Source organism: Platichthys flesus, chromosome 22, assembly GCF_949316205.1.
Source record: "Platichthys flesus chromosome 22, fPlaFle2.1, whole genome shotgun sequence".
NCBI lineage: Eukaryota > Metazoa > Chordata > Actinopteri > Pleuronectiformes > Pleuronectidae > Platichthys > Platichthys flesus.
Window position 1 is genome coordinate 2,723,240 of NC_084966.1, and position 72,089 is coordinate 2,795,328.

General features: G+C 44.6%; 1 pseudogene; it reads left to right on the forward strand.

The window, feature by feature from the left end:
• Nucleotides 1–8,976: 8,976 nt before the first annotated feature.
• Nucleotides 8,977–40,024, forward strand: LOC133933215 (fidgetin-like; annotated as a pseudogene).
• The last annotated feature ends 32,065 nt before the right edge of the window (nt 40,025–72,089 follow it).

Genomic DNA, 72,089 nt, shown 5'->3' on the forward strand with positions numbered 1-72,089 from the left:
CATACTTTTAGTTAAACAGTGCAATTATAATATATTGTTTTAATCCTCACAATATATATCAGTTTTCAGAAATGCACAGAACGAAGGATATTTTCCTGAAATCTTCCGAGGAGGCTTTTTGTGAGAATGCAAGTCAGATGCTACTGACATTTTTCTGAACTTTTCCTACAAGTCCTCCAGTAAAATGTCTGAGTGAGTGAGCCCATGTGAGATCAGCAAGATGTCCAGAAGACAGGTTTGACACAGCAGAATTTAAACGTCATGTCCCGCCTCCTGCTGCTCCCCCCTGGCTCCACCCCTAACCTGCATGTTGCGGACAATCTCCTTCTGAATTCTTCATATGTGAAACTGGAAAACGTCCAAACCCAATTTTCTCTGCATTTTTCCAGTGATTCTGTTTCAAACCGGCTTATGTGCACAAAAAAATTCCTGCAGAATAACATTTGTATTATAAATAATCCATATCTATAAAAAAAAAGGGTGCAGTTCAAATCTATTTATTTTTGTATATATTTTTACTACTGAGAACAAGAATAGTTTTAGTATACGTGATAAAAAATGAAGGAATAAAAGGCATTATACTCCCAGAGAACGTCCCAGTTATTCCATAAAGCCAACAGTGTTTTAATCTTCTTCGCCACTTAATGTCCCATTTAAATGTTCTGCAGCCTTCAAGTATGAATCATGAATATCTGCACCCGGGGGTTGGCCAGCACAGTCTATTAGAATACATCACTACCCTACCAGGGGAGCACTTTGTGCATCCAGCTAAAATGTATCATATCTCCACTGTAGAGAGGGAGACATGACTTCATGTGTCTTGTGATGTAAGTATTATTACAATTCATGAAATTCAAACACTTATGGCAGGGCCATTAATTTGAACCATAAGCTGTTGGGGAGAGATTTACAGTGGAGTTAAGGGCGATCACACCATTAAAGGACTGGGGAGGAAGACAGAGCGAGACTGCGAGAGATAACTGGTTGGAGCTGGAGCAGCAGCTGTTGGAGTTTTCTTCATGTATAAATGCAGCAATTAATATTTCTGTTTCTCTCTCTCAGGTCAAATTTGCAAACATTTCCTTCCGAATGAGAGGGGGACTAGTGGAGCTCTGAAGGTTCACCAGTTAAAACATAACCCCTGCCTTCTGCCTCGGCTCCATCTCAGTCTACAAAGTGCTGAATTTTGCATGAGCGCCTGAGCGTATAGCAACTGGAACCCTATAGCGTTGTTTACTGATACTTCCTTGAGGCATCTCACTCCGCACAGCCCATTCTGATAAGAGTGCGAGCAGCTGAGACCTGTCTCCCGTCGCTGCTGTGTGATGGTCTTGTTATACAGCCGAGCATGAAGAAACAACGGGCAGAGGTCAGGACATGCAGACGCACTTCTCTGCTTCAAAATGACCAATCAGGAAGACTGTTCCCAGCCAATGTTCATTTCTCAGACAGAGCTGGAACAAGCTGACATGTGACGCCGATCAGAAATTGTCTGGGTAGCTCCTTTTGCTGCAAGTGCAAGAAAAAATATTTCCCGGGTCCTAGAAAAATCGATTTTACTGTGATCTGGTATGACAGGAACTTTTAAAGCATATTTAGTTAAATATTAGATCCTTCGACAAAGAAAAACTCACTCCTGACGAATGTCACTTACTCTAACCCCCTCACCCCCTAACTCCTTAACCCTGTGCTGCGTGTACTTACGAAAAGAGATTCACCGATATAAGGAAATATGAAGCTATATCCTGTGGTGAATCCTTGAGTTCAACCATTTGACAGGTCAACTTAAGGGTCGGACACATTTAGGAACAACCCTGATCCCATATTCCATACAGATGTGGGACAGTTCAGGCAATGATGCCGCACTAACCCTTACCCTGCCTTTTTGGCAAACATGCTGTGCTGCAGGCAAAGTGTGCTCTGGGTGTGAACTGAGACTAACCCTAACCCTTTGGCACCTTTGGTTGACATGCGGTATTGCTTTGGCTTACTTTCACTTTAAAACAATTTAGCAATGTGGGGAGGAATGACCCTGCAAATCTCGGTCGTGTCCATTATCACAGGAACTGGACGATAATGTAAAGTCCTGGCTTTACTGGGTTTTGCAGCTATTCAGTGGTTTTGTGAGGATATAACATGTTAAGTTGTGAGATTTGGTGAAAAGCCAGACTTCATCTTTATGTTGAACCTAGACAATCTGACTGTAATCATATTTACCAGACAGTATCTTTCGCCTCTGAATCAGCAAAAAAAAGGAAATAAACATATTTCCCCCAAAAAACATCTTTGTTGATTTTAGTTGACATGAAAAGCTACTTGCAGAAATACAAATAGGTAGTCTTCCTGGAACTGGGTTAAAAGCTTCTGACCAGGAGGAAAGAAGGGAATAAATCACCTTCTCTGAGCTTCAGTTTAAACTCAGCTGACTGTAATCTTCTACCAGTGGCTCAGGCTCTGTGTTTGCTATCATTTGTCACATGGCCACAGTGTTATGGGTTCAAACTGAAATTTGCAATGGCTCATTGCACTCCAACAGCACAGTTTTCCATCCCCACTCTCCCCTGGCCCACTTTCATTATCCTCAAGGTATTCAAGGAGTAATGGCTTCTAGGGCCAGAAACCTATTGGCCATTTCAAGTTCCTTGGCTGGACCTTATTGTTCAGGAACTGTGTGTGAGTGTTAGCAGTGAGAGGAAAGAATCCTGAAAAGGTTCGTGCGACTAACTGCAGCTGGATTTTCAGACAATCCTATTTTTCTTTTAATGCTGTACATGTGTTATGAATCAGATTTTAGTGTAAGATTTAAATACATTTATTTTCAGTGTTAACTGGATTCTCTTCCACATGAACTGACAACCAGACAGCGATGACAATGTGCAAAACATTTCTGTGCCGGTGACAATTAAGCAATTTAGCAGCGTAGCTTCATGTCAATGAGTCGAAACCCCTTTTGTTTACATGCTTCAAATTCAGGTTCTCTGGTTTGTACAAGGTAATAGAAAAAGAATAGTGTCTTTACATGTAAACATCATCTGAGAACCAGGCCGTCTTTTCTCCGAGGAGCTGCTGTAGTGTAACTTCAGCTCCATTGAGCACCACCCTTCACTGGGTTTGAGGTATCTGATTGAGTCCATCCATGTGGAGCGCTATTGAATCAAAAGAGTAAACCTCAAAGACATGGTCCACCGCACACACTTGTACTGTGTGGAAGCTTTGGAAAAAAGAAAAGAAGAAGAAGAAGAAGAATGCCCAGACCTGCAAACTACGGCACACGCACAAACTGTATTTCCAGCAGGTGCAAACACGCACACACACACACAAACACAAACAAAACAACACACGTCTGCAGATGTGGGTTAAGCATGTTTTCTGTTATAACTACGTAAATGAAAATCTAATTTACAGTCGAGTCATTGAGATCAGAATCTGTATAATGTAAAATTAAACAGACATTTTACTGTCACAGTTTATTGCGTTTGACTCGGAGGCTGTAATGGAGTAGAGCAGTGATTTATCATTTAATCTCAGCATGTGTAGTCTGCTCCTCAGCAACCCTGGTGAGATGTTTTCCCTCATAATTATATTGTTCTTGATTGTCTGATTGGCGTTACTGGTGGGAAGGCAGAGTCTAGATCTGTCTGGTTTGAACGAGGCAGCAGGGAGAGACACGGGGCGCTGCAGCGAGATGGACTGGTCAGCAACAATAACCACTGCAGGAGGCGAGGCTGGACCACTGTAGACTGGGCTACACCTCTCAAGTGGTTAATTAAATGAGTCCGCGCACAACGCTTGGTTTACCATAAACAATGTGAATGAAGCGGCCATGGGCCAGCGAGAATGTAGAGATAAAAAAAATATTTCAGATCACCATGGAGATGTGTGAGGAAGAGAGGTCTGAATGCAGAGAGGGATGTCATTATTACTTTTTATTCATTATTTTCATAATAACTGTCATTATGTGCGCGCTCTGATTGAATTCCATTTTGTTAGTCAGGTTTGAGGCGAGCGGAATAATTATCACTTAAGTGATATTAAGATTCATGCTGAACATTTTCATGGTCAGAGCCTCCACATGTTTGGCAAAGAGGAGAGACTCGTCTTTGATTACAAAAGAAAAGAAAATAATGTTTTTGAGTTCTGCAGAAATGAGTTCCGACTGATTACAACAGGGACAAACCACTTTAAATACTGTTGAGCATTATGTTCATGTGCATGGTCAGTCTTTGCTGCTCGGAGCAGGAATATTACACAAATAACACAAACTGAAATCTCACAACGGCAACATGCAAAATTCGAATGCAGTCACCACACTGTGTAAAACGGATGGAAACAGGTGATTGCATCATTAGAGGTGTGATCATCAGTGGAATAATTCGTTTACAGCATGTGAAATATAAGCATTGATTAAATCTGTGCAGCCGTTAAAAAGTCTCTTTCCTTTTTTTTTGCAAGATGAAGGATAATATGGATTTTAGCTGCAAAGAGACTCATCCCCAACGTGCATGAAATGTGGCCCCGATTCCAGTAGCTGTGATCAGACCTGTTTACATCACTGAAGCTGAGGCTCTGGAAAAACGTGCAGGGATTTGGGTCCAGACATTTTCTGGAGTTTAACATGTGAAGAACACAAACTCAGTGTTTGAGGATTTCAGCGTCGCCTTTATCCACAAAAGCTCTCGAATCTCCTCGTCTGTCCAAGTTGACGTCTTCATCTGCGTCCTCGACATATGGCTCCTCTTTTCATCCTGACACGTTTGATTTCATTTAGATTTTTTAAACATTTTCCTGGGCACAATTCGTGAAATAGCCTGCTTCGACAATCCTTCTAAAATAATCAGCAGCTTCTGTGTGTGTCGTTTCCCAGATAATAGCAATAATAATAAACTTTAATTCTAGAGCACGTTTCAAAATAAGTTACAAGGGGCTTTCAGGTTAGAAATGAAATATAGTAGAATCAGTTAAAAAGCAAACAATGACAAACAATTTAAAAACAATTTCAAACCAATTAATAACCCATTCATGTGAGAGAATGGGCAGACAAAGAGAGGCCCCACTGGAACATTTCAGTGGAGTTCAGTGCATGTGTGAAGCAGCTTAACTGGCGGTTTCCCAGTGTGAAAACACAGCATTTCATCCCAGTGCAGATCTGAAGCTGCTGCACTGTCACGTCACAGACACGGCACACACAGACCTTAAAATGTAGGGTGTGCAGATTAAACTGTTAAACTTTAGTGTTGTGTCTTTTTGATTTTCTCCAAAAATCCCCAGATCATTGGAGTTTTATTTCTTAATGTTAATGGGCGACAGGACTAGGGAGATAAAACCTAATTATAGACTGATCCACTTTTATTTATAGATTTTGAACAAGCCTGTCTCTTTGACTTGTGCATGTGGATACGTAGATGTACTCACACGTGGAAGAGTCTGTTTCAGGGTCTTTCCCCTGCTGCCTGTGTGTCTCTGTGCAGCAGCAGCAGCAGCAGCAGCAGCAGCAGACGGGCCTGCAGCCTACCAATGCGTCCAGCGAGGGGATTTGGCCGGCCTCTAATCAATCACTGACAGATTACCTCCAAAGCCACTTCCACAGCCATTAAAGCAGGACAAATGCAGAATTGCAACCGAACAAGTTGGAGTTTTTAAGCCAACACCAGGACTTCCCGGTTATTTGTCAAAGTCACTGCCGCTGAGCCGCATGAGTGGCTGCGTGAGTGTGTGGGGCTGAGAGGCGAGCCGGCCGGGCGTCCGCTGTGTGTGTGTCAGGGAGAATGAAGGAGAGAGCAAGAGACAGTAACAGAGTGACTGAGTTATTGTGACTGTATGTGTGTATGTATTTTATCCTCCCAGGTGTATGTGAGTGTGTCTGTGTGTGTGTGTGTGTGTGTGTGTGTGTGTGCACGCCGTCGGCTATGTCGCTCTCGACCCAGTGGAGCTTACTCTGAATCACATTTCCTTTATTGCCAAATTTAGCAGCTTATGCTCAATAGGCTTGAATCGGCGCCGCGTCCCGTCAGGGAGACGACTCATTCCCCACAACATTATTCTCCTTCCTCTTTATCTGAGCAACTGGAAACACTGTGTAATCTTCTCCCCTTTTCCCTCCCACTGGATTTCCTGCTTTGAGGCCCCCCCCCCCTCTCAATTGTCCCCCCCCCCGTCCACTGGGGCTTTGTTTACATCAGGGTACACTTGATAGACGACACTAAGAAATTGGATATCATCATTTTGCCTGTATTACCAAGGGAGCGCTCTGAATGTATCGCACGGTTTATAAAGAGATGGACATTTTCATCCTATAAGCGTCGCCCGGCGCTCAAATTGCTTCTGACGTCCTCGTGTCTACACAGACGTGGCAGGTTAAGTGCTCATAATTATTTGGAGGAGATGAATAAAAATATGAAATGTGTCTGGAAGAGGTGACATCAAACGACGGGCTCCGTCGCATGTTCCCCCTCTTACACCGCCAACGTGGAGCATTCGCTACCAGAGGGTTTGATTAGTGTGACGTTCAATAGCGCCTTTGATTAGGCTTTGTTTTTAACGTGCCACATATTAGAGAACACGCGTTTTATTTCCATTTAATAAATAACACCTGAGCAACAACGTGGATCCGGCTCCTTTATTTCTCAAAGTGTATTAGAGGAGATAAGACAATGCATAAAAAAGTGCAGAGTTGAATTGATGAGGGCCGACACTCGAGTCCGCAGGCTGTGGAGTTGAAATTTAGCCGGTCATGTGACTGTGACTCCCCCCCTCCCTACGCCCCCTTTCCCCACCCCCCCAATGACCCCGGAGAGGGAGAGAGAGAAAAACTCTCCATACCAACACAGGAGGCGGGATTGTATTTGTAGGTGTGTGTGTGTCTTTGTGTGTACATCCTTTTGTGCACTGAGGGGTAGTGTGGGAGTCCATGCTGTTCAATGTGTGTGTGTGTGTGTGTGTGTTTGTGTGTGCACGTGATTCTCCGCCCCCCTCCTATTCAATTAAGAGCTTAAGCTCATTAGTGGCAGACTTACATCATTACCTCTCCAATGGCTAATGAGTTAAAATCTATTTAGATTTATGTTACCGTTAAATCTCCTCCACCACAAACACACACAGACACACACACAACACACATGCAGTTTGAGGCAATCACAAATCAGATAAAAAAAAGGTGTTGAAAAAATGAAATACGAGAGTATCTTATATACATGAGACTTTCCATATCAATGTGGGAGCCTTTTATAGAAACGCTGCATATTCAACATACTTGAATTATACCTTTGCTTTGCGTATGTAAATGAGCGAGGAGAAAAAAGCAACGCTGGGTAATGTATCTGCACACTCGTATCACACAAAGCCCTGTTTTCCCCACTTACACATTAAAGACTCTCATTTATGGATTTCCTAATCGCTAACTAATAATTAGCGCGGCAGGACAAAAAGAACACGTCTCCATGAAGCTGCAGCGCACAACAATTATTTCAGTTTTCAGTCCGGTTTAATTAACGCAGCCTTGATTGCATTGCATTGCAGGGTCGATAAATTTACCCAGTTGATGGAAATGTGAAAAAATAAATAAAAAAATAAATGCACAAGACAATTAATTAGAAGACACTTGAGAGTGAAGTTGCAGCTCGGGCGTGAGTGTGCGTGTGTGTGTGTGTGTGTATGTGTGTGTGTGTGTGCGTGGATGTGTGTGTGTGCTTGTGTGTGTGTGTGTAATGTGCTGCAGCCACTGCTCCAGCAAACAAAGACATGGGAAGAGGAGCAGGTGGAGGAAGGAAGCGCTCCCTGCATTTGCTGCTCGCTGGTGGTGACTCAAGGACATCATGTTATGTGGAGACATGTGGGATGCACAGCTGACCCTCCAGTGTGTGTGTGTCTGTGTGTGTCTGTGTGTGTCTGTGCGTGTGAGATTTACTTTTCCTCTCTCCAGCTTTCACATGACATCCTCCCTTTTATTTTGCCCACTCACACACAGCTTGGCTTCCATTTGACCATATTTCCCATGCAGCATCAACTTGTGGGGTGTGATCAGGAACAATGAACCCATCTTTGATGTCTTGTTTAAACCTGCTCTCCCCGCTGATGCTTTGATAACGCGCTAACTGGGACATTTTCATTCTAATTAGGGCTTCAATTGCTAATTCCATATCGCTGCTATAATTATCACTGGGAGAGACGCTCTGCAGACACATTTCGGGCAGAAGGGGGAGGCGGGCGGACAGATCCGCCACCACCACCCCCCTCCGTCTCCTTCTATAGTGGGTACCCAAACTGGGAACATGCGGGGTGGAGGTGGGGGGTCTCCCAATGCATTAAAGGGCTGTACGTTAATTGTACTGCTTTATCCTTAGAATAAAACCTATGCTTGTTTGGTTAACACTTAATTTGTATTAACAGATTTCCCCAATCTGACAGATTTGGGGGCCTCCTGGTTTCCTTCTGATGTGATGGGCCCCTCTGTGTAAATAGTGGCCCCTGATTTAGAAAAATCCTTCATCCGCCCCTGCGTCAGATGACAGCTGAAAGGTCAGAGGTTAGTTGAGATACTTTATCTGTGCAGTTGTTTTAAGAAGTAAATTCCACATTTGCTCGATCAGAAATATACTTATTTCACATTGATTTAAAAAAGTATATGTGTCAACTTTAATTCGTTGTTTATTTCAGTGTAATTACATATTTTCAACAACAAAAAGACGTTTAACAAACCAGTGGAATAAACACAAACTTTGCTCCAACACATAAATACACTTCTTCTCCTTCAGGATTGAAATCCAAAATTATTTTTACATTTGATCACCTTTCATTTCTTCATGTTGGATTCCATCTTTAGAGCCTCACTCTTCCTTCCCTCTTTCACTTCTCTGTGCATCTCTCCATCACTTTGCCAACTATCCATATAAACCACACTCATAATAAGCTTATGGGAATAATTTGATTTTATTATTTCTAACACCCAGCCTCTTTCTCTTTTTTACCTCGTGGTGACGCATGCGCAGTGGGGTGCGCACTGGTCAGTCCGAGAAGCAGCTGTTCCAGGGCTGGTGAAATTCCAACATGGCAGTGGCTGTGGTCAGTGCTCGCAGCGATAACTTGGGATGCTTTCGTCTTGTGCGCAGCCCGGCGTAACACCCCTCAATCCGTCCGCATAACACGCTCCAAGCCGGGCGTCGATGCGACCCTGAACACCCCCTCACCCACCCACCCGTCCTCCCAGCAGCACGAGAGAGGTCGACCCGTCGCCAGGAGGAGAAAAGCAGGTAAGGACGGAGAGGAGAGTCCGCTGCTGCAACTAGACACAGAGTCAGCGTGTACATGCGCTTGTGCACGCCGGACTAATGCATGCGTAATGTGCAATGTGCAGTTTGGCAAGTTGCGAGGTCTGAGTGCGGATTCCTCTGTGCGTAATTTGGGCTTTTTTATATGATTTGCAAGGAGCGCACCTGCGCCACGGTTAAACATCGCAGAGGAGCGGACACGTAGGCTTCTCTCCCGGTGCCTGTGCCGTGTGTGCAGCGTCTTATCGCACACGCGCATCATAATAATGTTGATGATAATGATAATGTGCAACTTGCAGCAGGAGGCTCCAGCAGCCGCGGTGCTGCAGCGGGCTCGGCTACAACAAGTTGCCCGGTGCATGCGCTGCGTAGAGCGGATCCACAGCCCTGACTCCCCCCTGCATGTGTGTTCCATGTTTTTAACTTCGACCCCATTGAGCTGCACTAGTTGATTTCAGCCCCCCCTCCTCCTCCTCCTTCTCCTCCTCATCCTCCTCCCTCTCCCTCCCTGCAAGCCTCCCCCATTCACTCACCCACCACCAGCACCTCTGCTGCCTGACATCCCGGGCTCTACTTTCTAATGAGATGCATGTGGGTTAGACGCCTCTCTCTTATTGAGTTGCTCCTGCAGGGCCCACCTTGATACCGAGCGCTGCTGGACCGTCCACAGATATAACAGAAAAAGACGATTCTAACAGAAAAGTATTTAGTCAAGTAAATTTTTTTTTAATTCAGAGGAAATCCTTCATTTTTTTCCCTTTCAAATTAATTCCAATGCTCTCATCTCTTCTTCCTCTCCCTCTTCTTCTTCTTCTTCTTCTTCTCCTTCTCCCTGTTCCAGCACGTCATGATCAGCAGCAGCAGCGTCTATGGTAGGTCCACTTTCATATCTTACTTCTGCACTTTATGCCTTTTTACCTCATGCAGGATGCACAGGGTGTGTTTATTTATATTTCAAATTTTTTTTAAAGTGTTGCTTTTTGTTTTATCAATAGTATTACTGCAGCCGTCAGATTTCCCATCTTTATTTCAGCAGCCATGGTAAACACACATCAGTGACAGCACCTATTTATTAATATTTGGTGACTAATAACATTTGAATTACACGTAACACAACATTACACTCTGCTTCACTTGTAGCTCAATTGGATTTTGCTGTTTTGTTTATGTTAAATTACAAATCGATCAAGGAATATTACGCCTTTTTTAAATCCGAAGGTTAATGAGGTAGATCAGAGTGTTGTTTTATTTGCTTATTCGTGCACACACACACACACACACACACACACACTTATACACGATGCTGTGCAGAGTTTTTATTTTGACTGAAGCATACAAACGGATTCCTGAGGATTTAATTTCTCCACAGTGAACGAGGCCTCAATTACTGCTTCAAAAATAATATTTAATTTTTTGGATTTTTACTCATTAGTTACACTTTATAAATGTTATAATTCAATTTGATTGGAAATTAATTATTTGTATGGTTCTTTGAGGGGAAATGTGTGTTAACAACAAGAATAACAGCAATATTAATGACACAAACAAACACAAACACACACAGAGATCGCAGGTGTTTACACAACAATCCACGTTCGGCATCAAGAGTGTTGTTGTTGTCATTTTACAACAGTCGTCCCAACCTGGTGATGTAGTTTTCTAATGAATGACCACCCTGGAGTGACCACGCCGTGCCGCACACACACACACACACACACACACACACACACACACACACACACACACACAGAGGCTCGAGTGCCACGGTTGCACATTCTTGGTTTCCATAGCAGTTATTAGTGAGGACTCAACCTTTCACCATTGATCTCTCTCTCTCCTCTCTGATCTCTCTCTCACACACACACACACACACACTCACACTCACACTCACACTCACACACAAACGCACACACACAGTTGTTTTCGCTTCACGTCATATACTATTACCTCCTTTCTCCTGCTCGTGCACTTGTGTGTCTGTGTAAATATCTGCACGTTTTGTGTTTACATGTTTTGAGTGTGTCTATACACTCAAACTCCAGCTGTAGTGAAAACACAAAATGCAGGAAAACACTTCCCTGTTGCACCTTATCTGTGGAAAATGATGTCAAATCTCATTGGAACACAGGTTTGCTTTTATTGATCATCCTCATTTTATTTCCACTTTTGATATTTTTAATATCAAAATAACAATTGTGAGTCTTCTCACATGTTTGCAAAATTGGATTTATTAGAGACACACAATTTTGAGAATTGCATTTTAAAAACTATTTATACAAAAAAAAGGAAAAGGGGGAGAATTAAGTTAATAGATGAGTTTTGAAATGCAAGCTTGTGTGTTTGTCAGTGTATGTGTGTGTGTGTGTGTGTGTGTGTGAGGCGGCGGTGCTCAGGCGCAGCCGTCCGTGCGTGTGTCTGTTTCTGTGTGTAATGTAAATAATGTAGATACTCAGCGGTTTGTTTATTCCTCTAAGTCTATTTGTTTGCTACAGTCCTCGGCTTAAGATCCGTCCCTCTGCAGCCGCTGTCTGCGCGTGTTGCGGTGACAGTAGCAATAATCCCCCTCATTATACACATAACGTATCGCCTCACATCTCTGGCAGCCCCCCCGATACGGCTAATAGGGACAGAGAGAGGAGGGATAATAGGACGAGAGGAGAGAAACTGCTTTACAAACAGGCCAACCCTTTACTCTCCCTTTATTTATCTAAATATGGACTTTTCCCTCAAATGAATAGAGAGAGCCGGTGTGTGCCGACCAGGGTGGCGGAGCTACTCCCAGTGGGGCCGTATAAATAAATTATCCTGACACTTTCTATCAGTCTGTAATGTTTACCATTAAAAGCTGTTTTACCGTCCCGGAGCCACTGGCGTGCGATCCGGCCCCGGCCCCCGTGGGACCAGATGTAAGGGGAAGTGGGGAAATATTGTGCTTTTTACACACACACACAGGGAGAGAGAGAGGGAGAGGGAGGGAGTGTGTTAGTCTGTGCCGTGGCCGTATCAGTGGATTTCTCCTGTCGGCGCGTCCTGACAAAGGGCCCCTTCAAACGAGATCCAGGCAGGGTTGTCATCTTTTAGCAAATATGTTAAGTGTTATCTTTTGTGCTCTCGGCTCGCCGGGCGGAGCTGGACCCCATGGGAGCCCGGCGCATGCAAATAGAACAAATCCCTCTCGGACCTGTCTGTCTGTTTCACTCTCTCCATTTCTCTCTCTCTGTCTTCTCATCTCTCCCACCCCCCCCCCCCCCCTCCCCTCCATCACCAGCACTTTCTCCACGTTTGCTCGACAGTGCGTCAGCCTGTCTTGTCTCCTTGCTCTCTCATCTATTTCACTCTTTGTCCACTTATTTCCCCTCCTCTCTCCCTCTCTCTCTCTCCATCTTCCCCTCTTTCTCTCTCCGTCCCTGTAGACAGTGTGTGTGTGTGTCAGCTAACTGTACTGGCTGTGTCGTCTTTGTGTGTTCCCAGCATGCTCGCTGACAGCCCCTCCTCGCCGATCTAAGTTCCTCTCTCCCTCCCAGAGACGGCGGGCAGCCGTCGGTACAGCGCCGCTGCCTGAGACGCGTTCCAAGCGAACATGAGCGGACGCCAATTCCTTAAATCCTTGACACCATGCTCCACTCAAACCTCCCCTCCTCCTCTTCCTCCTTCTCCTCCTCCCTCTTCCATTGGCTAAAAAGGGGATTTGGGGGTTTATTTTTCTACTGACACTTCATCCTCATCACTTCCCTGCTCCCAGTGCTGACTGGTTATTATCCAGTCAAAATTTGATGGGGGTATTTGAGGTGAGGGGCTTCCACACAGGTCTGACTCAGGGGTGAATCCTACTTAGTTCCCTGAACGCTCTGGTGTGATATTCTAGCCAGTGGTCAGTATGTTATTTTCAAGTTTTCCAGTTATTAAAAGAAATGAAATGGGGGTTTTTGGTTGAGTCAGAGGTAAACACCAGCAGCTGCCGGGTCAGCGCAGGTCTGTGAGACTGGAAGGAACCAAAACTGATTCAAGATCAGTGTCCACCTCTTGTTCTTCCATCCTTTCTCTTAAATCCATTTCCATGTTAATTCTAACATTATCTTCCTCCCTCTGAACCTTGAATCCCCAAAATGTTTGAAGTTCCTCCGTTTTATGCAACGCGTCATTTTCATAGGTTTTAATCAAATCAAAGCTCTAGTCTTTTTTTCCTCCTCTCCCTCCTACCTCCTTTTTGCGAGCCGCTGCCCCTTTTCTGAATTTTAAGCAGACCCCGCTCGTCTCCCTTTTACTCTTCAGCGGCAATCTCCGCCACCCATGGCCCGGATTCTCCGCCAGATATTAAAACGTTCAGCGTGTGGAAGCATTAAATATGCTAAGGACTTATAAAAAAAAGAAAATCCAACTTCCACTTTAGAATATTCCACATCATTAGACCTCGGCAGACATGGCGGCACGCAGCTTATCCTTTACATTGTGCCGTCAAATGAGAAAGCGCCGTTTCTAATTAGGTTATTGCCGTGGAAGTGTTAAGTTAAATTGTGTATTGGCGTGTGGAGAAGCCCGCCACTCGTCTGGCCTGGTGACGCCAACGACCAGTTTTGTTTTACGGGGGCCAGAGAAAATGACAGCTATGAGAGAGGAAGGATCTGACTGTAATCTCTCTCTCTCTGGCCGGCTCTGGCTGGATGATCTGATTTTGTTAACAGCAAGCCTTGGCTAGATGGTGGCCGTCTGCCGCCGCCGCCCCTTCCCCCCCTCTGCCCCCTCCACCAGCAGCTGAACGTCTTGATTAGCGAGGCATCTTTGCGCCAGAGCCGCAAGTAAGTCCGGGGGACACTTTTTTATGTGTGTCTGCGAGGCGGCAAAGGTGTGCGTGCGTGTTAATGAACAATGGCTCATTGGGTGTGAGGCAGGATGTGTGTGTGTGTGTGTCTGTGTGCCTGTGTGTGTGTGTGTGTTTAAGCTTGGTGAGCTGCCAGGCCGATGGACACAAAGGGATGTTGAGTGGCTGGGCGTGTGGCACAGCATCACCCAGCTCCCTGTGGCCTCTGGGAGACGGACACAACCCGGGAGCAAGAGCAGAAACACCTGCTAAAGCTACAAAGTATTTGTTATTGAAAAGATGATCGATTAGTCGAGTGATTTTTTTGAGTTATCAATTTAAAATAAAGTGGAAAAAACTGAAAAAACGGCAGCCACAACTTCCGAGAGGCCAAGGAACATGAACATCCACAGTATAAGTTTCTCTTCTATCTGTCCATCAAACTTTCCAAGACGGAGAAACTGCAGATTCTCTTCCTGGAGGAGCTGGAATCAGAGAAGTGATGCAGCCGGGCTTGTTGGGAAAGAAAGGTGTTTGTATTGTTAAGTGTGATTATGTCTGCTTATGCTTGTACCCTGTGTGTGTGTGTGTGTGTGTGTGTGTGTGTGTGTGTGTGTTGCGGGCCAAGTTTTCCCCACTGGAAGCAGGCGAGAGCATTAGGATGTTGCTTGTACGACTCTGTTGGCAGGATGGACACATGTGGTAGATAACTAATGATAGCATGCAGCGTATAATGAGATCCTACTCTCCGTCTGTCTCCCCTACCTGGCATCATGCATTAACCATACAAGAGGAAGAGGAGGCACGCATGGTATTGACTTTTGAGTGGGTGTCTGCTTGTCCGTTGTTGTTTTGTTTAGTACTCAGAGGTCAGCATGGCTGCAAGCGCCGCACATTTATAACAAGTGTTGTTTTTTTTGTGTTTTACTTTCATGGCAGGAGCTCGTTTTTTTTCGTGTTTAGTTTTTTCCGTCGGACGAGCATCTCCCCTCATCAGCGCCCCTTGAGCTCCGCTAAATGGTCGTAAATTGATTTTGGATGTGCTGCAATGTATATGCTTAACAAGCCAAATGGGTTCAGTTTGTGGGTTAGTTTGTGTGTTCAGAAGATTATTCTATTAATGTATTCCACACACTCATGAACCGCAGTGTGCTGTGTGAAGGAGGGAGGCATTGGCAGCGCTCCATCTTCTTGCCCAGTAACATATATTTATCCTCTCCACTACACAATCCTCTAGGCTGCTCGAATCCCCCAGGGGGTCCCGATGACATGCTTACTAATGTGTGCTTTGGAAACCGAGTGCTATTGTATCCCCTAAATCTCACAAAGCACTGTATGATTTGCCCATTGTCGTGAAATCGCTTTGCTTGTGCCAAGTACTTGCATCTCACAGAGGCTTAATGCTTTGAGGGTTTCAGGGACAGCTTCGAGTTCCTCTTTTGTTGATTTCGGGGAAATGTGCCAAGACCGCTGCGCTGAATATTGTTTTGAGCACGGAGGAGGGAGGGGAAGGAGGGCCATTGCCAAGCGACTCCATTGAGCCCCGTGAATGGGCCATTCATATTTAGGAGAATCACCCAGATGCCATATTGTTGGCTCAACAACACTAAATATTCTCCAACAAGGATGGGATTGTAGCAGGTTTTTGAATTGTGCCAGTGCAGAAAAGGACATTGGGAAATTGGGGGGAAAATAAGTGTTCAGCCTTCAGTTTGTCTGAAAGGGATGAATAGTGAAGCAACAACCAATACAAGTGTGACATGATAGTGTGATCTTGCAAGAATTGAAGTATTTTCCAAAAGAAAATCTTCACAACATGTGCAGTTATTTTTTCTACAAAACTTCTGCTTTATTCTGCTCTGGATTTCACTCTTATATTCTATTTTAGATAATATATAAGTGCAACTATCAAATAAGTTAAATAAGAATATATACTTTTTTATATAGTATTTATATTTTTATGCCTATTTTTATTCTTACACAATTTCCCCTTACGGTGCTACTTCCTTGATGCTGCTGCGTCATTTTTGAATTTGCTCTACGGAGGACCAGTAAATGTTTATCTTATCTTATCTTTTATTTTCTTAACACACAAACATTATAAATAGACCTTAACTGATACATAAGATAAGATCAACTTTACGAGGTGAATTCACATCAGAACACATGAAAGTATAAAACTGAATAATGTTGTCAATAAAATAGAGAAATGTATATTCAATTAGAATTAACATGACTAATATGTGGAGTTAGTGTCTTAACTGTACGTTCAGCCTGTTGGGGTCGTAGGCTAAGCTCCCTCCTGCCATTAGTCTTTGTGTCTTTCCTACAAACCAGGGCGTGATGCTCGCCATGGCGCCCTCGGGGACAGCAGGTACTGGTGAGCATCTAACTCACGGGGGCCGGGCCGAACTGCATGTCGTCGCAGAGGGCCCCGGAATCACTCGGAACTCCGTTGCAGCTCCGGCTGCACCGAACAACCTTGAAAGTGCCTCTGTAAGCACCCGGACTCCTGTCCCCCCCGCACCGTCAAAGGGCCTAAGACAGGACTTAGTCAAATGTCATTGTGGTCTTTTATGTCATGCATGCACTGAGTATTAATCACGGCTGGATCTGTGCCTGAGAGGCTGATCAAATTTATTGTTTGGCTGCAAGGGACAGTAATGGGTGTTTAATTACTCAATAAAAGCCCTTTTATAGATTCCCAGGCCTCCTGTGTGTTGAGCAAATGGTATTGATCCGTCTCCGGGCTGCAACATGATAGCCTGTGAAGGAGAATTAGAGCCGTTAGCCTGCTAGCGCTTTCTCATTCATTAGCTGCATTAGCCAGAGGGTGGTTAAGACGCAGCATCGCCGTTAATACCAGAGTCTCAGAGGTTTGTGTGTCCGCCTTGTGCTGTAAAGCTCTGTGCACCTCATTTACACAAATATGGATTAGGTGAGCAATGAATAACATTGACCCCAGTAGGAAAGTGTTTCAATAACAATATCCAGGAGGGTTGTTTTTCTTTTAAACATTTCCCTCAGTGCCGCTTTTTCAGCGGAATGACCGCCGCGTAATCCACGGGACTAAAATTGATGACTCTGAGCTGTGAGCTGCGTTATTCAGGCTACCATGTTTAATCCCACCACTTCCCCACCTTCTAATCTGTAATCTGACGACTCCTCCACCTCCTCCTCCTCCTCCTCCTCCTCCTCCTCCTCCTCCTCCTCCTCCTACTCTTCATCCTCCGAGGCCTAATTCTGGATCTCCATCTGCGAGGGCGATCTCCTCCCAGCGCAGTCTGGAGAGCAGCACTCAGAAGGAGGAAAAGGCTGAATGATAATGACAGTGAGCCTTGCCGTGTCTCCATATGGTTTTCCAGTCATGCATTCATGCAGGGATACATGTTCAGTGTTTAAATTCAGGCCTGCACGTCCTCCTCTGTATTTTAGTCTCTTTTTTTGGACCAACCGCATCTGCCTTGTGTTCATTGTTCTTTTATGTTCAGAGCATATTGCCATGTCTGTGAACCGGCTCCACTCCTCTTGATGCACGGCACAACCACAGCAATCTCTCCCTTGATGTGTCTATATCAAATGAATGTGGCCTATTACAGACGTGGCGGAGTCAGTTGGGCGGCTTTGTGGACGGAGGAGGGCCTGCAAGGGACCATGAAAGAGACATTGTCCAATATGGACCATACAGCTCCTTTGTAGATAAATGGATTTTCATGCTTATCAACGCGCACAGTGACGTGAGTGAAAACTGTGGAAAATGTGGAATTATTCTCACTCCACGGCCGTACACATGGACAACTGTAGTTTGGAGTGTGTGTGGTCTGTCATTGTGCAGCAGAGAGCCTTTATGTATGGGCTTAAGATTCAATTAGGAGCAATGTGCACCGGTAATGTCACAGATGTGCATCACACACAGAGTCATGTGTATCTCACTGGTACAACACTCACTCACTAATATTTTTATTAATGCTGCATTTATTCTTACAGGGTCACATATTTAACTACAATAAATATACATTTTAAAAATGTATATTTATTGATAATAGTTTTTGTTATGGATCAACATGTTTACAATACGTATCATTGTGTTTATATTAGAAGTTACACAATATTATGTGAATATACTTTTTTTACGCAAAACATTTGTGACTGTAAAAGCAAAGCTGGTCGATTGTTTCACGCAGACTCTAGATCGTGAGTTCGCAGCTCGGAAGCAAAGCAAACGTTTAGATAACATCATATCATTATTTTTAATCTCATAACGGAAGCGTCTCCTGGGACCTGCAGCTTTCAGCGCCGTGAATTGGCTCATCCTTTTAGCCTGCTAAGCTAACATAACGTCAGAGCCGCTTAAAGAAATCGTGTTAACGTTAGCTTAGGCAGCTACAGTCGAGAGCTGTCAACTGTATTATTGAGTGTGAATCCGATATTAACACGTGGTCACATGTCGCGCTGACGCACTTTGTCAATGTTGCTGTTATCAATTAAGAAAACACTCAAATGCTAGTTTTAAATCCTCTTTAATTGATTTGACAATTAACATGTGAATGTTGAGGATATTACTAATAACTAAGTAAATGCTTTTTTATAATTTTTGTGCAATCATATCTTGTAACTATAGTATAACTTGCCTGGAATTGTTAAAATATTAAGACAACATGATTTTTAGCTGTAACAAAGCGGATACTTATATATATTTGTTATATTTAGAACATGGCCCAATGAATGATCCACACATAATAAGTAACAATAATAATTAGAGTAATAACAGCAGCAATGATCTGGACAGTGAAATACCCACAGAAGACGACAGGAGGGAAGAGATGAGAGAGCACTGAACTTCAGGAGAGAGGGGGAACATGTGCTAATGGGATATGAACCGACAGATGGACGTTCAGATGGAGGGAGAGGACGGACCTCAGTGCATCATGGGAAGTCCCCCAGCAGTCCAGGCCTATAGCTGCTAAAGAGTCGTTTGAGTCGTGGCTGGGTTGTAGAGAATCCACGACAAACCCCCTTAGGACCCTTCAGAGAGGAGGAAGGAAAGGAAGTAGAGAATAGGGTGGGCGCAGAATCCGAGAACAAAAGAGGAGAGTGAGGATGGCATTTATAGAAATGCTGGAAGAGGGAAGGTTGAGGTGTCATCCTGCCTCTGAAACTCTGCTAGATAGACGACATGAGGGCGCCAGCCATTATTATCCAGCCCTTGGGTCTTCATCCCCAAATAGGAGCATATCACCATTTGGAAATATAATCGGAATAATGTGCAAGTTGAAACATGTGAGTTAGGCCCTTGTTTCCAGTGTGTACATATGCACGCTTGCCCCACACACCCACACTCAGGCATTAAACCCTGTTCACATCCCGCTGCCTGTGGGGCGCGAATGAGAAGCGATGTCTACTCGATGCGGAGCCAGTGATCTAGGTAATCTGCCCGTGCAGTGGGACAGGTCTATTGGTCCACAAATCAATTGGCTTCATGTCCGTGCCATTAGGCTAACATGGCGCTGCTGAGGCGCTGAGATGGTAAACAGACTGTTTAATTCCCCTGGACACCGGCCAGGTGGACATTCCTCCTCCTCCTCCTGCTTCGGCCTGATCCCTCCGTTTTATTTGGTTTCTCCCTTCCTCCCCTCGTTCTATCGTCCTCTTCCACTCCTTCCTCCACTCCACTCCAGTCAATGCGGTTAGTCTCAGTGGACGAGTGCTTACAGGAATATTGCTTGGAGGGATTGTTTGTGTGTATGTGTGTGTAAAGAGGAGAGATTTTGGCCAATGAACCCTTGTTGTGCTCTGTCCTCCAGTACTGTGTCTATACTGAGTAAGTGATCCCTTGGGATGCAGTACACACATCCAGCATCCTTATCTCGCTCGCTCTCCATTCCTCTCTCTGTGTCTCTCTCCCTCTCTCCCCAGCTCTGTGTGTTTGTCTCAGTCTTTGTTTCTCTCTGTGTGAATCTGTTTCCCATTCTGTTCCTGTCTCTATCCGTCTCCCTCTTTATATATGTCCTCCACCCCCCCTCTTCCCTCCCTGTCTCCAGACTCGGGCGGCGAACGAGAACAGTAATTTAATGGGCTGCATCAAAAACAAACACACACTCATGATTAGAAAAAGGCGGATTTATGTCTGAGCAGCAGGAAGTTTACCACTTCCTCTTTTGCACAGATTCGCCAAATAAAACAACACCTCTGCCCCCCCCTCGCTCCGCCGAGCTTTTACTTTCCCTATATGGACGCGACTAATGATTTTGTTCGTACAACGTCAGCAATGCATCTTGTTCTGTGCACATCTTTTGTGCTACAGTATGGTAATTGAGTTTTGACAGATGAGTGTTGTTGGCACTATCGCTGTTGTGTGTCTCATTTCCTGCGTTGCCGATTGACTGATAAGATAAGAGGCCCGTCGCCACGTCTGAGGGCTGCGGCGCAACTAACAACCTGATGAACGCCCGCGCTGAAGCCTGTGATTAAGCCCGGGGAGGCAGCGGTGGCTCGGGGGGGGGGGGGGGGGGGGGGGCTTGCTGGGTAATCTGCGCCCAGCGTGTGCAGCACGAGTAGACTTAAAATGACTGTTGGACAGCGGACGATTAGAAATGACACCGTGTAGAAATCAGTGTTGTGCGGTGTTGTGCAGTGTTGTGCGGTGTTGTGTGATGTTGTGCGTCCTCAGAGTCGCTCACCGCGCCGTAACGTTTTTGCTGTTGCTAGGAGACACTGAGGCCCTCGGACACATCTGGTCAGCTGTTAGTTCAAGTTGTTGACGAGGGCTGGAGCTGCCGCAACAGCATGATATTGTTGACAAAATGAGGCAGTCTATGGACTTACTGAGGCTTGTTTCAGCTGCAGGGCTGAGGAGCAGGTAAATAGGGTTCTGTAAGGAGATGTACAAGGTTGTGTTGGTATTACGTTAGTACTAATATGTGAAAAATTACCACAAGTTTCCAAAATGAGAATATCACAGCGTGGTTTTCAATCCGTTTCGTCAGCCCCTCCGTCCTCAGCCTTTACTCCGCTCCCTCCTGGGACCCCGGCGGTGGAATGATATTCCCCCTCCATCAGGACAGCACCGTCACTCCTTATCACAACACTCATCACTTCAATAAATACTTCACGCCCTTTTTTCTCCGGCTGCATCCTTCTCAGCTCCTCCTCTCCTTCCTGCCTGAACCCATATCCGTCACGGAGCAGAATATGTTTATCACCCAGGGTGTCTCTTATGCCGGGGACCCAATCACAGCCTTTTTCATTCACGAGATTTAGAGAGAGAGAAGCGGCGCCGGGACATCGCCCTCCTGTCAGCGCCTCCTAAAACTGGACCGTCCTTCTTCTTTTGGAAACAAGCTTTTCTTTTTCCAGGTGACAAACAAGTAGAGATGATGTGTTTCCCTGCGGCTCGGAGCTGCGGCCCACACTAATAAATCTGCAATTATTTATTTAGTGGGAGAGTGAAAACAAGACTTCCTCTAACTGCTGCCGCTGTGAGAAATGTTGAAGAGGAGAATATGTGAGAGTGGATGAAGCTGCCAACACACAAATAAACATGAGCAGCAACACTGTTATCAAGGTCACAGTCTTTCTCTCTCCTGATCAGGCTGAACTGGAGGGGGAATGCAGAGCAGAGGAGAGAGAGGTATTAAATATCTGGCGTCTGTTTGCTTCTCACAGCCTCAGTGGCTTTGGGTGGAGATGCTATAGAAGGATGTGATGTTCACTGCCGATAACGTCTATAAGGTTCTAAACCTGTAGATAAAAAATGAATAAAAGTCTAGCAGTCTATGTGCTAAGTTGTCGATATAATCAGTATTTTCCCGACATTTTTTTCATAGTGAGAACGCAAATATCGAGTCATTTGTTCCGGAAACTTCTCCTCCCCCTTCTCCCCCCCCGCCGGAAATTGTCCAGAAAATGTCAGAGTGAGCCCATGTGACAATAATACAGAATAATTGACATGATAGACGTGAGACTGTAAGAATACAAATAACTCAAAAGAGGAATCATACAAAGATCTTCTTTATGTGAAAGACAATCTCTGGAAATGTTCATGTCTGAAATCAGCATAAGAAATGTGACATTGATTCAATTTACTATTGACAGCTGTAGTGCATCGATCATGGGTCCAACTATTGGTCGGTCACATTTGATTTCATGCAGTGGGCGTCAGTTGTATATCCTGGATAATCAGTGCAGATAGTTACTCAGTGAATATGTAGTTAATCCCACTTACCAGCAATCAGAATGCTGTGTGTCATCTTCAGGCCCCGGCTGAGACCCTGAGCCTGAACGCCGGCTACGCCTAAGTGGCCTCGACGGCAGAGTTCAGACTTTACTTGATAAATAAAGTAAATAGCTTGTTTTATTTTATTACCCTGAGAGTACAGCATACAGAATGTGTCAGCCCTGGTTGTCATGTTAGCCGTTAAATCAGCAGATAAACCGCTACACGGCGTTCTGGTTCCCGGCCTCCTACCATGTTCATCGCCTGTGAATGTGATTACAGCTATTGATCGATAGACAATGACACAATGTTGGTAGATGTCACCTGAGGAGGGTGTGTGTGTGTGTGTGTGTGTGTGTGTGAGAGAGAGAAAAACAGGCGCACAGAGAGTAAAGAGAGTGTATGTGCTTGTTGGTCCATATGCTACACGTACATACAGTGTGTGTGTGTGTGTTTGTGTGGGTGTGTGTGTGTGTGGCTGTGTGTGTGCATGTGCGTGTGCGTGTGCATGTGTGTTAAAGCCTGATCCAGGGCGGTAATGTGAGATCAGACGTAGCCTGTTAGCCGGAGCCTTACATCTGCTGTCAGCCACTCGCTCTAACTCTGTTAAGGACGTTATTGATTGCTCATTATTACCCCGTTCTCTGAAAGATGAGCGTCCCCTATGATCACATTAAATCTCTCCTCTGTCCAATTCTCCTGAGATGCCTTCTGCTCATCGGTGCCCATCAAATTTCTCCTCTGAGATCTGATATCAAGCAGCCTGACGTGTTTCATTGCCTCTGGTCCTCGTTGTTTGATTCACTCCAAATAACCGTCTCTTTCCCTTCTTGTTATTCCTTTTTTCTTTCTTTTGAATGGACGCAGTTTAGCTAATTGATGTCTTTAGTCTGTGTAATGGAAATCAGCAAACACGGATGAGCAACATTTGAAATTGTGATTTGTTTTCTTTTTACTGCACGCATCAGGTTTTCATGTTAACTTTGTGATCCGTGTTTATTGACTTGATAGGAAACAAGAGCAGCTGACAGGAGAGTCATAATATGTACTTTATTTGTCAGACTGAGGCTATTTTAGCTCCGTGGCGTTTTATTTAAAAGGCGCCAGCGCTCGCTTGTTTGTCTGCAAACTGTCAAACGTGTTGTCTCATTGAAAACCTACAAATTTGCCTCTGAATTTGCTTACAAGTTCAGTTCCCTGCCCTTTCAAGTTCCCTGCCCTCTCCCCGCCGCCGCACGTTGTCATTTTTGCTGACGATAAACAGTTGTTGAAGGTGTCACGCGTCCGCCATCCCCTGTAAAGTTTGGGACTGTTGAAATCCAGCCCTCAGTGAGAGGCCATCTCATCGGCCCCTCGCGTCCCCATGAATAATGCAGAGCTATCGACTGTGTCAGTTGAGCGCAGGGAGACGCGGCGGCAGCCAGCTTGATATTCAGCTGCCGGAGCTGACTGGATGCCCTCACTTTGAGACAAACTGCTGCCAGACTGCTCTGACTTGCACAGACAGGACCTGTGAGATGAGCGGGGCGGCGTTGGTGTGGAGGTAGTTAGTTTTGCCCCAAGGAACCTGGTGTTGGAGTGGGTAGAGAGGCAGAGAGAAAGAAGACGGCACCAATGTGTTTATAAATGTGTGCACAGAGATATTTGTGGTTTATACCAGATCCTCTCTCTCTCTCTCTTTCTCCCTTTTTATATATATACATGTGCTGTGTATGTGTGTGTCTGTTTCTGTCTGTGTGTGTCTGTGTGTGCTTCCTCCAGCCGAGAGCTCTAGTGAGAATCTCCTGCCCCCTCGACACGACCAGTTCAGTCTCAATGCCACCGATCGATGGGCGTATTGATCCGCTGTTTGACTGTTTAGACAACCTGTGTGAATTCCAGCATAATGCGAGTTGCACAGTGGATTTAGAAGACGCACGTGAGGGCCTCGCCGCCTCGTGTCCGTGCACCTGCAGGGGCGCGCACGCGTACCTGAGCGGCTGGAGCCTGAGATGTACAGAACACAGGCGAGATCAAATGGAGATGAAGCAGCTGTAGGACGAGGCTGACAAGCGGCCGAGGCGCACGGATGATGACTCAGTGAGCGCCGCGGCTATCGGCTGAGATTCAGTCCAACTGCAAGGCCTCTCGTTCCCCTCTCAGCTGTTAACCACACAAATGATTGTGTCTTTAAATCAAATTCATTAAGCTGTGACCTTTAACATTCACTCCTGCATATTATTCTGTATATAAAACAGATTTTGACTCGTCTGTGCTTAACTTAATTAAAAAAATTCTTCAGTTTGCAAAAAAACACTTTTTTTACCTCTTTAACTATACCGCTATAATTAGCGTCATATATGACTAAGTTCTCTAGCGACATTTCCAAACCAAATTTCCATAAATCAGTAAATAACTAGTAAATATCTATTGGTGTGAATGTTTGGAGTTATAGAAATAAACAGTTCTCCAGTTTAGGTGGAGAAGAGAAGAAGAAGGGGAAGTGATGATGTTATTCAAAGAGTCAAACTTCAAAAGTGACGGAGATATAGGATTTATGTTTGTTTCTTATATCACTGTGTGGAAGGTTACAGTCTCATTATTGCTCTGCACATATCGGATGTTTTCATCTTTAATTGGACGCGTATGCTTCATGTGTGTGATGCTTTATTTCTCCCTCGGCCAAGTATTTTTATTATTTTAATTTCCATACGGATGTTTTTAAGCTAAAAAACAAGAAGCACATAAAAGCAGGTGGAGAGAAAGGTTCGAGACTAATTCTATTTCCCGTTTTTCATTTTTCACTGGGACACAGTGTGAGAAGGCGAGAGTTGGCAGATCGCTCCAGAATCTATATGAAGTGTGCAGGGTTTGACACTTCAAACATGCACCGTGAAGGATCCTGCAAGTTCACAGGCTGGGGGTAGAGGTTATCCCAGCCAGGGCCTCCTCAGTAATCCACACATAGCCTACCACACAGGCAGACACACACACACACACACACACACACACACACGTGCATCACTCGCGGCGGGCGTTAATCTCTAATCTCACTCGCTTGCCAAGTGTTTCATACACTGCAAAAATCTCAGCTTTTTTTTTTTTAGGGGCTTTTAAAATCCTCCTTTTAATTGTTTAGTTAATTTTATTAAAAATAGAGATTTTTCTCAGAATGAATTTTCATTGGCAGATTTGTTTTTCTCTATTTTGAAGAAGAAAAGATTAAGTGTAATTATGAACCTGTAAATTTGTTCTAATGGTTTTCGCAGTGTAGTTTGTATTATAGGCATTGGGTTGGTTGCAAACTATCAAGTCGTGGTCCAGTTGACCGAGTTCAGCCCCCCTGCCCCTATCCTTATACAAAACACACACACACACACACACACACAGAGACACACACACACACACACTTACACAGCCCAGCGCAGACAGACACACATGCATGCACAGATGGTGACACTCCGGCAGTCACTCCTGGGCTGTCTATTTGCCAGCGATGATAATACTCACACACACACACACACACACACACACACACACACACACACACACACACACACTCACATATGCACAGCGCCTGGCGGCAAACAAACGCGGCGATGCATCATTGAGCATCGGCTGGTTTGTGTCTAACTGCTGAGGGGGAATCAGTGTGGTGTTAAGTAACCATTCATGTGGAGCCGAGACCACACACAAACAAACATCACACCCACACTTCTAAAAATACCTGGGCTGAATAAAATAATATGATTGAATAATATGACAGTTCTCCTGCTACACGACGTGCATGTAGGAAAATATTGACTGTGGAGCTTTTCAGCGAGTGGGATCATTGATATGTTAATCGACTCCAGCATCTCTATTTATTCCCATGACAAATATCTCTTGTGAGCTTTCAAACTCTTACTTGGATTGTGATATATTCATTTGTTGATGCATTGTTAATGCTTCCACTCTGGGCCGGAGTGTGCTGTGTAGGTAATCGCCCACTCTGGGTCCGCGGCGTCGCTGTTTGTGATGTGGATCTTTCCTGAGGATTGGATTTGAATAATGAGGGGGGCTGGAGCGTTCTCTTGTGCAGAGTGTCTCCGCGCCGCCGCAGTAAATGACCTCTGAATAGTTGTTTTGGATTAGCCATCAAAGTCTTCTCTCCAAGTGGCCAATAGATAGGTACTTCCAGAAATGAGTCACTTGAAAATGATCATCGCCGCCGTTGCCGTATAAGATAATGGATAACCATTACACTCCATTTCCCCCAGCTCCTCACCCACACAACGCCTGCTCTTGAAATATGATGCATCCACTGTGCTTAGTGAGCACTTAATGTCCGAAAGCACCGTGTTTGTTGAGATTTACAACTGCGCCGGCGGGGGGGGGGAGAGAAAGAGTGCGTCGTCGGCGTATAATGTTGTTCACTCAATAATTATCTCATTTTATTTACGAAGACAGACAGCTTTAGACGGGGTTAGAGGCTCCCTTTCTATTATCTCCACCTGCCACCCCTCTACCGCCACCCCCTCCCCTAAATGACGTCCTTCATGTCGACGACTTCACAAAGTTGCCATCGAGGAGGAAGGGGTTGGGCTCTGTGGGGGGGGGGGGGGTTGCCCGCCCTCGGCTTGCGTGGAAAGAGTGTCGAGGAGAAAATAAGGAAAGCAGAATTTTAACCGCAGCTCTCTTCGCAGGATCAATGTCATTTCTAAAAGGATTAGGCCTCCTCTCAGAAATCTATTTTAATTACTGAACACACAGGTAAACAAAGTGGTGGTGGATCGTGGGTATGGATCCGGGACTCAGAGGAGTATCGATAGTGTGCGGCCCCAAGTTAACCCCGGGGGCCACTCGGAGAGATCCTGTTGACTGCCCCTCAGGCCCGAGAGCTGTTTGCTCCTGTTGTCACCAGGCAAATTCTGCAGCTTAATGTTCAGCAGCGGAGCAGAATGTCAGTCCTTCGAGTTGTTTACTTTACTTGACTGCTCTCTATAAGTAGACAAACTTAGGCTGTTGTCACACATGCAGTGCAAACAGTGCTGCAGCTCATAGGGAACACTGGGAAATTGCCCCGGGGGCCCGAGGGTCATTTCTGGAGCTAAATAATAAATAAATTGATCAGCCGGCACGAGTTGAAATCAGGAAGCAGTGATTTTGAGACTTTGTTCACATCTAATTTAGAGTTGAAGTGATTGACTTTTGCCGCTTATTCTGTTTCCTTCCATCTACCCTGAAGTCAACCTGTAATCCTCTCGTCTTTCCAAGTCTCTGTTGGCGTCTTCTACGTTTATTTTCATCCTGAGATATTTGTATTCTTCCAGTTTTACGTTTAGGAAACGTCATCTGTGAACTTCCTGCTGTATTCTCACATCATTTTGCATTTTAAAGACATTATATCAGGGGCTGGCAGGAGAAGGTCCGGACACTATCCAAAGCAACTGACTTGGAGATTTACAGTCTTACAGATTTAGATTAGCCACTCTGTGTCTGGGGTCATTTAAAAACTTGAAATAATAAAAAAAAAAAGATTTACTCTTTATTAGTTCTATAAATGAGCTCCTTATGTATAAATAATGAATGACTTTATTGGGTTATGAATTAATGCATTTTTACATGAGCAATATGGATTCATAATGAGTTTATTTTCTAAACAGAACTATTACTAACAACTTCATAAACCATAATATAGTATAATTCGTTATTAGGTTTATATATTTGTAATACATTAGTACAACTATTTATAAACCTGGTTATTATGTTGTAGATATACTAACTACTTAATATGAACTAATACATAATATCTTAACTTAATCTTGAAGTGTAACTTAAAAACAGTTTTAAGGGATTAGTAACAAGTAACAAAAAACTTTAATTGATATGAATTATTAGGGCTTTTATTCATTTTTTATATTATAAAATATGCTGTATAAATTTGTACAGATGGAATTCATTCTATTATATAAAGGTATTTGTTGATTCATGAAATGCGACACAGATAGATTTACATCAACAAACGTGCTTGATTCTTAATGGTCTTGATCAAAATTAGATACCACAGTGAAAATAAATGAGAAGTCGTTTGATGGCGTCACACAGGACTTCACCCGTCTCCTCTGTGATGGTCTGGATTCCTCTCGGCCTGTGAGAGCTGTTGCTTTTCCCAGTGATGAAAGAGAAGATGTGCAGATGCTGAGAGGGTTGTGACTCTGCTCCAGCACGGTGCTGCTCAGGCTCTTTACAGATGTTTTGTTCGCCAGATAAGAATAATCTGTTTACCTCTGTGAGGCCTGATGTTTCTATGCATGTCGGTGTATCTTGCGTGTGGCCACTTGCGTGTGTGTGCGCGTGTGTTTGTGTGGGTGTGTGTGTGCGTTGGTGTGTGCAGGCAGGGCTGTCTTTGAGGAAGGAACCCGCGTGGAGCCGGGTGATTAGGCACGCTGCGCTAGTCACAGGAAATGGAGTAGCTGACGGACAGGCCGAGTGCATTATAGATGAATGCCGTGCGTTAGCGGCGCCGAGCCCCCGCAGAATATCTCTCAATTTCCTCTCTGAATGACAAAAGAAGCCACGCACAATTTCCTTGATCCGGAGCATTTGTTTAACGGCGCCCTACCCATTTAACCCACCCATTCAATCGTCTGTCTAGTAAAAGGAAATTTAGACAGTGTCAATTTATACAGCTCTAAGGGAGATGTGATACTGGCGGCCAGGGGTGACGACGATATGCCTCTGGAATCTACTGAGAGATTTATCACTGGCTTCTTCTGGGAGCTAAATTTAGAGTCGTCATTAAATACACCCTAATATTTTTTAAAGCCTCGACGGCGAGTTTGTGTTTTTACTCTCGATCTGCAGATTTCAAAGTTTGATGGTCGAAGCTGTGAAAACTTGTCACGAGGTCAAAGATCGAGGATTACAATGAATATTTGATTTATTTTTTTTAAAGACGCTGTCATTTGTCAAATATCCTTATTCCGCTGCTCCGAGCTGTCATCTTTACAGACCCCCCCCCCCCCTCCTCTCTCCTTTACTGTCTTTGAGTTAGTGACAGCTCATCTCTCCCGGTCACTGCTCGCTGTCTAGACTTTGAACTCGGCTTTGTTTACTCCCTTATCTGTTGTTGTTGTTGTTGTTGTTTCTGTCGTTGCTTCGCGACAGACACTGCGTTGTAATGGCGGATGAACTGAAAGACTTCAAAGACACTACCCGGGCTCGTCGGATGGCGTCTGGCGGCTTCTCTGCCTGTGACTTGGGCTGAAAGAGGAACTGAGCGGTTCTGTTGACACACATTTGTCTTGTTTGTACATCTCATTTAGTTTTGACTCAAATCGAAATGAATACAGGTTATTAGTGATTTATTTTTTTGAATTTTTGATCTGCAATCGCTGATATCAACGCACAGTGAGCGTTTTGATTGTGGTGTGTGCGTTCGTGCATGTGTGTGTGTGTGTGTGTGTGTGTGCGTGTGTGTGAGTGCGTGTGACACCAGTTCATGACTAATTTCATAATTAATTGCCTTTTGGAGGACCTAATCACATTATTTGACACTCCACTGTAGGTTGTGTGCCAATACAGCGTAGCCTGTGGCTTAGTCACAGTGTGCTGGACTCATTAACAAGGTGGTCCAGAGGTTGTCAAACACACACACACACACAAGGCCGCCATGTGCATGCATGAGAATTCACACACACACACGCACAATAAGACAAAAGCTACATAGGACGCAGATCCAGGCTTTTCACACGTGCAGTAATTTGGAGTTTAAAAGATGCCCTCTGGTGCATTTGAGAAGGATTTGAATAAGCGGCTGGTTAGATTTCCCCAGTGGTGCGTGGAAACAGGTCTCTCTTGATGAAGTTATTGCTTGTCATGCAACTCCTCCTCCTTCAGAGAGAGGCTGGAACAGATTTTCAAAAAGGCCGTGACATGGTCGTTTGTTTTTGAAGGTCTTCGGTGTCTGTTTATGTTTGGAAGACAGACGTGCACGTTTGTACATCTCATCTCAGATTGTGTGTGTGTGTGTGTGTGTGTGTGTGTGTGCAGGCATGTCGGCATCAACATGTGATCCGGCCTCTCTTTCCCAGCGCTCACACAGCTTAATTATGACGTTACCAAAATGGGCAGTTTGCTCTGACACCCCGCTTGCAGAATCACACAGCGGACAGACTTAAAAGAGCTCATTAGCTCTCTCTAAAGAGCTGTTTACTGCACATACACACTCTGGCAGTAATAGGCAGCTCTGTTGATGCAGATGGACGCCGGGTGTAATGAGAATGATTATGCTTCTCAATGTGGAGGCTGGAGGACAAGACAAAAAAAAAATACAAAAAAGTGCCGCCAGACTCTCTCTCTCACTCTCTCTCTCTCTCTCTCTCTCTCTCTCTCTCTCTCTCTCTCTCTCTCTCTCTCTCTCTCCCTCTCCCACCCAATTTTACATCCACCCTTAGATCTTGTGCGAAAACGGCTGTAAACCACATTTTAACAAACACATTTAATTCAATGTTAAACTTCCGATTAATATCCACAAGTAAAATTTTCCTTTTTCATGTTTCAAATGAGAAAAGGTCCTTGGAAGTTTTTGGAGAATGCATGGCCGGCATTCACAGCACTTGATATATTATATTAAGGTCCATGTTTCACTCCGACAATGAATCCAAGGACTGTTCCGTAACTTCCAAGGTCGTTTCAAAGTGAGTAAAGAAGAGCAGCGTGTACCTTGGCTGATTTTCCCACCCAGCCGACCCCGCCCATTCCGCTCTGCCACGTAAAGCGACTTTGCTTTGCTCATTGTCCTTGGTTTACATCACATTGAATTAGAGGATCCACCCTGGACGATACCAAAGTCAATCCCCCTCCGTCTCTTCCTTATGTTTTGGAGAAGGAGCAGCGAGTTCAAAGCGCTCAGTTCAAAGCATCTGTCCTCATTTGAATAACGTAGAGTAATCGCTATTACCTTATTTAAATAGTGCAAGTTATCATTTGGCCTTCATTTGCATTGCAGGGGTAATCACTGCGTCTCTGCATTAACCTCATTATAGAAGAGATGAAAGCCGTGATGGAGCCTGACACACTCTTTTATATATGTTATCTTTATTAATGATGGAATTAGAAAGATTCATGTTTCTTTAAACGGAGGACACATCAGAGTTTGATGGAGTGTCAAACTCGGTGGAGGGAAGAGTGTGTGTGATTCGGCTTGTTGTATTTTGTCACATGTATTTTTTCTACTCTCTCTCTCCCTCGTTTGGTATTTTACAGCCTCGCTTCCTCTCCTCCTCCTCCTCCTGGTTTTCTCTCTCTCTATTCCTCCCTCAGCAGATTTTTTCTCGTGTAATATCGACAAATAGTTGTAATAACTTGATCGCCAGCGGAGGGTCAATAATGATGTTACTGAATGGAAGATTCCTCAATGCAGCTCTTTAAATAACATGTGACAGTGGATACTTCTGCAGCTACACAGCAGCAAACCTTCAAGCCTCATGTAGCTCCTCATGCACCGGGGGAGTGGATTGTAGATTAGCCAGAGAAGTCCGACACTGATGGCTGAAGACACGGCTGAATCCGGCTTAGAGCCTCGGCCACGTGTCGTCCCCCTTGCTCAAGAACATATAATCTCTTTCTGAATTCAAGTACACATAATCTCATGATGCGTTCAGGTACATATAATCTCATGCTGATCATATGTTAATACAGAAAAAAGACTTGAATCTGCAACAACATGCAAACACTGAATAATATCACTCCCCATAATTATTCTCTGAGAAATAAATAAACATCTTGAAAAAAGATCCCTTAATGTTAAACAAGGTTTCATTGTTCACAAAACTGTAGGTTCCTATAAAAACAATATAATCTGCTTTCGAGGGCTTGTAGTCAAATTAGAATTTGACCTAAATCCTCATTTACACTTCTTTTGTCCAGTTTTTCCTGACTTGTCGTTTTCTCCTTGAAGTGCTGCCCTTTTATTATTTCCATATAATATATTCTCAGCTCTAAAGGAGCCTTCCAGCTAATGCAAAACTTCCCTCTGCTCAGCTCTTTGTCTGAGGCGTTCCCCTGCTCACTGCACTGGGAGGGTGACAGGCTCGCCAGCTCCTGGTAGACTCCCCTCGGCTAAAATGTTGTAAATTAACACAATTAGCAGATCGCCATTCTGCTAATTAGCCACTGGCGTCTGCCGAGAGAAGGCTGTAGAGGAGAATCAGAGAGGAAATAGGAGTCTTGGGATTCCCCCCTCCCTCCTTGTGCTGTTACCAAACAAACACAGGCCCTCGGAGAAAGGAGCATGAGTGTGTGAGAGTGTGAACGTGTGTGTTTGTGCCTTTTTTTGTGCACGTCTGTAGCATAAATGGATGGGAGGAAGGGAAGATTTTCTCCTGGGTGAATGGATTTCATTGTGCAGGCCTGCTTCACTCAGACAAAAACACACATAAACCAATTCTGGAGCAGGTAGGGCTCACTAGACCCCCAACTGTGGATCTCCACATGCATCCACTGCCAGTCAATAAGTCGGAGGAAGCAGCCTAAATGACACCGATATTATCCTTTATTTGTGTGCACTAAGTCAAATCAAACAGGGTTCAATCTGCCATGCGGCTGCTGTGATTACGCCCCGTCCAGCCTTTGATAGCGCCGCGGCTTTGATAGTGAGACAACGATGGAGTCGCCGTGTGACTCTCAGTGTTTGCAGATGGCATTGGCTGGGATTAAAGGAAACAGTGGCTCTCCAGCCTCCTGAGGCAATAAAGGGAAAAGCCAGGTGAGTGTGTCTGAGATGAGATGGAGCAAGGGAGGAGGACGGGGGGGAGGAGGTGAGGCGAGCACACAGGGAGTAAATAAAAAAGAGGGGTGGCCGCAAAGAAAGAGCAGAAAGGGAATGAAAAGAAGAGATGCATATCGAAATAGATGGAGTCAGAGTAAAAGGGGGTGAGGGGGAATACAGAGGGACGTGGCAGGAGGGGAGGTGGAAAATGGACGACGGGAAGAAAGCAAAAGGGGAGAGAGTTAGAGGGAAGACAAGACAGCGGGGGGGGGCGTGAAGAAGAGATGCAGACGGAAAGGTAAAGAGAACCGTGGAGAGAGGAGGTCAAGGTGGAGCTGTGCAGACAGGAACTAAGCCGGAGACACAATGTGTTGTAATTCATAGCTCGCTGCAGCTCCTGTGTGTGTGCCTGTGTTTGTCCGTCTGGGTCAGTGGATGTGAGCGTGTGCGCGCCAGCACGCTTGAGTGCAGGCATAGATAGTTTTTGTGTGTCTAAAAAAGGGGGTTGTGTGTTTTTATGTGTGTTGGATGAAAGCACCATGAGCAGATGGGGGTGGATGTGCAAGGTTGTGTGTGTGTGTGTGTGTGTGTGTGTATATATGTGTGTTGCTTTTTGGCGCACGGCGAGGCACATTTTCAAACCCATCTTCAGCCACCTCAGATGAGCCGGGGATTATAGACTGACCCTCGATGCCTCTGTCTTATTGGTCTGGCCGGGGAGCATCAGGCTGCGGTAACCAGCCGTCCCACCGTCCTCTGAACTGCACCACACCTGCAGACACACAGCAGACACACTTTCTCCTGATCTGCACAAATAAACGATTACACTCACGATAAATATAAGGAAAAATAATGATGAATAAATGAAAACAAGTCTCCAGATAATATCACATTTTTAATTGACCGCCCTGCATCCCAGCCAATTTGAAGGTGTTGTCATTTTAATTATTGTTCCAATGATTTTAGCGTGTTGGTGTGTTCACGTGTCTCTCATTCTCTTCGGCAGGCTTAAAGATGCAGTGGACCCCCGAGCACAGCCAGTGGGCCGAACAGCATTTCGACATATCCTCCACCACGCGCTCACCAGCCCACAAGGCTGAGGCCTACAGGGCGTTGCCCGGCCACCTGCAGCGCTCCACGGCCTACCAGTACGCCTGGGCCAATGACGACATCTCCGCCCTCACCGCCTCCAACCTGCTCAAGAAGTATGCTGAGAAGTATTCTGGCATTCTGGAGATGCCGGGCGGATATTCCGAGGCCCCTGGAGTGATGAACGGGCGTAAAGGAGAATCAGAGCCCTGGCAGGATGGAGTCTACCCCATGAGCTGCATCCCAGAGGGGGTTTCGGTGAGGAAAGGAGGGGTGGCGGCGGCCTCGGACGTGGTGTCTGGTATGTGCAGCTCCCCTGGCCTGGCCTCCAGCACCCTGAGCGAGCCCAGCTACTCCAGCAGCAGCTGTGGGAGCCACAGTGCCACTGCCCTCCACTCCTCCTCCATGGCCTCTCAGGAATACGGCCCGGCGTACAGCGGATCCTACTTGCACAGTAGTTACAGCTCCCAGTCTGCCCCGACCCCAGCTCTCCCCTCCCCACTGCACAGTTCCGGGCTCCTGCAGCCGCCCCCTCCACCGCCATCCCACCCCACATTAGTCCCAGCTTACAACGGAGGCTCCCCCAACTTGTCTAGTTATAATTACCCCCCAGCAGGCTACCCAGCTCAGAGCTCGGTCGGGCCGGGATACAGCCCTGGGGGAGCACCCCCTCCCTCCTCATACCTCCCCTCAGGCATCGCTGCACCCACACCACTCCCCCCCTCTTCCACTTTACCTGGATACCCATACCAGAGCCACAACCTGACCCCAATTGCCCCAACCCCTCTCAGCAGTAGCTCCTCTAACTCACTGAAGAGGAAAGCCTTCTACATGACAGGCCAAGGAGAGATGGACTCCTCTTATGCTAACTTTGCTTATGGTCAGTCTCGGAGCTCTGCTGAGAGCCCCATGTACAGGATAGCAGACAGCAGCAGTGCAAATGGAGGCTCTAACAGCGCCGGTGGTGGTGGCTTTGACAGCCGCGCTGAAAAGTCCTCTTTACCTTTTAATCCTCAGAAACAGTCCGAGCAGAGGAAGTACAGCAGTCAGGCAGCAGGTGGGCCACTGACTCCCCCGGCCTACGGCTCCTCCACCCTGGGCGGTTCCCGCTCAGCAGACTCCCTCGCCAGCTTCACTTCGCCCTCCCTCAGCGAGCAAAGTGCTGAAGACCACCGTCTCCACCTCTCCCACTCTGGACCGGGGCCTACCTCCTCCTCATCCTCATCCTCACGACATGCTGAGGAGCAGCTAAAAACCAGTGACCCTCACCTCCTTGACATGGTGACCTCTGAGATCGTCCAGCAGGGCCCCCCCGTAGATTGGTGTGACATCGCAGGCCTAGAACTGGCGAAAGCAACTCTGAAGGAGGAGGTTCTGTGGCCCATTCTCCGCCCGGACATGTTCAGCAGTTTAGGACCAACCCCACGCTGTCTGTTGCTGTTTGGCCCTAGGGGCAGCGGCAGGACGTTGCTGGGTCGCTGCCTGGCCAGCCAACTGGGGGCGCCATTCCTGCAGCTCAGTGGTTCCACGTTGGCCACCAAGTGGTTGGCTGATGGAGAAAAGATTATCAGAGCATCATTTCTGGTGGCGCGCTGCAGGCAGCCATCAGTACTGTTCATCAGTGAGGTTGACATGCTGCTGTCGGCCCACCTCAGTGAAGAGAGTCCCATCAACCGGCTGAAAGGAGAGCTGCTCGGCCAGCTGGACTCGCTGCTCATGGGCTCCGGTGAGGACGGAAGCAACCAAGTGCTGGTGGTTTGCTCCACAAGTCGACCCCAGGACATGGACGAGGGGCTGCGCAGGTACTTTGCTCGAAGGGTTCTGGTGCCCCTGCCGGATAGCGCAGCCAGACACCAGATTGTGGGCCAGCTCCTGGCCCAATCTCAGCACAAATACTGCCTGAGCGAGGAGGAGCTGGCGTTGCTGGTCCAGCGTACAGAGGGTTTCTCCGGACTGGATCTGGCCAGACTCTGCCAGGAGGCCCTCGTGGGTCTGCTACACGTCTCTGCACAGGGCATGGACATGACAGGGATGATGTCCAGGGGACAGATCAGGCCCCTCACCTACCAGGACTTTGAGAGTGTCTTTTGTAAATTCCAGGCCAGTATATCGCAGAAAGAGATTGACACGTACACTGAGTGGAACAAAATGTTCGGCTGCAGCCAGTGAAAAGATAGATTCCGCCCTTGAGAAAACGAGGCATCCACAATTCCTTTCGGCAGGGCAGACGCATTGTGCTGGAGGGGAAGGCATGCAGGAGGCCAACACAAGCCCACCGAGTTCTCACAAACAGGGTTGAGACGCTCCAAGAGACCTGATCCGATGAGACAACTGGCAGTTTCGCGTTAATGAGCAAGTTTTAATTTGAATGCTTGACACTCCAGAAAGCTGGGCATTGTTTACACATTGCAAGCGAGTTGGCTCCAGAAGAAAGATGCCCCAGTGTCTGTATATATATCGTTATGTTCTTGTTCTTGAGTTTTGTTTGGCTATCCAAGTGCCTGAAGTGGTGCTTTCTGATTTCCTTTCTTTATTGGCCTCACAATCTACATTCATGGCATGAGCTGATGATTATTAAGAGCTTTAACACTTCAGCAGTGAGTCTGAAGAACAGAGATTGACAGTGGCCATCGCTGGTGGTCAATCATTCTTTATTGTCTTGCTAAGAGCAGTAATCCATCAGATCGGCAGTCGTCTGGGCTCGGACTCATCTCTTCTGATCCTTTGTCTGCAAAACAAACAAACGTTACAAACAAAACTCAGGAAAGTGTTTGTGAATAGTACAGTACCTCGAGTTATCCTGACGAAAAAGCACTAAGATCCGAGAGGGGAGTCCACGGCAGTGTTAGGTGTACCTCAGCTGGCTATGATAAATAGCAAAGAGATGACAATGAATGTACAAGATATGTTCTGGATTGACAAAATTGACACGGAGAGTAAAACCTCAATTTCTTTAAGATCTTTCCCTCGCAGCAGCTGCTTTAGTTTCTTCTCCACCAGTCCTGAAATTTTAAAACAGTGTTGTTTGTGGGTTTTAAGAGACGAGCGGGTTTTAGGGGGCGGTGGGAGCTATATATTTATCAAAACACACATAATCATCACTGTTTATATTGGGCTGCATGGGGGGGGGGGTTCTGTCAGTCAGCTAACTTCTGCACAAATACCTCAAACAGCTCATTTGTCATTTGGTTTATCAGAGGACGATGGAGGAACCTGATAGAACAACTCCTCCAGATGAACCCATTGGCAAGTTTGAGGAATATGCTCTTTTGCTTTCTTGCCATGAAATCAGATGAGAAGGTTGTTACCTCTTTACCATCTGAATTCTTCTATAAAAAAGAAAACTCAAATCCACCTGAAGCTACAGGCTGCTGATTGGCTCATTACATTCAGAGGACATATAACAGCTGTATCCAATTTCTGAGCAAGAAAGTAAAAAGTATTTCCTGAAATGTCAAAGTAAATTCCAATTGGATTTAAAATGAAATGTTTGGCTTGATGTCATGTTAAAAATGGAGCATGAGGTTCACTTAAAGGGGAAAGAATTGAGATTTCCAGAACTTTGCATATTATTACGTGAATTAAATTGTAATTTTAGGCTCAAGTAATTTCAGTGGAGGAATATCATCTGTGTTAAAGTGAGGAATGTGAGTTGTAGAACTTTGACAAATAACACAAATGTTTCCTCTTCCACAAAAGAGGCAGTTTCCTCCATATCTGTGGTTCTTTCTTCACAATAGACTCCTGTCTCATCTGCGGGATATTCAAAGTGGTTCCGAAGAAACAAGACTGATGATAACGATTTTGGATCCAGATTTGACCTTTATTCTCATAATATCATTATTCTCGAAATCTCAGCCCTCAATATGTCCCTGATTCTCCATCATTCACTGTCTGTAGTTTTCAGTCAGACATTCTGTATTGGAAACAGAATCATTTTCAAGCAACTCCACAGTTTTGTTGAAGTGAGCTCTTGATTTTCTCCCAAAGTTTGATTTGAAAGGTATCTAGTTGTGAAAGTATGTGTTGCTCACACTGATTCTCTGTACTTGAATTGGATTGGTTACAGAATGGATTCCACTCCTGTTATTTTAATCACACATCCATCCAGTGCATGTCTCTCATCTCTATAATTTTCTACAAGTGTGGAAAATAGAAAATCAAGAGTAAATTACTGTTTTTGCCAGAGGTCAAGGGGTCATTTGATCATAGCAATTTTCACTGACCGATATTTCCTGCAGTGCATTTAGTATTATTATTGTCACAGCCATGTTATTGTCCGACCAGGAGGTACAGACGCAGTTAGCACAACCGTTTGAAAACTTTAATCAAAGGATGTTTTGTCCAGAACAAAGGCACCAGACTCACTAATCCAACTCATGTAACTTTACTGTCAGTTTTTTCTCACTATATCTACACAGATGGCATAAGAGCACATAGTCCAAGTGCTTTTTCAGTCCACTGAAAGGCTTTGTAACATGGGTGGGTCCTTTTTTGGCACTATTCTTGAAGTCCCTTATACCTGAAGGTTATCTGTTGCCCATTGTATTGCATCGGAATGTATTTTTGTCTCCTCCTTGTCCAGGAAACTGTCCTTGAGCTCTTCTCTTGTGGCATGGGAGTAATTCTGATAGTTTATCGTATGTGCACTAAATGAGTTTTCGTGTAATATAGAAATGTCTCGACGTCTCACTGACAGCACTTGCTTTTTTTGTTTTGTTTTCCTGAAGGAGATTCTGTTTATCCGAACCAATGATCAGCTTTGTGCTTCTCTTTAATTTCATATATCGCTGTCAAACTATCCACATAGAGTGTACATGTGCACAGGCCCAGTCTGCGTTTGCTATCTCTGGCATGGGCAGCGTCCGTGCAGCACCTGATGTGTGGGGGGAAGAAAAAAAAAGAAGTTCTGCTGAGCGTCAGCAGAATTGAGGCAAAGGAAAGACAGCCAGGCGGCGTGGCGGCAGCACAAGGGGAGAGCAGAGTGGTCCGTCAGAAAACCACCCTCAAAACAATCTGTACCAGAATTCCTTCTGTCAGCAAATCCTCTGGAGAGACAGTCCCTTCAGACAGAAAAACCCACTAATGCACTTCAGAGCACACAACAGCAGCACAGGCGTTCTCTCTCAGCCCGCAGCAGACGAGCAGGCCCCTCCAAACACACAACGCTACGCTTGTTTGCTCCGTGTTTTGTGGTCAGTTTGAATCCAGCTCTTATTCGTTTCTTTTTTACTTTTTGAATTTCCTCATATGGACGCTAGAGTTCTTTGAAGCATTTCTACCTCATGGCTACAAAACACGTGTGGTATTTGATTTACGTCTTTACAAATGTCGGACATTTGTGAAAAATGCATCGAGAAAAAAACACAAAAAAAGAGAAGTGGAGAGAGTCACACCATGAAGTTTTTGCGCAGTCTACCTCAGATGACTGTACTTAAAACAAAAAGGTGATGCTGCAACCGCAGGCAGCAGTAAAGCCAAGTGTGCGGGTGTGTGTGTGTGACAACACTAATACACATGGCGACAACACTGAAACACTCACAAGTGATTTGTGAGGGAGGAACACTCGGGGTCGACTTCACGCTGACCCCGGAAAATGTATAATCCAGTACATTTGCTTTAATCTTTTGTGAACTACTGTCGTTGTGCGCGTGTGAATGTGTATATACGTGGGCACACTCTTCTTTTCTTTATTTTGTATTATTTAGTGTGTTGAATTTTATAAATTGTTAGTATATATAACACACTTGCACAACTTTAAACCAGAGTGTAACGTGTTTTTCTGTTGTACATACCTATACATACAATACAAATGCACCACTTGTTTATATGTGTGAATATGTTGCCATACTTGCAGTCGACTTAAATGTATTTTCATGTAATCTGAGGTACAAGCAGCAGCAAACGATTCATTAAAGACGTTTTCTTGGGAGATTATATCTTGTTCATCTCGTTTTTTCCCCTTGTCAACGGTCACGTGAAGGTTCCTGGAGGGACGGACGGCGTAGAAGATGAATAACTGAATTTATTTATCAGTAAGAATAAATGTATTGTCCTGCCAAAAAATAGCCCATCTGAAAAATCGCCGTAATGAGCCTTGAGTTAGTCACCCTTGTGTGCAATTATAAAGCCGTCGGTGTTGCGCAGGAAGCCGGCGCTGTCGCTCCGCTCATTAAAATGTAACAATTCATTTCTCTTGCTGTGGTACGAGTGGCAAGACCAAAACATTAAAGCATTAATTATCCCTCTCCATCAAAAAGAATTTGGATTATGTGAGTACTCTTAATGAAATTGATGTGCATTTGCCCGCTGCAGTTCCAAGGTATATGATTATATACAGTGTGCGGCGGCGAGGTGTGGGCAGCCGGCTGTAGAGCCTCTATAATTATCTGTGAAAACTCAAAATCGTTTCGCAGCAGGTTAGAGTGCATCGCAGGGGCTGCTGCCGTCTTTATTTCCCCACTCCGAGACAAGCTTTCGTTATGATCACTGATAATTTATGACACAAGTTCTATTATTTGTCGAATATAAAGCTGTTAGATGTAGTTTCTTCTCACAGATTTGAGCGTTTTACTGCAGTTTTCTTGCTCCAGGCTTTATAAGAACCGCTGGTTCCTTCTCTAAAGCTGCAGCTGGTTTGGTTTCATCGATAAACCGACTTTCAGGTTACATCTTTAGCTTTATACATAATATCAATGTTTACATGCTTTTGTGTGATAAGATGTGTACGGTGTCCTCTTCACTCTAAAGGGCCCTCGCTCCATAAGCTTCAGCCTCACACTCGGCTCACAATTAAAATATGCTAAGCGGTCACTTTTTTTCCTTAAGTAGTCTTAAATGTGCAATCTATTCAAATATGAGAGGAAATTGCCCACAGCTCCGCAGAAAAAGGTGGTTGAACAGGGGGGTAAAGCTGGAATAAATTATGCAAATAACACAAAGGACTTTACCACTTGAAAGCCTAATTTTCCTATAATCAGCACACTGTCGCCTAATATTTTTTTCCCACCTCTTATTAAAAGTGACTGTTCTCTCGCCGATCATCAGATGGCTCTATCTGTCACTGGACTGGGAAATGACTGCAGCCTGCCAGACTAAATGCTAAAGCATTTTGCCGGAGCTTTTAGATGATGGTTACATTCCCACACAAGTAATTATGCGCCGCAGAGTCCAGAAATAAGGTTTAATTATACAGTAATCGTCTGTGATGGACACTAGGAAGTGGTGAGTACCGCCAGACTGCAATCCATCAATGACAAACCTCTGGCCACTTTTAATTCCTCCTCATTTGCATCCTAACCTCCACACCAAGTTGCGCAAACGCTGTTAAATGTTAATAGGACCTGTCTCGCCACTCAAAATGAACGCTTAAGCCATTTTTTAGTCTCTCCCCCTCCCCTCGCTCTCCTCTCTCCCTTTTTGTTTCATCTCTTTATCTTCCAACCCGCTCCCTTCTTCTCCTTTTCATTCCTCTCCAAAGCCGAGGCGTCTTCACGCCATCCTCTCCTCCTTCACCCGGCGCGGCCCCCTCCTCCCTCCCTCCCCATCCTCGCAGGCCTCGCCGTGGAGGAGGCACAGAGCGGTCACTGATGCACTAATTGGGAGCAACACTTACAGTTTTATCTCCCCCCACCACTAATAGCGGTCTGCACTGAAGCAACTCACCTTAGGATGAGGAATGGATGGATGGAGTTGGAGGTTTATAGGAGGTGGTGGTGGTGGGGATGGGGATGGGGGGGGTGGTTGGGGCCTTGAATGAGAAATTCCTCCATGCAGACCGCAGCGCAGACTCAGTGTGAGATTGGGCCCTCAAGCCATCATGGTTAATCCATATCCCGCAGGACCTCGGACTCAATTCCCTGCTTCATTAATTGAAAACGATGGCCTTTTTTTGGTGTGAGTGAATAAAACAAGGAGCCATTTATGGGGGGAAAAAGCATTCTGTCTGGTTTTGTTCCTGAAGTAGCTGCAATCTCATTATGCCTCCGTGCTGCATTTCAAAATGTGCTATCATCTTTGTCTTGATTGTCTCCCGGCCTCGGCAGAGATAAATACACGCGCTGCTTTGCCGTGCCGCTGCCAGGACTGTTTTTCACTGAATCATTTGAAGTCTTATCAGCCTTTATGGAAATAAAGCCTTTGCTTAATAAAGTGTTCCACAGGCTTTGGGAGAGGAGCACATAAACACCTTTTTTTTCTCCCGACAACGCCATCATTAGCGCATCTTGTTCAATGCTTTACACATAATTGGAATCAACATCCATTGTTCGTGTTCTTGACCTTCCACTTGTTTTCCAGCAGACACTCAGAAACATCGTATTACTGCTGAGAGGGAATCTTAACTAGGAGAACACATGCTAAGTGCCTTTGCTTTGTTTTATCAGGGGCACATTGCTTCACTTTGAATATAACTTGAAAACTCATACCGTGATTTAACGATATAAATCCCAATGTGATGCCGTGTATTCCAACATACAATTTAAATTAATCACATTGTCTATTTTCATGATATCGTCTCCTGATGTGCAACCGTAGATGTCAACAAGGCCTCCGATTGGTTCCAGTGGTAAAATCAGTGTTTCAAAGGTAATTCAGCAAAATATAGGGAATAGACTGAATAACTGGTGATCTTAACTCCTGCACTACGACCAGAGATGTTAACTATACACCTCCAATTTGTTCCAGGGGTTTTGAGATTTTAAAAGAATCATTCAGAATTCCACAGAAACATAATCAAGCTTAAAGACACATATTTCCCTGGGTGGGTGGAAACTAAAAACGTGTAAAATGAGTGAAAAGTAGAATATTTCCCTCAAACAACAAGTTTCCATGGTTTAAAATTCTGCACAGAGTCACGTGAGTTCAACATGTTAGAAACTCAAACCATTATGGAGTGGACTTTGGATCCATTTCATTAAAAGCAGCCGCTCTCCATGTGACTCCACTCGCTCTGAACCGGCTGAAGAGGTCGCAGGAATCTGAATCGTCTTCACCTTCTGCTGATGCATGGAGATCCTGTGTCTCCCATGCAAATGCTGCTCTTGATTATGCAAATATATTATTATGTTAATGGTGTCCATCTTTAATAATGCATGGTGTTGGCATATTGATAATGCATTGCATTTATTGTCATGCAAATTCTGCGTTGGGAGCCTATTAATTGACACTTATCAGACTCTCAATCACAACCGGAATAAACCTTGATTTCATTAGGAAAATAAATCTCAAATGTTGTGATTTCTAATTAAACTGCAAATATCAGCACGTAGATTGAAATAACAGCTTCCTGTCTGTCCTATCTTCACGTATCCGTCAGTATTTGAGATCAGATGGTTCTTTAAGTTTAACAGCTCCTATCAGTCCAGTGCTTCTCTTGCTCCTGAGCCGTCATCCAGATTCAAAGTCTCCATTTGATCGCACAGCCCCGCCGCTAACAGGGGAGTCGTCCTCACTCCGGTGCCCACCTCCCCCGGTGCAAGGAAACTTAAAACAAGCCTTTTGGGGCGTCACAGGAGGGTACCTTCAGAAACACGTCTTCTTTGTGTGTGTGTGTGTGGTGTGTGTGTTGTCAGATCGGTGCTGCTTGTGGAGTGTTCACAGGCACTCGGGGACGGGCTGTCGTGTTAGCGCTGAGTGGCAGACCGACCGACTGACAGTCAGTGAGCTTGTCTCTGGAGGATTCCTGCTGAGGAGGTGTCGCTGAGTGAACTATCAGGGACTGTGATGTGCATTAGGCTGAGCAGGAGACCTCCACAAAGACACATTTGTTGTTTTTAGTGGGTGACATTATGAGAGATTCATTAGCTGTCGACTTTTCATTACTCAAATCAGAGGCTTTCATGTTGCCAGACAGTGATGGACAGGCGGGAAGAAGCAGATTTCTGCCTCTCTGATTGATTTCCATCACAGCTCATACTGCAGCGACACCATCATGTCACCATCGTGTGATTTTCTCCTTTACTGGCAGGAAAATCCCTCGCTGCCGCACTCGTTCTATTTTCTCCTCGTGCCTCGTGTTGGAGGTGTAGTTCCCTATGTGATTTTCCCTCGGCCATAATGCCACATAGTGTATAACTGCCGGTGGAGACATCCAATTAGTAGCCAGTCAGGCTGTGTTAGCTTAGTTAAGAACACACACCTACACTGGTACGCACACACACACACACTCACATGTGTCGCGAATGTACAAACACACACACACACCCACACACAGGGAGGGAGTGGATGCACACAACCACTTGCTGTTTCCACATGAGTACGCTCCGTGGGGGTGGGGGATGGGAGGCCTGAGATGTGTGCAGGGGAGAGGGGATTGTGGCGGCAGCAGCGGCGGCGGTAGCATCGTGGTGGTGCGGTGGTGGCAATCTCACCCAATCATGTGTGCTGGGAATGACTTCATTAGGAGGCCCTGTTGAAGTCCAGTGCCCGGGAATTGCGTTTGCTGCGGGGATTGGAGGGAGGAATGGAGCAGAGGGAGCGGCACGGATGAGTCCTGAATCCCTCTTTTATCTGGCGTGTGATGGAGAGATCCAAATCAACAGCTGTCAGTCAGGTGGGCCCCAGGGCCAAGGCCTCCGGCAGAGGGGGGAGGATGGGAACGGGAGTGGAATGGAAAGGGGAGATCTGCTGGAGGACTGAGGGAGGGGCGGGGGCAGGAGACGACAGGGCCTGACTGATGAGTTGAGTGTCAGTCCCGGGTTCCTCCACAGGTTGCTGGGGCTGATTTGCATTTTTAGACGTCAGCATTAATTGTAAAAGTGTAATTTTGCATTTTTAAAACACCTGAGAATCAGTAGAGACACAGTTTTGTTTGAACAGGAGTAAAATCTGAAATGCAGGAAATAAGAACATGTTTTGAAGTGTGTGCTAGATGCAAAAGAGTATACTACGTTTTACATATAAGTAATTATTTAACTTAATCAAACTGAGAATCTTCTTGCTGCACACATGTCCTTTAGAATCAATACTGCTCATTATTCATACTAACCCTAACCTTGCATGACTAGAGGCCTAATAAGATGAATCACTGAAAACAACTGTGTCGGTGTAACTGGCACCTGGTCCCAGAAATCCATCACTAAACACAATAAGCTGAAATGATCTAAGTCACTAAACCATCATAAATGATAAAAGTGCTCAAGTTGTGTTACATGTATAGACATTAATTTTTAAAAAACACAATTACACTAAACTAAAGTTTTCTACAATTGATAGAAATATGAATATAATATTTGTTAACCCTCCATTACTCTTTAGAACTCTGTATTTGCTTCTCCCGTCACTATCTGGCTTCATGTGTTTTTTACTGCACGTGATGTTATGACATCATCATGTGCGTACGGTCATCCATTTTCAGAGTGTAGTGGAACAGAAGTGTGAAGTGGTATAAAATAGAAACACTTAAGTACAAGTACATGACAACTCTATTCAAGTACAGTATATTGATTAATGTACTCTGTCACTTTTACTGCTACTCAAGCTAATTTAGGGATTTTCATCCTGCAACAGAAACTTCGACACATGCATCCATGCAGTGTTTGTTTCTCAGTCCCACTGTATTCCACAGGCTGCAGCCAGGATTCTTCATTACTGTATTAAAGCAGGCCATTATGTAAATAGTACATTTTCTCATAGATCTCTGTGATAACAACCAGCCCAGACATCCGCTGCTGCTGGCGACTTGTGCTCAGAGACGAGTGGGAGTAGATGCAGAGAGAGCGAGGTGAGTGTGTCTGCGCCGCGCGAAGGTCACTCCAGATTGAGAAGTTTGTCAAAATGTGATGACATCAGCAGTCTGCGAGCCGTTATTGGCCCTGGCTGAGCGTCGGCCACGTCCGGACTGTGTGAAATTACAAAAAGAGGAAAAACACACACTCAAACTGACCGCCAGCACTCTGCCAGAAATGATTGCCTCCGAGGTTTCTTTTTTTTTCGTTCCTCAGCATCTCCGCTTGTTCACCCATGCCTTTCCTCCTCCTCCTCCTCCTCCTCCTCCTCCTCCTCCTCCTCCTCCTCCTCCTCCTCCCCTCCGCGGCACCAACAGCACAACTCATATCCCCATCCCCCGCTGCCTCGCTCTCACATGGCTGCAGGGATGCGTTTCTCCTCAAGGAGGTGGAAGGAGCCTGATCTGGATTTAATGACATTAAACATTGTGTTTATGCTCAATAAGAGGCCTGTATTATGTTTGACCCAAGACAGTCAACACTTTATCTCTACACAAATGGAATCGTCTGTCACCGAGTCTATTGAGTCGTCAATATCTGCTGCAGTTATTTGTCTTTTCCCCCTCTCCTGGATCGTTTACAGTGAGTAATCATCTGTCTGGTCGCCTGCGTCTCAGGGGTTTGATCGGATGGCGCTTTTGAACACCGGCGGAAACCTGCCTGACAATCCAACAAGCCACTCACTGAAGATTGAGAGGGCCCCATTATGTCGGCTGCCTGTGGCCATATCAGAAGGCTTTTCTTCTCCCTCCTCTCGCCTCTACATAACACGCAGCGGTAAATAAATCACTGCTCCGACTCTGTTTATCGATCGTCCCTCGCTCCGAGCTCCTTCTTTCTCTCGCCCCCCTTGTCTGCTCGTTCTTCTCCGCGGGATGAATTGTTGCTTTGTGTATTGCGGAGGGCGAGATTGTCAAAACAAAAAGGAGGAGGAGAACTCTCTGACTGCGTGACCCAGTGTGACGCCGCGTAGTTAGCCTCCATTAGAGCTCCATATTAATCGAAATAATTTCAATTAGTGGCAGAGTTTGCGCCCGCTCTCCTGGAGGGGAGGCCTCGGCCCTGCTGGGACTTCTCTATCGGTGCCATTGTTTCAGGCTAGATCAATTAGTTACAGAGAAGTAATTGAGCCCAATCTGAACACTTATTTAACCAAGACAAGCACACAGCTCTATTAGGCTGAGCAGGAAAATCCAAGGTGATTTGCTTTCACGCAGGAGGTTCATCCCACGAAGAGAAGAAAATGATTCATCGTTAAACAAGAATGGATTTTTCAGGGCCTGATGCCAATATTAAGACGTACAACATTACCTTTATGAAAAAGAAATGTAACTTGATATTTAGCTTGATATTTAAACATAAACTGTAAAGATAAATAACTGTAATTAAAAGGGAAACACACATACAGCCAAATATATGGAATTTTAATTTTTGTGAGGAAAATTTAAATATAAATGCCTTGTTTTCTATTGTCATAGATTTGTCTTTGATTCATTTTTTGTGTTTAGACTGGTCTTTTATTTTTGTATTCACATCTCTGTTTACATCTAGATTTGTGACTTCCTGTTTTCCTTTGAGATGTCACTTCCTGTTTTGATCTGGTTCTCCTGCTCTCCCACTCCCACCTGAGTCCAACGCTCCCTCCTCCCTGCACCTCCTCAGAGTCTATCATCTCTCCGTTTCTCTTCCTCCAGGATTCTCTTGTTCTTCATTTTGCTTTCTGCAGTTAGTTCTTTGCCAGAAACACAGAACTTGACATTTCCTCCACCACTGATCCTGGTTTCTTCACTGGTCACTGGGCAAAGAGCTTCATCCTGTGTTGTGCTTACGAGACAAGAGGTTATAAAATGTCCTGATGCTCCAGTCACGACATTTCATGAACTGGTAAGTAAACACCCTTTAATTCCAACACTGGCTATGAAGCTAGCTGAACTAGCAAATAGAGAAATAGACGTGAAGTGCATCAACTGCTCAATCCACAGGTACAAGTTAGTATATTCTTTTACTTTTGGTAAAGCTTAGATTTGTGTTCTGAAAGCTGCTTCCATCTTGAGTGATTGTGGCGTGGAGCCGCGGTATCCTAGCCTGGATGGCAGACGAATTTAGCCCCGCCCACAACATTTTTGGTCGGGCAGTTCGGTCTGGAGTCGCTCCATTGGGAAAAAATTATGCCCCGACCGGGCCAATCAGATTGTCAGGGCGGGCTTTATACGATGATTGACAGATGATCAACGGTAACGTAATCAACCACGTCATCAAAGTGCCCTCGGGTTGAATTCGTTTTCAACAAACACGCCTGCTGCTGGCGAGCTGAGATGTGTAGATGCTGCCATTGAGTCTGTTTTAGAAGTAATCGACAGAGCATTCATTTTGAAAGAGGAACAGAGAAAGTGGAGGCGAGGCCAAAGCAACACACTAATCCCTATCGCCCCGGCGCTTGGCTGTTCACACCGGACACTGAAGCGACGCTGAACCGCCGGGCACAATAATAATATCACCCGTTGATCCAGTAGATCGCTGCACGGCTTTGTGCCGGTCACACCGGAGGCTGAAGCACCGCGCAAAGTTTTAACATGGGAGTGGATGGGAGCCAGCTGTAATTTAAGGCCTGGCGCTGCGCTGAAGCCTCCGGTGTGAACCTGGCGTTAGTAAATAACTCACAATGCGTTGCTTAGCATACGTCACATACTACGTTGCTCTGATTGGTTCTAGGTCTATCCAATTGAGCGAAGAGGAATTTTAATTCCTGGTAAGTTGAAACACGCCCCATAATGAAAGCCCAATGGAGCGGTCTCAGACTCACATTCTGACTAGATTTGTGAGTCTGACAACGTCAGGCTAGCGGTATCCAGGTCTCGACCCATCACGAGTCAGCTGTCTGTCATGTGTTTATAGCATCAAATAGATAATTAAAACCAACCTTTTCAGAGAAATGGGCACTTGAGGAAACATCAGCGTGTTGAGAACTAGCTCAGATAATAGAAACCGTCTTTTAGAAATGTATTTGAAACGTTCTTGATGTTTGGCCCATCCACTAACACGGAGGAGGCTGGATAGTTCATCTTTATATACAGTCTGTGATGCAAATATAAATTAGCAGGCCAATAAAACTGATTGTGCAATTGAAATTAAAACAATACTATAAATCCTCCTGCAAAATGAACATATTTTGTCAACGTCCAGTGCAAAACACACAAAGTCCTGAGCTCTGTATTCAGCAGGGTGTGCAGGTAGAGGTGGTGGACGGACGTGCAGCTGCAGAGAGTTTGTGTTCTGCGACAGATCAGTGACACAACTCAGATTATTGTCGAGCAGGAGAAGTCAAAACGTTGTCACTGAATATAATCCAGGCTTTGACAGAATTCTTCACAGGGTCTAAAGTCTAAAAGCTGTGAATTGGATAAGGATCCAGATTTGACAAGTGGAGCCAATTCTGGATTCAGATGTGATAGAATGACATCAAACCCGGGTCCTCGTCGTGCTCCCGCCCTGGTGCTTCCCTGAAAGGGTTAAGTAAGGTGGGTTCCCGAGGCAGGAACAGCCCATGACTAGCAATCAGCTCTAATAAGATCCATCTTCTCTTAAAAGACTCGGTGAAAAGCCCTAAATCCATCCCGAACACATTCAAAGGGAAGATAGGAGAGGGAGCCATGTGCTATGATGTTTCTCTCTCTCTCTCTCTCTTTCTGTTTCATTCTCTCGCTTTCTTCCCCCTCCTCTCTTCATTATCATTCGCAGGTTATCCCAGCAGCCGAGTGAATCTGGAGCACAAATGAATTAAGGGAGAATTAAGGAGCCTGTGCAGAGTGAAGCCTCTCCACACCTCAGTGAGGATGAAAGGTGGCCGCTCATACACGTGCACACACACACACACACACACACACACACACACACACACACACACACACACACACACACACGACTGATGTAGCAGATCCGTACGTTTGTGGATGTCAGCGAGTGTTTGTGGGGAGTGTTTGTCCTCACCTTGCTCCCGGGCCTCGTGCCAAGCACAACTTCCCGCAGTCCTCGTCCAAGGCAGCACGGTGGCTCTTAACGCAGCCCACCGCCCTCCCAGCATATGATATCAGCTGGGGGAAAAAACTTGTTCAAAGACAGGACAAAGAAGAGCGCATTGTATTCTGCAGGAGCATGTGCAGGCACAGTGCTCACACAGATACAGGCTGTTGTTCGGTACAGTGTGTTAAAATGCTAATTCTCTGCATAAGTGGAGAGCATATAGTGTGCAGCTCCCCTTCATATATGATGTGGAGGACATAGCAGGTTGACTTTGAAATGGTTCAGCCAAAAGTAAAAAATGTGACTTTTCTACAACAAGCTGCTCGACTCCAAACTGCAGATAAAGTTACTGGACAGACATTCTTCTCAGGAGCTGTTCAACAACAAAAGCTGAAGTGAGAGTGGCTGCAAAAAACTCTAAACTCCTGGTTGTGTATTTTACGTTATTGGCACATTTTTTGAGGTATAGAAGATTGGTTTCCTGATTTCAGCTGCTCTCAGACCTGCATTGATCTCTGGACATTTCCCAGGAATCTTCCAGAGGGGATGAAAAACAGGTGTCATACGCGAATATGAAGATGTTGATTCATGAGCTGGGGCAACGCCGGCTTCACCAAACGCGCCATGTCCTGCCTCCTGCATGATCTGATCCGATGCCACCCCTCGCCTGCATGTTACCCACATTTCCCTGCTGGTGTGGACTTGTCTAACCCAAAATATCTTCAGCTGCGTCAGTCTGGAAAACGTCTGCACACAATATTTGCAAACATGTCCATGTCTGAAATTGGTTTATTTGAAGAAAACTTGACAGTCCTGTGAGTTGGAAGTTAGAAGAGTTTCTTTAAATGAGAGAGAGATAAAAGATACTGTACTTAAAGGAAAATCTTCAAACAAACACAGATGTTATGGGAAATATGTTTATTGCTTTATTGCAGGAGGAAGCAACTCGGCTCTGTCTGAAGTTTAAATTATGCCTTTACGCTCGCTGTATATCTCTCTGTGTGTGGGGTGTTTGTTTTTCTAGTATTTATGATAATTGAAGAATTCACTCTATACATATGACAAATTTAAACAACTTAATTTGGAAGCAAACTCCAGATGAATCCTGTTGGAATAATTGGAAAGCACTGAGTCTTTGGGTAGAGTACGAACATAAGAAGAAGGATAGATCTGCAGCTCCCTCCTCTTCATTAGGATTCTGTGAGCACGGTCATCAGGCCAACAGATCATGATATCGAATGAAAAAAGAAAAAAACAAGCAATCAAAGTCACATTCATTGCTCCATTGTTTTACATTTTAATCATTTGCAAGACTTAATTACAGGATTGAAATGTAACTAACGAACAAGCAAATTAATTTTCACCTCAACCTTTGAGCGGCGAGCCGGGACAGATACAGGCTTTATCCCGGCTGATCGATTATGATCTCTCGGCTCAAACCGAATAGATTCCCATGCAAATTCAGCCGGATCAATCCGCGCGCCTCCGCAATCAATCAAACAGCTTTTCCCGCCGGCCGCAGCCGCTGGTATGATTAGGAGATGAGATGATAACGACTGGAGAAATAACCAGGATCAGAATAGATTATAACAGATCACAACAAAGGAGGCTGGGAGGTGTGAGCAAGATGCTACTGTGTAATAGCTACTTCTCCTATTCAGCTCTTCAATCCCAAATAATGGAGCATTAAGAGCCACAGCCGAGGCCTTTTTCTCCCTCTTCCTCGTCTCAGTTCTCCCGGTCTTTGATTCCTGGCGAGCAGGGGAAGGGATGTGAGAGAGGGGGCTCGGTCCCTTGGCAACTGGGAGTCACATGCATCCTGGTATTGAAACTATTAAACAGCAAAAGGGAGGCATTGCGTGAGACATGCGAAAAGCTCTGTGATGCAGAGACTGAATTTCCTGGGCCGGGAAAGTGCAGCTATGACGAGGGAAAGTTTTTTAATCAATGGGGCGACACACTCAGTCACTCTCAGGCCAAGAAATACATCACAGGATTAACAGCAGATTTATATTTACATATTTATATACTATATTCATTTATTTAGTTTAAAATACCAGATGCTTTTGCAATATGACTGAACTGAAACCTGGATATGTAAATAAAGAATAATAAAGAAACTTCACCAACACACAATCTCACTGGGAAATACAAGACATGTTCCTCAGTCCAGGCAGGAGATGGCAGGAAAGCATCCAGAGCTATAGAACCATATTATGTTAGAACACAGGTTACAAGTATTTTTCTACCTGGCAGGAATATTTCATCTGCTCATTCTCTTACGTTACTGAAGGTCTGTTTGTGATATCGACTGCTGGACAAACGCCACACATACATGAGGAAGTTCTCTTCTGTGTGGATGTGTATCCCTGCACGTCCGCATGTGTGTGTGTGTGTGTGTGTGTGCGTGTGTGTGTGTGCTCGAAGCCTTCTGGACAGGGCCGAGGGTGAAGGGGAGTGCTAACACACTCTCCTTGTCAACGGCAAGGGTAATTACTCCTGGCTGAAATTACTCAACATTTGTTTATAAGCTCCCCTGAGCACACTGTAAATAGATTGTCTGCTCGAGTCCAGTGCCACTGAAGCCCTGCTGTTCCCCACAAATACACACACATGCACACACACCTTGTGCTTTTCACACCGAGCCTTTCAATTTTTAAATGCATTTCCCTTTGCTTTAATGAATCAGTTATGTTAAAAAACCTTGGCTTAGCTAAATGTTGCAGCACTCCTGATGTGTCAAGTGACTTCCTTTATCCTCTCAGCAGAGTGCGTCAGTGCCAGGCTGCAGCCCTCCATGTTTTCTCTCCTCATATAACTTTGCATGTGGTTGAGCTGAATCTATTAATCCAGTTATTGATCTCTGCTTTGCCGCCTTTTTTCATGGCTACGCTCTCCACCTCTCTGTCGCTCCGTCCCTCCAAGACAATAGCCCAGCTCTTTTTAGCATGCATATGAAGAGAGGAGGGAGCGGGGGGGAGAGAAACGAAAGCACTCCAAGTCAAGGTCCATCCATGTAGTTACTGTATGAGATGGTTCCTGTCAAAGATGACAGTTTGAAACACTTGACCCACAAAAATGAATTCTTGGCCAGGGCCAAGTGACAGCCCAAAGTAATTCATTCTTTTGAAATGTTGAGGGAGATGGAGAGAGAAGTGAGGAGAAGGGGAGTGACATGGAGAGCGATAGAGCAAGACAGAGAGATGGAGAGGAAGGGGAGGGAACAAGACGAGGGAAACAAAGAGAGAGGGAGAATTAAATGAAGAGCTGGGGAGGGTGGATGAGATGAATAGAGGAGAAGAAACAGAGGCGTCTTATTTGTCTAATCACCTCAAACATTACGTTTTAGCCATCATATAAATAATTAACAACCTTATTCAGGGTTCTTAATTAAAAACATGGACTGTGAATTACGTTGTGTCTCCACTTTCTCCCACATTCTAGAAATGAAACCAAAATACAAATGCCATCTCTATACTTGGTTATACAGAATTTTCCTTTCATACATTCGTCCATATCGATATGAAGACAACATAAAGAACAGAGCAAGAACTAAATAATAAAAGTGTGTAACAGTCCACAGGGATTCAAATATGTACAGATGTTTGTTTCCAAAAACAAAGACGTGCACCTTTAGTCTCAGTTCAGGCTCTTGTGGTTTTTCTTTTAACCCGTTTTCAAGTTTTTGGGGCAGCGAGCGAGAACGAGACGCCTCTCTCCTCCACCTGTGAAACCAAAACACCTCAGAGCTCGACACAGAGGGTGACGGAGCAAGACGGACAGAACGAGGGCGACAGGAAAAAGGCAAGAAAAAGAAACAGCTACACGATGAAAGGAGGAGGGAGTGAGATAAAGACTTTTATTTATCTGAAAGAGCTCGAGGACTGTTCTTAAGGAGCGCTAACGTGCACAATGTGATTCTGTTGACGATAAGTGATTCGCTAATGATGATTTTGATTGTATTCCTCTGTACACAAACCTCCCGACATATGCTGCTGCTATTGCAAGCTGTCACCCGGGCTAATTTGTCTTAATTACACTGAGTGTGTTTGCCGCCGTCCACAGAGAGAGACAGACATGTTAGATAGAGTGGAGGGTGGGGAGCGCAACATCTGTCTGCTGAAGAGACACACACACACACACACACACTCATAATTGCCGTAACACATGCTTGCAAACACACAAATATGATCATTCACTCGCATGGGCATGCACAGCGAAATACAAACACACACTGACACCTCGCTAATAAACCCTGGGTCCAAGCACCTCACCGCCATCCCTTAGCCCTTACCTCCCATGTCCTGCTAATGGCGGCCACCGCAGAGGTGACTGTGTGCAAATAGGGCCGTAGTGCCGGTGCCCATCCATCAAAAGGCCCGGGAGCAACATTACACCACTCTAATGGCCCACTCTGGCCTTCCTTATGATATTAATCCACCGCCTCACAGCACTGATTTCATTTGTAAAGTGGTGGGGGGAGACTAACTGTTCATTTTTTTGCTTTTTTTATTCCGCAGGGTGCTAACGGACGTAGCTTCAGACACCTCCGCTTGGACGCAACATATAAACACGCAAGCTTGCACATGTGCCCTGTACTGTTCTCGGCCTCCAGCATACACAGGTACACACACACACACAAAACACACAAACATAAAACATAGATAACCCAACTCTCACTGTCTTTCCTGCAGACCTTCAACCCTCCATTACAAGGAGTCTAATTACATAAAGTACATGTTTAACTATCTTAGCAAGGTTTCAGATTATTAAGTTTGCTTTGACTGTCAGGAAATAAACAGTTAAATCGCTCTTGCAGGATGTCTCAATCCTCAAATACGTGTTTTACTCGGAGCCGGGGAATTGGGCTTGCATGAAATGTGCACCTCTACATTGCAGCTGTTTCTTTCCCTTTGCACGCTATGGGCAAAATGTAAAAACAGGTGACACAGGCTGTCCGTGCATTTATCACATCCGGAGACGCAGCAGCCAGAAATCCCCTCGTAAGTCAGGTTTTTGTGTTGTAATCCTGCAAAATACTGTTCTATTGTCTGATATGATGCGTTTGTGTTGTCATTGTAAGGTTGAAGCTCTATGTTGGCGTCAGGCACTTTGAGGGGACTGATATTTAGGAGTTTCTTTTCATCACTTCCATGAAAACACTGGAACTTTCTGTCTTTTTATATTTCGGGTAAAGGAAAAGTCAAACCCTGAGGTCTGCGTGAGGTGTTTCTACATAGAAGTGTTAGGACAATACAGTTTCCTGCACTATGAGCTGTGTTTTATAAAACAATGGCCAGAGAATCCGAGCTGCATCTCTTAGCGCTTCACACACCAGTGCATACTGGAGCAGTTACTGAGCTCGCAGGCAGGGAGGAGGTGGGGGGGGGGTCTGGTGACCTGGGGAGCAGATGGTGGGCTGAGAGGAAGGTCTGCTGACTGGACGTCAACACACCAAGACTTTCTTTGTTGCTTTTTTTCTTATTTGCTGGCACAGGCACGGCATATACACAAGCACTTACTGTACACACACACATACACACACACACACAGTGTATGAATGTCAAAGCTAAACATGTCAACACAAAAGGACAAAGAAACACAAGACTTGACTTTACCTCAAATATCATTGTGCATTTTTGCAAAGGGAACATTGTATGAGTTGATCCTGACATGCATGATATCTACTCCCTTGTGCAAAGAGACACACACACACATGCATGCCCACTCTGACCAACACCTCCTCAGACCTGCAAGCTGTTAAAACCACAACGACACAATGCAGCAATGCAGCGTTCTTCATCAAACATCGGAAACATCACTCACACCACAGCGCCAGCTATCTGCTCCTGCTCTTCCCCCCCGTTCTGCACTAAATTATGAAAAGGCAGCCTGTGCTATGTAAAAGTTTCATCGCTCGCTGCGGATGAACAGAGCAGTTGCAGACGAGCGGAGGAGTGGAAATGAGGAGAGCAGAGAGAGGAGCGGTGATGTCTGGCGCTGAACGTGTTGAGCCAGAGGTCAGCCTAACTCCGGCGAAGCCCAAAAACAATAACACAAAGACAAAAGCTCACACAGAAAGATGCACACACACACACACACAGATATATAATCACACTGGGTGCATGTAAACTGTTCTGTTCACCTACTGGAAGAAAATCCACTGGAATTTGACTAACCCCCCGGTCATGAAAACAAACTTTGAAAGATTCTGATGCCTTTATTAAGTATTTACTTTGCTTTGAGTTCATCCAAATCATCTCGTGTGATGTCCATGAAACTTCTAATATGTTGTGAATACTAATGGCTCAGTTGGTAGCTTGTGATAAGTGATGAAACGCCTCTGAATGCGCCGCTGTCCTTGGCTGACTGGTGGACGCTGTTTCATTATGGATATTCACTGTACTTTGAAAATTAGCGAAACCTGGCAGGTATCAACGGCTCAAAAGCGGCGTCTTTAAGCGGCGCTCTGTGTTCGCCGCAGCCCTTGAACTTAAAAAAAGAAAAAAAAAAGATGCGGATTGAAGACGCATAAGAGACTGAAGTGATATTGGTGAGCGGAAAGAAAATTGATATAAAAGTGAAACACTTAAAATACAAAACTCTGTTGCCAGAGGTAAAATAGCTGTCAGGGATGGCCTTCTAGCCCTAATGGCAAACTGAGCTCCTCATGAGAGGCAGCGAGACAAAGACAAACACGGGTGGAGACGCAAGATTTCTATAGATACACTAATGAAAAGATGAAGGAAATAAATGAAGATGGAACAAGGGAAGGAGTTGGCATTACTGTAACGTGCGAGATGAAAGACTGTAGTACAACCACATCAAAGACGGCAGTGACAAGTGGGGGGAAGCTAAAATACAAAATAAAGAAAAAAGAGATTATGTAGAAATAGTGAAGGAAATTAAAAGTTGGACTATTGAAATCAGAGAAACGCTCGGCAGAGGGGCCACGGGGCCAAACCAAATATTCCTTGACTTAACGTCTAATTCTGAATCTGAATATTAGCCGGTGAGGTTTTAAATGTAAATATGCCATTATGCTGTCATTACAGTGTTCACGCTGCAGACCCACAGGTCAGCGCAGCCACTGTTAATTTTGCAGGCAAAAGCGTTTTTTTCTTCTCATCCTTCTCCCCCTCGCGCTCTTGAAATGTTAATAACTTTCTATTAGTTAATGTAGCGTGACTAAAATTCCGATTAGATATAATTCATTTTAATATCTGTGACTGGCCGGCCTGATCATTCCCTGCCGCCGTTCTGCGGCGTCGCATTACACCATCCTAAATTGGACTCATTTACATTGGCTGGTTAAATCAAAGGCCCTCGCATGCAATTTAGCTGTCATCAAATCAATTTCGTAATTTTCTTTGCTCTTTGAGGTACGACTGTTTCCGAATTGAATAATACCAGCTATCACATTTAATTAGCCGTTATAGCATGTGTCAGGACAGGAAGGGACGTGGCAACATCTCAAATGCAACCAGACAGCGTCTGCGACCACAACCCAGACACATTAGATTCGATATTGGGTTGGACACGTGTTATTTTCCCCTCATTTAGGTCTGACCAGCAAACTTCTGTCTAATTATGCTTCATTTATTCCTTTTCCTGCAAATGTTTGACCTTTGACCTTTGACGGTTTACCTCTTTCCTTCCCAAAGTTGAGACTTGTGACGTGTCGCCCTCCCAGGTGCTTCAGAAGCACAACAAGCTGCACAGCGGGTGTGCAGGGACCCTCCGGTGGACCACTGTGGGTTAGGCAGGCGCTGGAGTGGAGCTCCCTTGTGGCTGCGCTCGGTGCAACTGAACCATAAGAGCCAGAGGAGCACGGGGCTGCACACCACGGGGACTCTGGGATGGCTCAACCTTCCCAGGGAGGACCGCTGCCTTTGGGTAAGTGGTGGTGTCGCTCCAGATCAGAGGACAGCGAGGCACTCGAGGGGGAGGTGGAGCAAGGCAGGGTGGCGGCGGTTGGAGGAGGAGTCAGGGGGGAGATGAGGGTCAGTCGAGGTGGTGAGGACTGGGGATACGAGGGCAGATCTCACTGGGAATACCAGCGAGCAGGTTGGTTTTTCCCTGACTGGGTTTGTAGATGTGGGCTCAGGCTGACTATTAATAGTGAAGAGAGAGATTTCTGTCAGAACTGCTCTAGGTCATAAGCCCTGTCTCCTCCACGTTAGTGGTCTTATTTAAGAAAAACTACTTCTTGAAACAGGGCCTTGACTTTTTTATCTTATTTTTTTATTTACCTATTGATTCGATGAGAAAACGCCAATCTTAAAGTTCTTAAATGAATATGTGTGAAGCTGCCTGGAGTCTGAGCGGTCTCACTCACGTGGACCTGCCGGGGAACTTCAATCACTGGCACTGAACACGGTTTGACTCGTCTTTTGTCACTCTGGTTTAGTTCAAACCTTTTTCAAGTGGCGTTCCAGTGTGGCCGTCTCAGCGTTGTGAATAGTAACGCACCTTGGCTCCATTGGGCACTTGAGGGATTTGTTATCTAAATCTGCCTTCACTGAGATACATATCAAAGACACAAATGTCAAAGGAGATAGGAACATGGCAGCATTGATAATCCCCTGGCCTGTTGTACTCCTACACACACTGTGGGGTTGAGCTCTGAGAATATTTCCTTTTTTTGTCAAAATCCTCAAAATACATCAGGTGAAATAATAAGGAAGAATGTGGCTATTTCAAATTCTCTAATGTGTGTATGCATGTATAAAGAGAACAGGTAGCCCAACCCTGTGTAGATGACTTTCTCCAGCTCATAAAATGCTGAACAAACCCCTCTTTTAATCAGGAACATAGGGAGCTGATGGAACTAAACTCTCAATCCCTTCATCTTTTTTTGTGATCTCTCCCCCCCCCCCCCATCTCTCTCCTCCCCGTCAGCGTTGCATAGTGAGCGGCTGATGTTTTAATCATGGCCGCAGGGCTCATTGTGATGTGCAGCCACCTCCGGGGTCTCTAATTGTCTCAGGCCAGGCTGGCTCTGCTGATCACCCTGCGTCTGGAATGGCTAATGACTCGCGGTGAGGGAGAGAGACAGAGATGCTGCACGTATAGAGCTCTGTGTGTGCTTGTGTGTGTGTGTGTGTGTGTGTGAGCACAATCATTCACCGTGTGCCTATGCATGTAGCACATAATGGAACATAGAATTAACTCCACACAGAGCTTGATTACCACCAACTAATCACCACCGTCACCGAACCACTAACTTGGTTGACACCTCCTGTGGGTTTCATGATGCTCTGGACAGTAAATACTTACCCACCACCACAAGGTTGAAATTCTGATTGTTTTTCTTTATTCTAAAAGTCAAACTGGTTCCTGTCTTTTTGTTCAAATGCATGGCTGAGCTTCATAAACCTCTTATCACTGACATTACGCTAAATATGAAACGTAAAGAAGGAGCTCTGACAAAGAACTAATTTCCCTTAAGATGATTTTATTCATGCCAAAATTATTTTATTATATATTTTGTATGCATTCATGAAGGTGCTGACGTTAATAACATTACTGTGAATCAGGGGTTGACAGTTTAGGGGTCCAAACCTCCGAAAGGGGCCACAGAATATGGAATTGTAGGAATTATTAGTAGTTATTGTTATTATTTATTTTATTTTGACCAAACAGCAGATAAAAACTTCTTAAATCACAGAAATCTTCTTTGAGATAATATATTTGACGTGTACTTTGACTTTTTAGGTTCATTTTCCATCCACTAACACAGAGGTGGCAGGATTCAGGACCCACCATATAAACACTATCACCATTAACACTGGTTGTTATGTTGTTATGTCTGCAACGCAGAGAGAACACACGCTGTCGATCCCGCCTGCATTTGAAGGGAGGGAATCAAATCGATTAAATCCACAAAAACAACACATCAACAGGAGACACATGCAGGGACCTCTGAAGGAGATAGGGTGGAGCCCAGTTATCGTGAGAATACTGAAATCTTCTGAAATTCATTTGAGCCGGAGGTTAAATGTTTAAGACTTGGCGTTAGGCATCATGCACCATTAGGCAACGTTGCTTTATGAATGATACATCTCCCCCCTGCACAAGATTCACACCTTAATCTCCTGCTAAGCTCCGAGCGGCACCCTGGGTGTGCGCGGCCGGCCGGCGGATGATGTGGTCTTAGGGTAAAGGGCCCGTTGCTTATGTTGCTGATTGTACACCTGTGGATAAGGCTTCCAGGTGCTGCGGACACGGAGCCCTGAGCCCGACGCTCACAGAATACAGATCTCCCTCCCCTCCGGCTTCCTTCACCTCTCCCGATCATGTCTCCTTCATTCATCAGCATCTCTCTCGCTGCAGCTCTCCTTCTCCGACGCGTCTCTTTCTGTTTCTCCGAGTCACAGTTCACGCAGCACTTGTGACACACGCAGCTCACCTGGAGGCAGGACTCGCCATCTTGTATTCAGCGAGGATGAATCGCTCTACACTAAGTGTCGAGTGTCCTTCAAACTAATCTGCAGCCGGTGAAATGAATTTGGTGCGAAAACATCTGCGCTCAGGGCGTAAAAATAGTCGAGCTTCTCCTAAAGACTGCGTTTAATTCCTTTGACCTTTATCTCAGTCATCCTTTATGGACAATACTTACAGTATAAAACCAACATAACTCATCCCACTGTTGAGGTGTGGGAGCCCGAATGTTAACAAGCAGCAGCGACTCAAATGTGGCGCACACTTAATAAAGCATGTCTGTGGCTCGCCCAGCCTCCATTGGCCCGGCCTTATTAGCATACAATCTGAATGCTGAGGACGCCGACAATGGCGAGGTCAGTGCCGCTGGATGGGGTCAATTCTGAGGACGGCTTGGCAACATGCTCTGTATGTGTCTTTGCATACTGTAGGAAATCTATTGCGCCGGGTAGTTAAGTGGCGGTGAATGCCAATAGTAGACCTTCCAGACTGCCTTCTTGAAAATACAAAGCGTGGCCCTGCCAATAGCGTTCTGCTCCGTTTTACCTTTTGAAGAGGCAATCCAAGAGTTTAACCCCCAGAATATTATCTCTCTCTTTCTCTCTCTTTCTCTCTCTTTCTCTCTCTCTCTCTCTCTCTCTCTCACTCAAAAAAAAAAGAAAAAACACAATTTGGTTCTGTCGGTCTGCTCCAGCCCTTGTGATAATCCGAATCCACTTTTAGAGCACTGATAAGACAACCTATTAAATGTAATTATAAAATGGGTGGTACAAATTGTTAGTGCCGCAGCTATCTTCAAAATGTCTTAATGTCTTGAAATAGCCCTGGTGATTTAAATCATTTTAGCATTTCCTTGCAATTAGCTTCCACATAATAACACTGAAGCTAATTTCTTCACCACGTTTGACATTATAAATGTAATTGGCTCCCATTCACGTCCCCACTGTGACACATCTATCAAGCCTCACGGCCGACATTTATGTGTGTTGGCTCTTGCGTGCGAGCTGCCGAGCATCTCCACCATAAACACTCACCTTTTCTTTCCTTCCTCTTTTTCCCCTTTTACCCAAATCTATCAACCCCACATCGTCATAACAACCCACCATTGATTGCGCTCCCTCTTTCAATTTAACGCTCTCAGTAAAAATAAGAATACACAATGCATTCTAATTACACTTCTTAGGTGACCTATGTAACAACGGTTTCCCAATGAAGGCTCATTAATTGGCCTGTCACAGTTCAGTTGGAGGCTATTGTGGCACTGTCCTTTTCATAGGCACGCCGGCATGACCAGAATCACTGAATGCTCATATATATACGAGCTCCAATAACAGTTAAAATGCTATTAAAGTGGATGAGCCCAGCTCTGCTGCTGCTCCCTCTAATTTGAGACACTGACTGGAGGGCTGTGTGGAATCGTCTCCAGGGAAAACTATTCCCCATTGACTCCGGCATATGTTGTGACTACACACACATATATACACACACACACATGAGTGCACATCTACACTATGTACACACACACACACAGGAGCAGACAGTCTAATTGCTGCTGGGGATGTAAACCGTAGCTGATAATGGTATGGTGATAACAATCTTTCTCTTAAACAAATATTCCACACATGTGCATGTAAACACACAGAGACTAGTGGCCACTGCACAGTATGAAAGACGCTCCCTCTCAAACTCCAAACTCTCAACAGCAGCTTCATATATTATCTTATTAAAGAGCTGAATAGACTCAGAGTGTATTCACATACACTAGCTTTTGTTACGGCTTTCATCGCCATCAATGGTTCAGGGACAAGCGCAAATTATTGGCTTCTCGTGAGTAAATAAGTGATTTTGCGGCACTAGAATACATCTTCCGGAGACTTTATTTCTTCCAGAGCTTTATTATGCAGGAGAAATGAATGGTCAAATAATGCAGGGAAATTTGAATACAACGCAAGGTAAGCTTTTGATGCGAGCTCTGAAAAGCAGCGGCTCTTGATGGATTATTTGGAAGTTTCAGACCACTTTGTTGATTGGAGCTAGCCTTGCAAGAGACGACAAAGCCACGCTTTTGGCGTATGAAAATGATTCTCTTTAAGGGCAATCTCAAATGAAATGAATCAGAGAACAGAAGGTTATTTCTCCTGGATATACGCCAGTTTTCAAGCAGCAATCCTCACTCAGCTCAATTTTAAAAGACAGGCTTTTGTTTGTATTTTGAATGGCGCTCAAATGAGTGGACATCGACCAATCGATTTCCAGCACATGCATCACTTTTGCATTCACCGAAGAGAAATGACAAATAATGAGAAAAGTAAACTTAACAAATGATACAATCAGTGATAATACACATTCACACTCGTCTTTCTCTCAAGAAAAAAACCCCACACAGAACAAACTAATTATTTTTAATGTGTATATGCTTGGTCTGATTTCCCTATCGCCTTTTAATAACACAGATTTAATGGACTGGTATTTAGAAAAAGCCTATTCCATACATTCGTAATACCATTACTGACCAAATTAACCTTGAGTAGATCTTAATTACATTTAGTTCCGTTTGGTTGGTCATGCAGTTCACAAAGCACGGGGGATTGTTTTCCCTTTTCTTTTTTACCAGGAAGTTTGCGTTCCACTTCAAACTGACATCATGTCGACAATAGGCTGTAAGATAAGTGCTGTGATGTATTTTTTATTATTGTCAACAGTGTCCCATTAAATTCATTAAATATTTGATGATATGTTTTCATTATTACTCTTGGATTTGATAAGTTAACTTTCTGAATCTTATTGGCTGGTTGTGTCTTTTTTCAGGTGCAAATTTTTCACGGCTGCATTTGAAGATCTCTGCTTCTGGAAACCTTCCCCGGTTTCGGGTAGGTCCACTTCAAGGTGAGTTTTTGTTTTGGTAGCCTTGTGGGGCTGGGCTTCTTTCTAGCCGAGTGTAGAGGGCTATACTAACTAGAAAAACCCACCAAAGTTTGTTAATCAACTTCCTGCGTTTGTAGTTTTTATATAGTTTTGAGAGATAGCACTTTGATCAATGCAAACATTAAAAAAATATATTAAAACACTGATTATGACACATAATAACTGATGCAGCAGGCGGAACTTCCTTTTATTATGAAATGTTTCCATTAATTAACGTTTACAAAATCCCATTAGTTCTGTTTCATGAAATCTGCTGCACAGTGAAAACATGGACAGAAACATCAGATAATGAAGAAGACGCAGTTTGATGCTTATTCAACAACAAACGTCATTTATGATAATGGATTCCCACAGAGACGTGTATGAACAGTGGTTGTCTGTCGAGTTCAGCTGTTCCACGTAAACTGGTGCACAGGCCTGGAGTAGACGTACAGTTTGTGAGGTGAAGGGTCGACGAGTTAAAAAGCAGCGTTTATGTAAAACTCTATATAACGAGATTACCTCCTTCTCAAGATGATCAGACAAAAGCAAGATGCAGTATCAGAGCTTTGACACAGACACATCTCTGTATGTGTGACACCATCCCCGCTCCTGATTAGAATTCACTCCATGACGAGCTCTCAGCTGCCACTCAACCAGTCATCTGTCAACGTGATTCAGTGCTATACAATATTATTCAAAAGCATACTTGAATCCTAATGAGGATCCCATTGACAAGTTATTGCTCGACCCGCTGATGAACATCGATTGAAAGAGGGGGTACGGTTTGGAGTGGAGCCCCCCAACCCCCCCCCCCCCTCTGACCGGGCGAGGGGAGACGCCGATTATGTGAGGGCAAAAAGAACAGCCATCGGTAAGAAGAGCGCACAGGAAAATCCTCATCAGGGCTCGATGGGATCAATGGTCCCATCAATGGACCGTCTATGAGTATTTACAGATTCAATACACAGGTGAAGCTCCACTTTCATTCAGGAGAAAAGCTTTATTGCAACTTTCTCACTGGAGAGGACCCCTCAGGCGCAATGCACATTTACTGTCGTCATGCACATGAGTGTGTGTGTGTGTGTGTGTGTGTGTGTGTGTGTGTGTGTGTGTGTGTGCATTTGTTTGTGATGTGTGTATTTGCTCACAGCTTGTTTATCTGCCCACCGGAACAGGGCGTGTCCTCATACTTATGGCCCCTCCAAGTCCAAGGCTGGCATGTAATAAGGAAGACAGCACTTTCAATAACCTTGACAGACAGATTAAAACGGGGATTCAATAGCTACTCTTCCCCATGAGCACTCCATCACCGAGGCCACTACCCTTCAATGCCGCTCCTCTCTCCCTTTATCGTCAGCTCCTGTCAGTCACTCAGTGGCTTGACAAAATGGCCTCTGTTCCTCCCGAGGAGCGCCGCTGTGTTCTAGCTTATCCCACGGTTGCGGGTTAGAGAGGCACAGAGACCGTGGAACTGAAGGGCTGGTGGCGAGGATATCACCCCACTTACCACGCATGGCGGGGGCTCCGTGGTGTTTTTAAGACCAGGTCGGCTGGCGTGGTAACATCATGTCGTTCTCATGCAGCCGCTCTCCTCCGTCACAGCAGTCCTTCCCTCACGTAGGTGGCCTTGTCAATCCCCATTACTACCCATATTTCTATGGTTTCTAAACAACCCAGGCTAAGAGCGCCTCCGCCGATTCCACCATCCCTTTCAACCGCCCGGCTCCTGAGCTCGCAGGCTTTAGATTCGCCTCTCCGAGTTTTCACCGCGGCTTTACTCGCAGCCTTTGAAAGTTCACAGCCTGGCTTGGAGGCACAGGGAGGCGAATCAAACTGCTCGAGGTGGGCTCGGCTCACAGGTGAAACCCTCTGAAACCTGAGAGAAGGAGCGAAGGAAAGAAGCCTGATGTGAATTCAGGAGACATGCTGCCTGCAGAGAGTTGAAAGAGTCTCTCTCAATGTGAGGCATCGTCTCCAAGGCTCACTTACGTATTGGTTATTTTCCATCATGATCATTTTTGTCCAGTATTTGAGTTACTTAAGGAAATGCAGAGGGAAAGTTGGCAGAGGTTATTTCCAGCATACAGTTTCTACACAGTCTATATAAACAACAGTGCAAGTGATATATCGGCTAATTAATGGTTCCTACTGCCTCCTAATTGCCGTGGCCCCTGACCTCCTGGTTCCTCCTAGGAGCCGGTTTCCGCCCCAAGGGCATTGGCAGAGCTCATGCAGGCTCACTTAGATGCACACACACACACATGGACGCGCACACAGCGAGCCACCCCTGTGATCCCTGAATGTCAGGGTAAGGGCATCCAGAGGCCAGCGGTCCTCTTAGCCTAGCATACCAGGAGTTGATAAAGAGCATGAAAACACACAGTGGGCAGTTTAGCCATGATAATCTCAGGGATTACAGGTCAAAATGATTCCAGACACAAGGAAAGGAAACGAGTGTAGACACCGTCACTGGCTACAGAGAATAAATATAATGTACTTCTTCTCCTCGTCTGTGTTTACTACTCAACAAAGATGCTTTCATGATGAAGTCAGACCTCAAACGTCTTCTGTTTTTAGAGCTCGACCAATCGTGAGTCAGTCTCAGCTGTCCTTCATGACTTGTCATCCTGCGTCGAATAACTACTCAGAAGTTACGGGGAAAATGAACCAATCGTTTGCTCCATTAAAATGAAAAACGTTTCATTTGATCCATGTCCCATCAACTAACATGGAGATTTAGGACCTGTATTGTTTATGCTCATGTCGTCCATGTTTATTTACAGTCGATGTCTCATAAAGACTGAAAACAGCAAGACCCTCTAAACTGTGTTGATTTGACTCTTTAATGTTTAAATCGTGAACTTTTTCTCACACACAAACTCTGTCAATACGGTTTAACTCACTAATTATCACCACAACATCTATAAAACATTATACAATGAAACAAACCAGTACATTAAGTGAGTTTGTGTGTGTGTCAGGGTGGGGGGGGGGACACGTCTGTGTCTATTTTCAACCCCATTAGATATCCACAGACTGATTCTATTCTGCTGTTTATTAGAGCACTCATGGGATTCAATGCATTAAACGTCCCTTCAAAACTTAATCTATCGCTTAATTAAAGTTGTCGAATATGAAAAACAGAACCGGCCCTGCTCAGAATTAACTTCCACCCTCCATTGTCCCTCCATCTAAGCCGCGGACACTCGTGAACCGGCTAATGAAGATGTGTTAAGATACAGATTCAGGTCCATTTGCATGCAATTACATCCCATTGCTTAAACGCCGGAGCTGTCAGCATCCATGCGTCCGCATATCCTGCATCTGCAGTTCCCCCCCCCCCCCCCCCCCCTTCCTACATCCCCTCCCTGCCAAAGTCATCGCTCTGCCTGTGCGCTTTTTTGCGGCAAATGGCTGTAGTCCATTCAAACGTGTGAAATTGTAATCATAGCTGTCTCTGGATGGGTGTAATTAATGTGCTCTATGGCGTCGGTTTTGATGGCCAGTGTGGAGCATGTGGGGAGCCAAGCCAGCGGAGGACATCGGCTAAATGATGTGCTATTATATGGAGTGTTTGGTCATTTGTAATAGCATGCAGTGCGGAATGCATGATGAGCAAAGAGGATTGTCCTCCTGGTGCTATCATCATTGTGTCCATTAATTGCATTGTTGATGGTAGCCGGGAACACAGCAGGTCGGGTGTGAGGAGTGTTTGTGCGACAGGAACATCTCACATCCTGGAACATGTGGTGGAAGATCGTCTGCAGGGGGAATTTCACCTGACTCAACTTTACAACGTGGTTTTGTTCCTCCAAATCTCCCCGAGTGGGACTGAGCCGTGGAATCTATCAATCCGCAGACGCCACAGTCATTAGTTGAATAGATTTAAGAGGATTTGGTGTTTAACTGATGGCGTCGGTAAACAAGAGGCCAACTCGGAGATAAGAAGCGAGGAGAGTCGGGGGAAGACTGATAGGACAACATGGGGACAGCGGCGTGTCCCATCAGTCTGGGCGTCCTAACCGTCGCCCTCAGACAAATTAGGACGTGGGGGGGGGGCTCCCTGTGGACAGAGTAAATACATCTTCTCTTTGTGACGGATTCATGGGGCTAAACATGACGAACCAGCATTAGTGTCACGAGAGCTGAAGCAGGGAGGGAGAGAGGAAGGAGTGACAGAGGATTCCTTCAACACTGATGCTGTAGGTTCATGTTTCAGTAGAATGTGTAAGAGTTATTCCTCCTGATTCACAGACACACATCCCTCCTCCTGACTGTTGTTCATCCACTTGTCTAAATATTCTCTTCAATCAGCTGTGAAGTAGTTTTTTCAGATGGAAATTGTTCATCCTGTCCCAACAAATCTGTTCTACTTATTAATGTCCTACATTTCCCACAATGCCCTTTGTTGCAGGGAGCATTAGTCATAATGATCATAACGTTAGTGTGAGAGCTCATCTGGTCCAGTAGAAGTGGGAATCGAGCCCCTGACTCAAGACCTGTCTCGGGTGTTTGTTTCATGCTGGATCAAAGCGACAGAGACAGTTCATCCCTGCTTCTCCCATCATGCATTTCTCATTGTGTAATTGCTGCAAACGGATGAAAGCAGTCGTCTGTCTTTGATTCTGAAGGACTGACGGCCGAAGCTGACATTCAGTGTTGGTGTTTAGATGCAAAAATCACATGGAATAAAAAAAATAAAAGTAAATCTTCGCTGTGCTGGAAGTATCTCAAGGTGAAAGTCTACAGAAATCCAAACGTGAGGTTTTTAAAGACGGTTGATCTGCTCTCTGATCTCTGAAACAGTTAATCCTCATATGTCCGGCCTGGTGAGTGCTGACCACACCAGTTCACACATCACATGTAAACCTCTTTATTAGCGTAGCGTCAAGCTCTGGCAGTGATGGAAGTAGTAGTACTCACATCCTTTACCTAGGATGGGGTTCAAAAAGTAAATATATTCGTTTAAACAGAGTTTCTGCAGGATTTAAAAAACTCCAAGATATAAGAATCAGAATTTTAGGCCTTGTGTACATTTACCCTTTACTGCATACTTCTACTAGACTGTTAAAGATTAAACCAGTTTATAAAAAAGCAGTGACTAGATGATCCATGAAGTTTGAGCATGAAATTCTAACTTGTTTCATTTAAAGAACAATCGATAATCCAACATTTCACCATAGATTACATATTAGATAATAACCTGTGCAGCAGAAGTTTGTTTGTGTGAGAACCACTGAACTCAACTACCTGGTTTCATCAGACACAGAAACTATTTCCTCAGTAGTTTCAGCTGTGGCATTAACAAGTGACACGAGTGGCAGAGGCAATTAGGACACCTGATCTCAATTGTGCTAATAAAGACGGCCTGCAGAGGGTATTTGGACTTCAGTGGGATTAGGGAGATCTTTGTCATGTAGATCTGCGGAAGGCCCCTGGCTTCACAGATAAAATGAAGACGAATCCTTGGCGGAGGAGGAAGAATAAAACGGAGGGATGGAAGTGGAGGACACAGAGCTCTCAGCTAATGACAGGGCTACTCTGCATCACTGCACTGACTAATGAGCACTCCAATAAGGGTGAGCTTAAAGACAGTGCATGTGTGGAAGTGCTGCGGCGATATGTGCAGTGCATAGTGTGTGTGCATGCATGAGCGGAGGTATGTGTTCATGTGAGGGCGAGAGAGGGAACTTGCAAAAGGGAGATGAAGGAAGAGGGGGAGAAAAAACATGAGAAGGAGGGAGGGAGGGAGCGTCTTCCCGAGCTTGAGATCCACGGTGCGTGACAACGGAGGAAGCTCTTAATAATTCACACAATATTGATTTAGTTACCTTACTTCCTTCTCCACTCCCACGCCCCGGAGAGAAAGAGCCCACCTGTAGGCTCCTGCCCCCCCCTCAACACACACACATGTATACTGAAAACGCAGACAAAGAGGCCGCAATCAGATTGATGACCTCACACAATCACAAGGACCCTTCAGACGGCACCTGTTTGGACGCCATCAGTTAAAACGTGCAGAACAAGTGGATCCTGTGGTAATTATCTGTGCCACGGAGGCAGAGTCGCTTGATAATCACGTTTTTTTATAACTTAAATATTCATCCTCGGTTCTTCATCCTGTTGAAACCACGGTTTGATTCCTCCGCCTCTTCCTCACATCTGACCACAGTTTTAGGAAGGATTTAAAAAAACAATCCTCAAGCTTGTAATTTTCACCTTAATTTTTTTTTATCATTTTAACTTGGACATCTTTTATGGGAGAAATGAGGCAGAATTATCGTGTGGTGATGTTTCCTGATGTTCATCGCCACCCTGAGGATACGCTGGGTAAGAGCTGTTAGAAATAGGCCTTGACAGACTCCGATGTGGCGTCACACGGCACTGGCTCTCAGAAAGGAGCTTTCATGCCATGAGGAAATTTGTGATAGCTGCAAAAAGCAAATAATAAGTCTGCAAAGAGATGCAGAAAGAAATGTAATCATTGTTTTTTAGAGGAGAGCAACAGAGATGGAAGCAAAGCTGCATGAATCTTGACTGTGATACGACTTAATGCATCGTTAAATAATGATAAATTAAAGGAGTGTTTATTTAATAAGAAGAAATACAACATAGAGAGAAAATATAAAGCACAGATTCCTGTGAGCCTCTGGAGTGTAGAAGCAGAATATTATCATTTCGGAAAGTGTTTTGTCCTTGAGTATTTATATATACTCCTTGAGTGTTTTATTTATATAACCTTGAGTATTTAATAGATTAATACATTTGAATAGAATAGAATAAGTAGATTAATAGTCAAGTCAAGTCTGTTTAATTTATATATCCCAATGTTACAAATACTCCATTTATCTAATTGCGCTTTTTAATCGGTAAAACAAATAGAAAATGATTCATATTCTCAATAAAGGAACCGTAAGGCAGAGAACAACATCATGTAATTTTTGATTCATGTGTTCGATATTGTGGAAACTAAAAATATATAAAAGCAGATATAATCAAATTAATGTGTGTGTCATCTTAAATCTAAAAAAGAGAGTTATTGTTTTATTTAATCTGTATTTTTATTAGATCTAATATTTTTACTCAAACAAAAGGTCCATACAAATGTTCAGGAATTATTCCGGGCCAGAAGTTTTGAAGTACAAACAAAATCTATTTGTTTTTTTCAAAATCTTAGTCTACAAGTGAGGTCACATTTATTTATGAATTAAAAATTAAAAACGACAAGAGTTGAGCCAAAGTGTTTTACAGTCTTGTAAAGAAACACAAAAAGGATTAAAAAGATGGATCCATGCATTGGAATATATATGCAGTTTTCAATTATAATAAAAACTTATAATATGGAAATATTCTTTTTTTTTCTGTCTTTCAGTACAGGATTTTTAAATGCTGCAGTTTAAAATACAGTTTCCCGTTCATGGCGTTTGCTCACATTGTCAGTTTGTACGTTACATTCAGGAATTATGACGTTAGAATGAAGTAGGAAGTTCTTAAAGGTTTTAAATGAAGATTTTAATATTATATTTTTTTTAAACGAAACTAAATCAGACAGATTATTTATATTATTATTATTTGCACATTTCTTAAAACATGTCTGAGGCACATCTTTGAATTCCTGTTGTAATATTTATATCTTAAGAGACAATAATATACTAAGAGGAAGAAAATTAAGAGAAATTAAAAATATAAAAGTATAAAATAGTCAAAAAAGTGTTTTGTTATTCCAGCCTGATTACATTTAATAGAATTTGGTGAGTGAAGTGTATTGGTTTCATCATTTATGTAAAAAGACTACCCTCTGCTGGTTGCACAGGCAATGAACACTCGTTTTAAACCAGTCGATTTTAGATTTATTTTAATTCAAGTCATATTTGTCACCTCTGAATTTTTAACACTTTAATTCAACTTTAATCATATTCTGCAACAACAAATTATTTTGTCACAGGTGCTCAGTTTTTTTGCACCAAAAAAATAAAACTTCAGACTTTTCCCTGTGCAAATATTAAGTGATGAAAAAGATTTAGCAAACAGAGAAACAGTTATTTCCATGTGCATATCTTTCCGTGCCGTTGCTGTGACAGTCAGACGATCTGTAAAAGACAAAGTGAGGTTGTATCGGAATGAAAGAAAACTTGAACGTTCTCTCTTTACAGAGTTTCCCCTGTAGTGTAGACAACATGAATATTTTAAAGAACAATCAAACAGAGTCATTAGTTATTTTCTACCTGCTCACCTGCTTTATGGAACGCCTGCAGAATGAAAAACCACACAAACAGGGGGATTGAAATATGATTTCTCGTGTCTGATAGGTTGTTAAAACGCTGAACTTCTGCACTTCAGAGTCTTTCTTCATTAACTGAATCTCATTAGTGGAGATTCCCAGTCGAACTCAAACAACAGCACATGAGCAGCCAGAGGACGGATGTGTTGCCCGTCTCCTCCGTCTCCAGCCCCTGCTCCGTGCACCTGAAACAGAGATGTTACAAAGTGCTGCACAGTGAGGATTCCTCTTGAGGTCTTCAACCTCTTGATGTCTAGATGTTACCCAGGGTTTGTAAACCTATTGCCCAGATAAGGTTCTTGTTCTCAGGGAGTAAAGTTCTGCTGCACAGAGCTGTTCACATGTTAAAATCATCTACAGTCACACTTACTCTGCAAAACGTTTTTTTTAATGAATGTGGTGATGGACTATATTTCTCTTAATGTTTACAAATCCTTTAAGTCTCTAAATGATTCTAATGTTGAGTCCATATCTTTGCAAAAAATCTAACTTGATCAGTTTATATGATTCTACAACTGTTACAAAATTCAAGTTGGAATTTCCGAGAAAAAAATATTATATTACAAAAAATACTTTTACAAGAATAGGGAATATCAGGAGCACCGGTTCTCCCTG